This window comes from Aplidium turbinatum, chromosome 8 (assembly GCF_918807975.1).
Source record: "Aplidium turbinatum chromosome 8, kaAplTurb1.1, whole genome shotgun sequence".
NCBI lineage: Eukaryota > Metazoa > Chordata > Ascidiacea > Aplousobranchia > Polyclinidae > Aplidium > Aplidium turbinatum.
The window spans coordinates 18,015,415-18,087,503 of record NC_137479.1 but is presented as its reverse complement, the minus strand read 5'-3'; the positions used below and the strand labels follow the sequence as shown (position 1 = coordinate 18,087,503).

General features: G+C 37.3%; 1 protein-coding gene across 1 annotated transcript; it reads left to right on the top strand.

Annotated features, from left to right (window-relative positions):
- The first annotated feature begins 19,286 nt into the window (after positions 1-19,286).
- Positions 19,287-61,406, top strand: LOC145776111 (uncharacterized). Its single transcript, XM_082587515.1, has 53 exons — positions 19,287-19,417; positions 21,739-21,827; positions 24,494-24,583; positions 25,261-25,379; positions 25,995-26,108; positions 33,138-33,287; positions 33,771-33,854; positions 36,509-36,663; positions 36,784-36,910; positions 37,142-37,261; positions 37,540-37,647; positions 38,282-38,381; positions 38,648-38,799; positions 39,355-39,456; positions 39,801-39,926; positions 40,208-40,370; positions 40,758-40,951; positions 41,374-41,421; positions 41,913-42,060; positions 42,741-42,795; positions 42,996-43,154; positions 43,493-43,547; positions 44,076-44,192; positions 44,407-44,559; positions 45,098-45,251; positions 46,043-46,343; positions 46,552-46,616; positions 46,822-47,059; positions 47,184-47,364; positions 47,875-47,979; positions 48,144-48,315; positions 48,793-50,147; positions 51,274-51,405; positions 51,786-51,881; positions 52,066-52,182; positions 52,438-52,596; positions 52,971-53,105; positions 53,347-53,391; positions 53,508-53,618; positions 53,913-54,047; positions 54,241-54,285; positions 54,521-54,637; positions 54,797-54,931; positions 55,097-55,141; positions 55,838-55,948; positions 56,476-56,610; positions 57,351-57,395; positions 58,084-58,194; positions 58,283-58,371; positions 58,532-58,629; positions 58,896-59,070; positions 59,458-59,582; positions 59,827-61,406. The coding sequence occupies exons 1-53, from the start codon at positions 19,287-19,289 to the stop codon at positions 59,892-59,894; spliced, it is 7,659 nt and encodes a 2,552-aa protein (XP_082443641.1). The 3' UTR covers positions 59,895-61,406.
- The last annotated feature ends 10,683 nt before the right edge of the window (positions 61,407-72,089 follow it).

Sequence of the window (72,089 nt, the reverse complement as noted above, 5' to 3'; positions counted from 1 at the left end):
CCTACCGTGTGAATGTTTGGCACCTAGCAAACAAAATGAGTTTACGCTAGAGTATGCGCTGACGCTGATTTCGCCAACTTTTTTTACAACTTACGTTGACGCATACGGCGTATGGTTTTTCGAACATTTACGTTTACGCTGACGGCGTCAATAATTTTTGTATACGCGTACATCACTGAATGTAGGTTATCACAAGAAGATTTATTAAAATACTGTACTATCGGTGCCAATTATCATTTTACGGAAAATAGAGATTGTTTGCAATAAACAGAAGCTCTTCTACTGTCATACGTATTAAAAGCCTTCGTATCCCTTTCTTTAGATATCTCTGCTTCAACCGAACATGAACACTTATTTCAAATCAAATCCAGTTATTTTATCAATGTCTAATTCCCTTTTCAAAACAGTGAACTCTATCACACAACAACAAAAAAATCGCGGGAAATTTGTTGTCAATTCAATATCAAATTTTAAAATTTTAAGTTTCAACTGTAACTGAAACTGGTGTATTTCCTTATGGCAAATGAACAAGTGTATACTCAGAATAGATAATTTTTATTTGGTGATGCTACTTAAAGCTTGCTTTACATAAGGGAACGTTCAAATATTACGTAACGTTTTTTTTTCGAATTTTTGACCCCCCCTCCCCCATGTAACGCCAACGTAACGCTTTTTTCAATCCCCCCCTCCCCCATGTAACGCTTTTTCACTACGAATTCAGCACAAAAAACTACCATTCCGTGGTCGAAAACGTTACGTAACGTTTTGCTTGAACCCCCTCCCCCCGATGTGACGCTAACGTAACGTTTTGCATAAACCCCCCCCCTCGAAGGCGTTACGTAATATTTGAACGTTCCCTAACTTGGTTTTTATATCAGCAAAAGTGCCAATAAGTTTCGAATTCCTTTTGCAGTGTGGAAATATTGCAGTAAAACAGTTTGTGGGCTTGAATTACTGTATGTTGAAGGCTTTGAAGTTTGAAGTGCCATGGAAACGCTTGCCAGATGTTTCGTCCCTGAGATCTTTCGTCCCGACGTTTCGTCCCTACAAGACATCGGCTACTTTGGTGGAAAGTGCAAGATTGAGAGTGGCAAAACACCGCGACCGAAAACAAGTTTTATTCGAAGTCGGCAAGGACCGAAACATCTTGGGCAGAGACTCGTAATGGTTTTGTTTCTGGCTTCCTGTCAAGCTGTTGCGGGCAATTTCAAGTGTAATCTACCTTGGAATTAACTTTAATACGCGGGTGTGCCTGTTAACCGTGGGCTTGTGTAACGCCATAAAGCTGCTTTTCTTCTATGCAAGACGATCTTGCCCAGTGTCCGATAAGCTACAATTGTTGTATGAAAAACGATTGTGTTATTTTATTATTTCAAACCCATTCCAAGCCTGTATTGTAGGCATATATATAAGGCAATAGTTATTGATTTTCTTCATCGTGTGTCATACGGCCGTAGCCCAAAGGTTGTTAAATTGAAAACTTAAGAGATGTTTTGGCCTCTTGCCGACTTCGAATAAAACTTTTTTCTGTTGCGGTGTTTTGCCACTGTTAATCCCGCACTTTCCACCAAAGTAGCCGATGTCTTGTAGGGCCGAAACGTCGGGACGAAAGATCTCAGGGACGAAACATCTGGCACCCATGGAAACTACATGACGATTCAGAGCTACTCCTGCTTGGTGAATATGTTTAAATGGAATGATCAAAAGAGAGCCTTGTGATATCATGCTCATGTGGAGTCTGCAAGGTAGACATTCCCATTTCTGGTTTTCGTGGTGATTTGCTTAGAACAATGAGTAAAACAGGCATGGCCAAAGGTATCCTTAATAACTGCAATAATGTTTTGGAGCAGGTTAAGCCTTTCACTCAAGCCTTTCCAGCTCAACCACCTAGTTAGAGATTAAGCTACTGTACTGTAACAAAAGTAAGAGTACGTAGTATGTATAATATGTATTTTTTTATTTAATTGTATGATATCCTTGCTTTTAATTACTTTTTTCTAAATTTGTGCGGTCACATTGAGCCGGTTTCCTGTAATTTTTGAATTGCTGGTCTTTTATAACATCACATTTCATTTTTTTAAGGTGCTCTTGAAGACTCTCAAAGCAAACGTTCAGGAAACTTATTACCTTTGAATTTATTTTTTGTGTAGCTTAATTAAGTTTAAATCGCCCTTGCACTTAGTGTTAATTGTAATTGTAGGACTATTATCACAAAAAAACGTTTTATTTTTTCTATCTCTCTTATAGGATTGGTGGCTGTACAATTTTAAGACAGTGGTAGTTTAGCTAGTACGGTACTGTTTTATCGATGTATATTTTAAACTTTTGGGTTTTGCCATCTTTCCCTTAATTGTTGGTGTCAAATTTGTATGTTTACTTTGTCGTTTTGTACATATTTGCGCCAGCAGCAAAAAATAAGTTGAATTGAATTGAAAAAGAGACAACTGAAATCTTGCTTCTCATTTCAATCCACATCGCATTCTTGAATCCTAGGACAAGATTATATTCCATCGTAACAAGGATGAATTATAGTCATTAGTCAGTTACCTTGTGGTGACAAACATAACTTTGTAATTTTGTAATAATATAGAAAGCCTTTGTACTTTAATGGATGTTACTCATTAGGCTATAAACCAAATGAGTTGCTTTTATTCGTCAATAGCTTTGTTGCTTAAGTTTGTATGCTTAAGCAAAATAATTTTGGTGCGATTGGCTAGTTAACAGCCTTCTGCACTTAGTTAGTCTGATGGTTTTGAATTCGGGTGCAACCTAATTCGTACCATGCACAATTCGTACCGTCAGTTCGTACCTTGAAAAGATCGAGAGAAAAAATTAAAAAAAGCCGAAGTCACTGATCGAAGTTTCCGCAAGGTTAGGGTATCGGAGTATCGGTATCCGCAAACTCTAAACAAACTGAAAAGAACGAGAAAAAAAATAGAACATTGCTGATCGCAGTTTCCGTTGTTTTTCCGCAGTTTCCGTTTTTCCGCAGTTTTCGCAAACATTTTAAAATTTCTAATAACTAAGAGTTTGCCGAAGTCGCTGATCGCAGTTTCCCCAAACATTTTAAAAGGGTTAGGGTTGATCAGAGTTTCCGCAAATATTTTAAAAGGGTTAGGGTGTTTCCGCAAACAAACAAACTGAAAAGGTCGAAAGAAAAAATAGAACAAAGCCAAAGCCGCTGATCGCAGTTTCCGTTTTTCCGCAGTTTCCGCAAACATTTTAAAATTTCCGATAATGATCAAGAGTTTGCCGAAGTCGCTGATCGCAGTTTCCGCAAACATTTTAAAAGGGTTAGGGTTGATCGGAGTTTATGCAAACATTTTAAAATTTCTGGTAATGATCCTAAGAGTTTTTGTTTGTTTGCGGAAACTGCGATCAGCGACTTCGGCTTTTTTTAATTTTTTCTCTTGATCCTTTCAAGGTACGAACTGACGGTACGAATTGTTCATGGTACGAATTAGGTTGCATCCTTTGAATTCAACAAGCATGTAAGTTTGTGTTCTATCGATATAAGCTATTCTTATCTTGCATCTTCAGATTTATGGGTCTGCTACTATTCGGTGAGTCCGATTCGGTGAGTTCCTAACCTCTAACCCCTAACCCTAAAACGGCAATGATAATTTGGCTACGGTACCCAATAGTTAAAAAAAAATTGAAAAAATTACCAAATAGGGATCGGACTCACCGAATCGGGCCATTCCGCAGATTTATATACTGTACCGGTACTTCATATTGTAGGCTATTTTGAATGTTATATATATACAAGGCTAGTTAATGTTAAATACGGTAACTGTTTGTGTTTCTTTGGTTGTAATCAACATGATTGCTTTATGAAATAGCCTAGCTGCTTATTTAACTCAACAGTGTGCCTGGGATTATTTCCAGGTATACTATATATGTTCATGTAATTAACGACACAACATTAATAGCAGAAAAAATAGTTTTGCTATATATCAAAAATAGGGTTAATTAAATAAAACAAGTGTATTTTTGGAATCAAGGTCTTTAACTATAATATATATACTATAACAACTTTCACATGCTGTGCCTGTGAAACTTTTTTGTTGGCCAGTGTAATAGATCAGTCCAGTGCTTTTCAACCAGTGGGATGGTACGTATTTGTGTGAATGAAAAAAAATTGTAATGCGGATGACAAACATAGTGCCAATGGGATACAACCTATTTCGTTCCCTGAACACTTCATCCCCTGAAATCGGGAACCGAAGTGTTCAGGGGACGAAATAGGTTGCACATGTGCTAATGAGACGAATGAGAATAGCCCATAATTTTTCTTTTCTTTATGTACAATAACTCAAATAAACATACTGTAATTGGCAGTAGTCTTTAATTCCCTTAAATGCCAATTCAGTCTTTTCATGTGGTTGACTTCCTTACAATGTTGTCAGTTTTGTGTTTTTTTACGAAATTTAGCGAGTTTTGATTTGGAATCAAAGAGAAAATTTAGTAGCTGACGATTTTTTGGGCTAGTTTTCTTTGTGGATGCATTTTTATGGTTTATACTTTAGAAGCATGCTGCTTGTTTATGTTTACATTAGAAAAGTCATGTGGCTGTTTTGCAACACATTTCTGAGTTTAGTCAAAGTGATTAATGATGATTTTAATTGGGGAAAACACGCTAAAATTTTGAGTGAGAAATTATGGTAAATTTTAAAAAGACATGGCGATCAAAGCATTTAAAGTTCTTGTGTAAAATTTCACTACCTTGCTGTCTACTTAGCTGTAAAGGAGTTAAAGGCATATACAGTAAATGAAATTTTCAAACAGGAATTAAGCATTAAAATGCGTAAACTGAACATTCAAGAATACATTTCAAAAAAAATTGTTTTCAATGGCACTGGCAAGGCCCAAAGTTCAATGTTTCATTTATTTTTATTTTTTTTTCAAAATGACCAAAAAGTGCAAACACTGCTCGAGAATACGTCACTATCGACAGCAATAACAAAAGCCACGTTAACACTAACATCAGATCTGATATTTTGAGCAAACTGTCTGATGTTTTGATGTTGAAATCTGCTGTTTTGATGTACATACAAAATACATACATAGCCTACACTTAAATCGCCCGCAGTAACAACTATTGCGCGATCAACTGATTGCTCGCCTATAGTGACGTAGACTGTACAGTCGCACGCTTCGCTGCTCATGCCCATTCTAGTTTTGAAAGCTCTGACAAAAGCAGGCGCGGAATGCTGATCAGACCGCAATGGGGCAAAATTTTATTGAAAATTGTTTTATGGTAGCATGTTAAACACAAAGAACGTGGAAAATCGCCAAGTCAGGTTTTTCCTTTACTATCCCTTTAACTGCACTTGTTGATACTAAAACTAGAAAAAATGAATTGTTGTAGTTAAACACTTATTGACCTAATACGGGAGGCTTTTAAGCAAGAATTTGTGCCCAACCAGTCTGAAATTTTCAGAAGTATTCAACAGCAAATAAGCCATTCAAGTAGGCTACTTGAATGGTTAGGCTAAATAAAAAAAAGTATTGTAAATCCGTAATTCTCTTAATGTAAATGTTTAATAATTGTTGCTGATAATACTCCAAAATTTATTTCATAGTGTCTTAAAAGTGCCTGAGAGCAGTAGTGAGTAAAATAAATCAGACTTGAATTTAGATCAATTTATCGTAACAAGCTACTGATTTAAAAGTCGATTTATGAAAAAAATTATTAAATAAACCTTTCCATTGTGATTCCTGCAAACTAACTATTTTTGGTTTGTGCGGATGAAAAGTTTGCAAAATGAAATAGTGCGGATTATTGTTTTAAGGGTTGAAAAGCACTGGAGTGGATAAGTCTAATGATAAATGAGAATAATTTATTTATACATTTTCAATTTCAGTACATTTTTTTTCATTTAAAGTTGGAAGGTACTGGATTTAAATAAATTTTTCCCGTACCGCCTTTTATTTGAAAGCTTTATATTCCAATCATGGCGTCACAGTCTGGCGTTAAAGTTTGCATTCGTGCAAGACCATTAATACAAAGGTAAGAAAGGTTTTTGACAGCTAAGTCTTCACATTTGACATAAATAAATTATTATATATTATAATGTGTAAACTCTAAGCTTTCAACTACATACATGAACTTGATCAACATTGAAATAATGTACAGACGAAACTGGTTAATTGCATACTTAAATGTATTGATCGTTTTATTGCTTAAAGTAGGGGTGTTCAACCTTCTTGACCAAAGGTCCACATGTTGTTTTTGAATGATTGCTCAGGTCACTTGATTGTTTACTGCTAATTTGTAATCTTAGAAATGACCGTCTTATAACTTCTAATTAAAACCCTCACTCCAAAATTACAATTTTAGAAATGTGTATTATCCTCTTACTATTATAAGAATAATAGACATATCAAGATATAGTAAAGTCAACAAAGTTTTTATAACACATCGTATGTCGATACTGATCTCACAGGAGATTTGACATGGTTCAACCACAAAAAACTTGCTCACAGAAGCAAGTGCTACCAAATAATGAGGTCACGAAAACTGCCAAACTGTAAAACCTCTAATATTTTTCTTTAGAGGCAATTTTTTTGTAAAATTCTAGCTATAGAAAGTCTTTGCACTTTTCTCAAAACAAGAAATATTAATGATTAACTGACTCTTGAAGCAAGAGTATGATTATGTGGATGCGGAAAGGATGTAAAGGTTAATATTTGTCCGCCTCATTCATATTCAGCTTATTTGTCCGTCAGCCTTAAAGATTATTCGTCCGCCCCGAGCCCCCGATAGCTCGGTTGGTTAGCGTATGACTTCTGGAACGAAGAAGCTTCAAGATCAAGCGGCGCTGTTTCGAGTTTTGGGTGTGTCCTTGAGCAACGCATGTTAAGGATTGCTCTCCATTCAGCGGCATCTAATAATGGATGGAATAATTCCCTGGCAACAGGACTGCGAATTTTTCTTTCTTGTCGAACGACCAAAAATTCTGCGTTTGTTTGTCGAATAGTAATATAACGTCACAAGAGTCAGATAAAGCGTTTGCCGCGAATTACCGCACAAGTTGTGTGGATGCACGTCAGAGTCACTTACTTAACTTTTTAATCGCACACTGATTGAGTGATTACAAAGGAGTATCAAGCGCTAAGTTGTGTACCTACCGGACGTGTATATTGTTTGTTTTGCTCCGGGGTGAGCAGTCTATGATGGAAAAGACGTGGGCAAAAGTCATATTGTATGGAGGGTGGGGGACGGTGGAGGGTGGGGGACGTGGTAGTTTTAGCTTTTCTTTTCTAGTGTTTTGTTTTTCTTGTATCCTGTTTTTTTTTTCGAAAATTTCCGTGCCTTCCCTAGTTATTTTTCTCCAGAGTAATCTGTCACTAGCAAGTTGTTCCCATGAATCCAGATCAATGTTTGCATGGCTGAGGGAGACTTTCAGCTGATCTTTGTATCTCATTTTTGGTCTTCCATAGGGTCTTTTCCCTGTCTCTTGTTCACCATATATATATAAAGCATTATTCGTGGAAGCCTCGTTGGGTCCATTGGCATGACATGTACTGTCCAGCAAAGGCGGTGTTGCAATATGGTGGTTTCTGATTCCTGATGAGCTTGAACATCTAGTGAAGCCGTGCTATCGCCAGGGCCTGACCTTATATTTGCAGATGGAAGCTCACCGACCGAACTTGAACTGCTTGTTGGTTGTGCTTGGGCAAACTCAGAAACGTTATCACTGTCTTGTCGAGAAAAGAATGCATCGATGCGTTTTCATTTATGCACTTGAACGGCTTATCTATAAATTTTTATTGTTGAAAAGTGAAAACATAGTAGGCGCATTTTATTAAGCATGTTTTTGCTTACCACTATTAATTTAAACATGTTCAAAATTGAGAATGCTTTGCAGGCCTCGAAATTCACGGCGGACATGTCCGCCGTCACAGCATGTGATGTCCGCGGGAAGTATCATCTAGATCGGTCATATTTGTCCGCCGAGAAATAAAACAGGAACTAGCGATACAAATCGTCATTGCATAGCACAAACAATTGTTGCGAGAATATATTTTCCTGCGCATCTAGAAAATGTGAATACTGTATTCCTTGGCTTCAATTCAAGCAGGAAAACTTTCGATTTTTACATTGCTTCAACGATTGATTCAGCGTAACAGACTTGCTAAGAATCGATAGCTGTACGATACTTCTACAGTCACGCGCAACTTAGTTCAAGTTTTACGTCATAATGTCTGGCTTTGATCTCCCAGTAATATTGATAAGGCAAGGTTTGTTACAAAATTCGATAATACGAGTAGGCTATTACAGCAAGATGCAGCAAATTTTGTTAAGTTTTGGTATTACAGTAAGAAAGAAAAGGTCCAAGAAAATTCACTTTCACTCACATGACTTGCAAAAATTAACTTAAAGAAAAAGGCCTGTGACACTTTGCACAGCAGAAAATAGTAGCGTTAGTGTAGAAGTCATCCGACTCGTGCCCAGAGCATTGTGACACAATAAGCCACACGATCTCGTTCGGTGGAAGTTAATCAGTTATGTGACGTATTGACCAGCTACACGGCGCTTTGACTCTTTAAGCGCACGTCATTGGTCTGATGAAAGCCTTTCAGAGTGACTTCACTGATATTTTAAAAAGCCTTCTAAAATCGTAGCTATAGTTTTCAAATAGCGAAGAATTATCAAAATAAGTGATTAAGCATGACAATCCACGCTAAAACTGGTGTGTCCGCGTGAAACTTAATTTGTCCGCCGAGATAGCTGCTCAGACCGGACACGTTTGTCCGCCGTCAACAAAAACGAATTTCGAGGCCTGCTTTGCAACGTTAGGCTACTAAACGCTATTAGCCGGAAGTTTACCTGAATGATAAGTTCCAAAGTGACGTGGCAATGCTTCTCTCGATAGCTCCTTCGAACAGATCCCGCACTTCACTCGCTGTTTGCTGAACCTTAACCGCTTCTCGATAAGACCGACCGAAGCTTTTGCCATCCGTGTTGTCGGAGGATTCTTTCGTTTTTTAGTCAATATTGGATACTGACTAACTGAAGACTATCCTATCTGTAGTTGGGCAAAGCTATGCTGTTCTTACAACTTGCCTATTACCTTGCCTTGTCCACTTCCAGTGACTACCTACTATTCTTCTAGAAGCTAACTCTTATATATAGCGATCTTTCTTATCTGTGTTTCTGATTCTGAACATCTGGTCGGAAACTAGGCTATTTTCTTGATGTAAAAAACTTGCGTAATAAGTAGGCTTTATTGTGTTCTTTTATTGTGTGCTTCTGCGATTATTTTCTCCTGTATCAATCACCTGCTTTAAGTTATATAACGGAAAGGAAATCTTAAATTTGTTTTCGTCATCATGCACTGGCTACATAAATTCATCATTGTTAAATCTTTCAAAGGATGGCATCTCGCCTGGTGCGAGACAAATTTCCTGCAGATGTCCAGACTTCCCTGTCAGCAAACTTGTTTATACATGTCATGCATTGTGATTCAACGTCTGCAGACGTTCAATCAATGTAAAAACGACGGGTTTTGCTAGCTGGGTTGTGTGCTTTTGTGAATGTGCAAAATCGCCCATTACGTAATCACAGAAACTTTTTTAGTGAAGTCGAGTTGCAACCGAGTTTATCTGTTTACTATTTTTTATTCACATTGCAAAACATTTCTGCAATCTTGGAACAACCAGTGCATAAGTCAGACATAAATACAAACTTGCAAACACGTTGACAACCAAAAGTAGCCTACTTCGGTTATTTTATCTATAAAAGAAACCCGTTGTGTCGAATAGCACGAAACGTGTGTGGCAAAATGTTTGATGGCAGGTTTTAGAACTTCGATCAAAGCATTTCCTCGCAGTGTTCAAAATGTTCTGGAAGAGAACTCCTTTCCATAAAAATAGCGACTTTTTCATCTGTATTTCTGAACATCTGGTCGGAAACTAGGCTGTTTTCTACATGTGAAAAACTTTCATAGCAAGTATCCAACAGTCATTTTACCAGAGCAATATTGTTAATTGGCTTAAACGGCGAAATACAAACTGGCATAGACGTTGACAACTCAACATAGCCTAGGTTATTTCATCTATAAAAGAAACCCGTTGTGTCGAATAGCATGAAACGTGTGTTGCGAAATGTTTGATGCCAGGTGTTGAACTTCGATCAAAGCATTCTCCCGCAGTGTTCAAAATGGCGGCGCTGACGCCTTGGGAGTTTCTCGTGTGAAGCGTCGCTTTTAGACCTTACTTTGAAGTACCTTGCGCAAGAAAGTTTACGTAAGTCAGCACTCTTATGATTGCATCACGTGATGCCCCCCCCCCCCCCCTTAATTGTTCCTCGACCTGATGACGTTTAGTTCTCTCTCAGTTTTTTTTTCGTTTTACTTTTTTTTTTTCGTAAGGCACGGCATTTGTCGAATAGTGATGGCGCGTGTCGAGTGACCTCGTCACCAAAATAGGCAAAAATCGCAGCCCTGCCTGGCAATAAGACTTCAACAATCAGAAACTTCACTTTGTCAATCTCGGTGACCGGGCCTGCATCAGTGATTCAAAGCCTCTACAAGTATGCGAAACTGCCAGGATTAAGCTATCCAAGAAGCTTTCCCAGTCCGAGGATAAAGATTCAATCAATCATGTAGACATAACAATGTGGAAAATGTAATGCGTAAGAATGAGCATTGTGATGCTATAAAATTAACTTGAACAGTTGTGCAGAATGTGCACCCCTGCACTAGAGACTATAATAGAGCTTCGGTAGAGAGTTTGTATTGTTGAACCATAGGCATACGAAGCCGAGTAACGTGATCAGTTTAACATCTTCAAGTTTATTACATATAGAAACACAAAATAAAACATAGTAACTTTAGCGGGTTTAGCATACTTTATTTCACACAAAATATAACATAATTAAATAAAATAAACTCAAACGTTTTCGACACGTACGTGTGTCCTCATCAGGAATTAAATCTGCAATACATAAAATGAAAAATCGTAAGATAAATTTGACTATGCACTGTAACTATAACGATCAAGAAATTGAAAAAGAAATCAAGAAATTAAAAAACATGTTTTATTTAAATGGATATCCTTTTCACTTTTTCAATAAAGTCTTAAACACCTTCATGGCTGATGAACCAAAAGACACGCCTGAAGAAGTAGATTTTAGTTATTTCATTAATATACCCTACCTAGGAAAAGATTCAACAATTTTTGCGAAAAACCTAGCTAAACTTATAAAAAAGAAATTTTTATGTGACATTCATCCTGTGTATAAAACATTTAAAGTGCACCAATATTTTCAATTGAAGTCGCCTATCCCCTTTGCTCTTTCTTCAAATGTTGTGTATAAATTTAGTTGTTTGCGTGACGCAAACCAGACATACATTGGTATGTCAACCAGACATTTGTTGACAAGGGCCGGGGAGCACTTAAACCCAAACCTAACAACTAAAAGTGCAATTAAAGAGCACATCCCTCTTGTGAAACGTGCACTGACAATGTCTCGATCGACCAATTTAAAATCATCTCTTGAGGCAGATCTGATTTTCAGACTAAGATCATGGAAGCCTTAAGAATCAAACGTAACAATCCATCTCTCAACCGGCAGTTATTCGCCTGTGGCTCATCGTTCCTTTTGTGTGTGTTCTAATTGTTTTGTCCAATGCCTGTAGTCTACACCTCACGTGATCTGTTTCCCACCGCATAATTTACTCGCAATCATTCTCGTATCATTTGTTCAGTTTGTGCTTTCAGTCCAGAGTGTCGTTATAGTTACAGTGCATAGTCAAATTTATCTTACGATTTTTCATTTTATGTATTGCAGATTTAATTCCTGATGAGGACACACGTACGTGTCGAAAACGTTTGAGTTTATTTTATTTAATTATGTTATATTTTGTGTGAAATAAAGTATGCTAAACCCGCTAAAGTTACTATGTTTTATTTCTCTATGGTTCAACAAAGCAAACTCTCTACCAAAGCTTTATCAGAAACACAAAACTACGCAACAAATTAAGTAGGGTCAAGCGGGGTCAAATAAGACGCGGGGGCAAACGGGCCATTCTGTTACTCTGTTTACTTATCACATTTTTTTCCTACTTATTCTTTTCTAAAATCGGAAGTTAATAGCTCATTTTAAAGCTGCTTTCCCATAGATTTGCATCATGTAAAACAAACACAGATCTACATTAGGAAAATATACTTCAGATGATGCAGAAAGTGGCCAAAAAATGTGAAAATTTGAAAATTTACTAAAAAAACTTTGCTATACCACAAAAACTAATTAAGCTGGAATGAAAATTTACTGAACAGCATACACCCCAGAATGCTGAATTAGTATGTTGAAAATATTAATTGTCCCACTTTTTGACTTTTTGTAATTTTTCTGTTTAAATAAAATGGGGTCAAATGGGCCGCATTGGTTTTTTGTCAAGTTATAGCTCACTTGCATAACTTTTTTAATTCTATTTAATTTATATGGCATTTTTTAGGTAAACAGGCCTATTATATTATTAGACATACATAGCTGTTGGTTGCTTGATTAGCTCTAGACATGCCTTTTCTCTTTGAGCAAAAAGAAAATAGAAAGCACAAAGCTAAAAGTGGTAAAGGCTTTGACAAGTCCAAGATTTGAGAACCCTTCTAAACGTGCCATTGTGGACTTGATGACTGTCAATAGGAAAGAACTGCAGGACTTCATCACAGCAAACAACACACGATTTAAAAAATTACTGAACTGCATTTTGACTTTTTGAGTCAAGACCCACCTCTTTAGGAACCCAATGACACCTACATTGCTACAAAATCGACTCTACTTGGCATGAGAGTTGTGAATGACATAACTGAATGTGGTGTGAAGAATACAAATTTGAGCGTAATGAGCGAATACAATTTTCTGCACACCAATTACAAAGAGCAAAAGCAGTTCCTCCTCATGACAGTTTAAAACTTCAGACAGCTGTATCCAGATAGGAATAAGTCTACACTGATGCAATAACTATAACTAATATGGTAACATTCTGGACATCTGTTAACACTGAACTAATTAATTTTGAGTAATTTTGTCATTACATTCCTATCATGTAATCCCGTGTTGCTATTAGTGTATTCCGGGAAGCTTTCAAAGTAGGTAGCAACCTTAAAAATGTTTTCAGTTGCCCCAAAAATTTGACAGGATTATTTTTTCAGGTATTGACACAATGCGAGAGGGTGCCCGATTTGAATTTCAAACTTTTAACTTTTTCCCACTTTATGAATCACCATATTGTATACCGTAGTACCCTATTTCAATTGTCAACTATAGACCCTGTTGTTTGACTTGGCCCCTTCTACTCTGTTTATGACTGCCGGTTTAAAATTGAACATTTGTAAAATGTTTCCTTATTCATATCATTCAATTTTAGTTGCGAAAAAGAGCAGTGCAAATTATGTGTTTTACCTTTATCTGAAAAGGACGTAGAAGGCCTTTATTGCTAAAATTGTTGAGCATCACTTGAACAAAATACATGCCACCCAACAGGTCTGTGATAAAATAGCAAAAATAAAGTTCTTTCCTTACCATTTAGACGTATAGAAGTTGTGGCCCATTTGACCCCACAACTGATGGGGCCAAATGGGCCACACCTACCCCAGCTTAGCACATTTTTTGTGTTTTTGCAAGTTTTTAATTTTTCTGAAAAATGTCTTATTTCATTGCTGAAAGGTGTAATGCTCTGTGGTAAATGTTTTTTTTTTTAATTTCATCATAGGTTTTATGTGACATTCAAAAAACTGAAAAAGTGTCCCGTTTGACCCCGCATGACCCTATCGAACGTTTTCGACATCACAAGATGTCCTCTTCAGGAATAATATACATACAACTTAACTACATCTGAATAAAATACAATGGTTAACTAAATCTATGAACAGGAAAAGACAAAAACTGCACAGTACTTCTGACTAGCACAAACTCAACGATATGCTTGTGGCTCGTCTTCCTTGCTCTCTGTATTTTAAAACTAGTTTTTTCGCACCTTGCCTTTCTACCATATCATGTGATCTGTTTAACACCTTTTGATGCAGTTGCCTTTGATTCTCGTGGAGCCTATCGTTGAGTTTGAGCTAGTCAGAAGTACTGTGCAGTTTTTGTTTTCCTGTTTATAGATTTAGTTAACCAGGCCTCGAAATGTCATGAAATGTCACAGCATGTCATGTCCGCGGGAAGTACCATCTAGATCGGTCATATTTGTCCACCGAGAAATAAAACAGGAACTAGCGATACAAATCGTCAATTGCATAGCACAAATAATTGTTGCGAGAATATAATTTCTCGTGCATTCTAGAAAATGTGAATACTGTATCCCTTAGCTTCCATTCAACCAGGAAAAGGTTCGATTTTTACATTGCTTCAACGATTGATGACATTGAATCAGCGTAACAAAGGTGAATTCTTTGCTAAGAATCGATGGGAGTACAGGTACTGTACTTCTACACAAATTAGCGCAACATAGTTCAAGCCACGTCACAATGTCTGGCTTTGATCTCGAGTAATATTGACAAGGCAAGGTTTGGTTACAACAAAATTAGATTATACGAGTTCAGTAGGCCATTACAGCAAAATGCAGCAAGATTTGTTAAGTTAAATGGGATTACAGTAAGAAAGAAAAGGCCCAGGAAAATTCACTTTCACTCACATGACACGCAAAAACAAAGTTAAAGAAAAAAGCCTTTGGGCAGTTCCATCGTGACGGACGTAACATTCAGAGAGTTATAGCAGTCCGTAATTGTTGATGAAATAGAAATCTTGGCAATTTTACTACATAGCATGAAAGGCATAGGCGCCTAACTATTTTTTTGGCCGTGGGGGCGAAAGCATGTTTCATCAGCAGCAACGTAACTTCAGCGAAATGTCACGCAGATGGATGACGTAATTACAGTATGCCGTCTCACTAGGATTGCTTTTATTGCCACACTCGGAGTTATCACTACGTTCGACCTACCGTTAATTATTATAAACAAAACTCGACCAAACCACATGCTATGCGTCTGCGTTGGCTAGCGGTTGATGGACTGCGACTCTTTAAGCTAAGCACAACATAAAGTTTAGCAACGAACTAGATTTATAAGCATGAAACAAGAGACAAAAAGGTTTACTAAAAGGTACACTGTAAATGGAATGAAAATACTAACTTGATCATATGCTTGAAAATATATCTGTTGAAAGCAAAATCATTCATGTTTACATCAATTCAACAGCACGTTACCTTGAATATTTAAAAGTTGCTGACATCCGTAAACAGCGCTTGAAAAATAGTTACGGAGAGACGTTTGATTAAGTTTTCGACTTGACATTGCTCCCTTTTCACTACAATATCGCAACTTATCGCTGACCAGCTGACCTGCTTTCAAGTTTCAATTCGCTGTAATACGCCCGTTTTCGTGTTGAAGATGAAACAAAAGATGCGCTTATTCCCCCGCCTTTGATCGGGTTTCTATGGCAATGGTCGTGTATGCGCCGTGCAGTTTGTGCGAGTCCGTTGTTGTGTTGATTATGCCGCGTGTGCGCAATGCAGTTTGTACCAGCCCTTGTTACGTTGGTTAGTGGTTACCTCGTGCCGAGACTTCAAGTTCATTTTCACAGCAAGCGATTCACTGCCGCGACAATTCTCTGCAGAGGTTTCTACTTTCGAAAGCGACACCGAGTCTGTTTGCAAACGCATTAAGCTAAACGCACGCTGCGTCAACGTAGCAAATTATGTTGTTTTTGGGTGCATTTAACATCTGATGACATTGAATCGACGCAAAATGGTAGATTTTTGCTGTGTCTCAGGCAGCAAAATCAGTCATTTTTACATTGATTCAACGTCTGCAGACGTTAAATCAATGTAAAAATGACAGATTTTTTTGTCTGGGGTGGGATTGTAGCATCGCTACTCATTCTAGTGATTATTTATCGCGAAGCCGTTGCGGTTTGCATTTAAAAATGTTTTCCTGCTGCCGATCGCTAGTTCATCTGTTGTTTTATGTATCAATGCAGCATAAAAAGTTGCCCCCACGCAGAAATATGTGTGGGGGCCTGGCCCCCACGGCTTAGGCGCCTATGATGAAAGGGTACCCTACCACTATAAAGTAAAATACGAAACGCTCTGATTTGTACATAGGTAACTGCAATTTTTTGACTTGATCAGTTTAATGAATGAATAAACTAACTCACAAAAGTTGTTGCACAAATTTATTGTGTGAATCGAATACACTGTGCCCCAGAATATAACGTGACGAACGAGGGACATACAAAACTTTCGTGACGGACGTACGGCTTTGAATTTAAGCAGGAATGGTGCAAGAAATCTACTATAAAAGAAGTGAAAAATCGCATACATAATACAAAACTTAATGTATTATATGGGTTAAAATTTCCAATATATATGCTTTAATTGAGACCAGCCTAATAATTACAATTACGGTATAGTTGAAAAGTGAACTCTTTCGTCCAATATTAAAATGAACTAATTTAATATAAAAGTTTATTGTTCATTACCAGTAGAATCACTTGTGTAGTTGCTTTAGTGCCGTACACACATAGTTATAAGTCATGTATCTTATATGTATACTAGTTATAAGTCATGTACACACATAGTTATAAGCCATCGCCACACACTGCCACTTTTGTGCATCACTGAAATTTCGTAGTTTGTGCTCGCTACTTGGTGAACTTCACCAGGGTAAAATTCACTATCATATTCAACAAGTACCCAATCACTTTTTTGATAGCAAGCACTTTCTTCTACTTCAGACGTTCATGTCTTCATTAGATTCTCCATATTTAAAAGATATAATAACAACAGTGCTGGGTTTTTTTTTTTGCTGAGACTTTTCGGTCATTTGTCCGAAATGACTTCAAAAAATTTGGTCATTTTTTATTTATTTCGGTCATTTTTAGTCATTTTTGGTCATATATAGTCAATTGACTATATATTTTTTCGGACATTTTGACTGAATTGACTATATTTTTTTCGGACATTTTGCTAAAAAATTGGTCAATGACCGATAAATGACCGAAAAAAAAACCAGCAACAGTGTGCTGCTTATCATCGGATGTGTAAGCCACAGCGATGATGTTGCTGTCTATGACTGAAACGTTATGTGGCATATTATCAAAAGTTTTGATGTCTTGAGGTCGCAGCTGGCAAAACTTGGATAAACCAACTTTCTCAAGATGCATTTCATTTTTTGTCAAAAACAATTGATATGCTTCCTTCAGAGACATGGTCATTGGTCATATACCGTATTTGTTGTGTTTGCTTTTCCATCGTATTTCCATCATCTCCTTTCTTTTTAATAATGATCCTATCTTTTCTTCCAGGAGCTTGCCATGATCTATCATTTTTGTCATAAAACTCCTGAACTTTCATGATGGTGTCCAGCGACAAGCCTTTGCGTTTTTTCCTAGTGTCGACAGGAAGATTTAATCCTTCTGCTTAAGCAGCTTTTAAAATTAAGAATCTTTTGTTTCCTTGGTGAATGTGGCAAACACCTGGACATTTTGCGCCAAGCCTTTCCTGTGGCTTGATTTGAACCATACGGAGACAGAATTCGCGATGTACTAGGTTCAGCAGAAGCAGCTTTGTTTTTTTTTTCTTTTCGATATTTTCAGATGCGATTTCTTTCCTTAATTCTGTGTTCTTCAACTTCTTGCTGTGTCATTCGTTCTTTCATGGTTTTTCTTTCTTTCTCTTTTCTGAGACGATCCTTGTTTAATTGGTTCAAGTATAGCTGTGGATTTTCCTTCAATTTCTTATTTCTCTTTTCTTGCCGCTACTTAACCTATCAGTTTTAGCCATTGCTAATCACCAAAGATGAAGAAGTATCAATTCAGCTACTGTAGTGAACACAAATTCCTGTGACTTACTGGCATCAAGTGCTGGAAAGAGTACAAAACCAGTAACATAATTTATAATTATGTTCTACACTGAAAGTTAAAAGCCATGTTTCTATCTAACTTACAAAGGTATCATTTGCTTAAAACTTTAATTTTTTGCTATCACATCCTTCAACTCCTATCATACTATGTACAAATTCACTTCTCTTCTTCCTCAAAGATAATCCTACCCTTGTGCTTCTGTTCTCCTATTGTTGTGCTCATCCTATCCTTTTTCTTCTGAAGACTTCACGGCCCTCTTGTGGACCATTGTTGTAACAAGAGTTCAGTAATCAGTAGGTTACACTTATGAGCTCATAAGATGTAGAAAGTGTAATTGAAAACTAGAGATGTACCGATACCAATATTTTGGCCGATACCGATATCACTTTTTTAGGCCGATACTGATACCGATATTTTGGCCGATACTTTGGTGTTACAAAAAAAAGCAATTTTGGTATTTGCAAGGAATTATATCAAATGCTAAGTTTTACCTTATTTGCATAAAACTATTAAAAAAAGATTTCAATTGGCATAATTTATTAAAGATTCAAGAATCCAATTAGTAAGTTTGAGAAATGAAAGTCCACCGTAATTGAGGACTGGGGTATAAGGGAAGAAACATTACATCAGAATTGGGGTTTATGAAAAAATAATAAAGTGTTTGCGCAAACTCTCCAAATAGGCTATCATAATTGATAATAAGATGTAAAGTGTAAACCAAGTGATTTGTGTAGTCGTACAAAAACTATTCGACAAGTAATCTGCAACCTAAGGGTGCTTGTTGTTTGGTTGAAAAGCTTTTGCCAGGCCAAGACCACCCAGACAGCAAAAATGTACAACTCTGCATCTCCCGACGTTGCCAAACGTTCAAAAAACCCATGCAACCCGGCTGCAAGTAAGCCGTGTTGCCAGTAAGGTAAGCCGGCTTCACTAGTCCGCGATCCAACTTCCACCCCTTGCCGCTACAAACCCACCAAGCCCAAACAATGTTATGGCAGAATAAGCAGGCTCAAAATGAAAGCAATGGGACCACGAATCCCCACCAAACCAATCAAAATGGTCTCGCTGCGCCCAAGACGACAACCCCACCGCGAAGAAAGGAGCGCTCCCCCCAGCCACCAGCACAAGGCCGAGCACTCACCAGCACAGCGAACAGCCGCGACTCGCCAACCACAACGATGCAGCTTCCACACCAGCCACTTCAATTCTTGTCGATGTCAATTCTTGCTACAAAACGGCTGCTGAGAAACGTATAGTTGATTGGATGGTCTAAATGGCTACGTGGAAGCCACACCGTTATGGCCAGCGAACCGCAACAGCTCGCTGCACTAGTGAGTGCTCATCCCCGTGCCGACAGCCGGGAAGAACGCCCACCCCCACAATGAGGCAATGAAGCCGCCATCCCCCCACAATGAGGCTGCCATCCCAGGCGCAACAAGACCATTTATTGATCAGCCCAGCGAGGACCCGCAGTCCCACCGCCCCAAGCCCACCCACTCGCCATGACATTGCCCAAGCCCGGCAAGTCCACCACAACGAAAGGTGGAAACCAAATCACAAACCGACAGAACCAGCCCACCAAAAACAACCAAGCCACATGGGTCCCTCAAACGCCCAGCAACGCAAAAAACGATGCAAAATTATACATTTCTGCTACCTGGGTAGTCTTGGCCTGGTTTTATCCTCTGCTTAGAATAAAAAAGAAACACAAATGATAAATATTGGAGAAATTGAGTCTCCTTCACAACTTAAGAATCGAACTACGCAAAGCTTCTGAAACAAAATGTTTTGTTTGAGTGAAAGAATCACTGTAAGCAAACAATGCCAAAAGGTGCGCACATGAAGTCATGGGAGTGTGACGTATCAAAAATTTAAACAGGTTGTTATTTTTCTATATCAATGTGACGTTAGTTACTACTTTAAAAAATCTATATCTTTGCTTCTGCAGAAAATTCGCAGCAAACGCCTTTTTTTACATATTTAGTATCGGCCACAGGATTGGTCAAATTTTGCCGATACCGATACTCAAAAACTGGCCGATATCACCGATGCCGATACCGATATATCGGTACATCTCTATTGAAAACTATGGGGTTATAATAACTAAGATTTATGGTATCTGGGATAATAACTTTTTAAATCAGTGACAATATAAACAATTAAACATGAGCATGATCTCTGCATTAATAAGCACAAAATGACTAAGTTAAAGTTATGAAGGTTGATAATGACATTGCCGAGCATGGAGTGGCGTTGATCACGGAATACAACACATTACACACATGTGACGAAAAACAAAAACAGTACCGGTATCTTTTGCGTGTCGTCGCTGATCACCGTCAGCGATATCCAGACTGTAGTAGAAAGACCCTCGCGCAATAATTCCTGTATGTATGTACTATGTATGATATATTAGTTTACATCATGTACATTTGTACATGTAGTTTATTTGTTGTATTATAAAGTTGTTAATGAATGTCCAATTTAGTCTCTGAATTTCAAACACAAGTATACAAAGTCGCAGCGGTGACGCGCTCACTTTCCAATTATGCAATCCTGGTTTGACTCCCGGCTTATACTGGTTGTTGACAAACACCGCCTATGCCCACCTCTACCAAGGGTGTAATATATTGGGTGGGCGTTGTTGCTGAAGTAAAGGCGGCCGAGAGAAAGGAACTGGCCACCCTACTCTCGTTAGTGCCGAAGGCTTAGTATAATGAGAACCTCATCCCTCGATGCTTGTATTCAAGTATGGGACTCACCTTTACCTTATACAAAGTCGCACATTTCGTACATGTACACCAGTTAGTATAATTCGTAATACAGACACATGAGTTTATAAACAGACTATAGAGTAATTATTAAACTGTATTTTTCTTGCAATATACCATGGCACAGTACCGTATCATATCATATCCTCGCGAAACATTAAAATGGGGGCAAACGACAAAACTTTGAACCCCGGTAGCAACCTCTAAATATCAACCAATCTTTATAAAAATTCACATTATTTCTCATTTTCTCATCAATGGTAACAATATTTTAGGGTGAGACATTAACATTTACAAAAAAAGTTTTTTTTAGACCACCCTATTAACCATTGTATTTTATTCAGATGTAGTTAAGTTGTGTGTATAATATTCCTGAAGAGGACATCTTGTGATGTCGAAAACGTTCGATACTTAATTTGTTGCGTAGTTTTGTGTTTCTATATGTAATAAACTTGAAGATATAATAGAGTAATAGCCAAAAAAGCAAACAATAAATGCCAATTTCTCAGAATGTAAGTTCGACATAAATGACATAGGCGACTGAGTTGATTATATATTTTAGGGGTGTTCGAATAATTTCTGCCGTGATCCAATCCAAAAATACTGTCTGGGCCACTCAGAACTTTTTTGTTCACATGTGGGCCATGGGTTAGACAGTTAGACACCCCTGGATTAAAGTTTGAAATCTTAAATAAAATCTTATCTAATGTTAACTAAAACCACCAATTTCACTTGCATAGTCTACTTAATTTGAGGAATCATCTGTTTTTGTCCAGATGTTTGAAAGCAAAGGAAATGAGTTCCGACTATGGCAAACATTTACTGCAACAATAACATTTATTGATACCAAAATGATCTCTTTTTTTCATGATCATTTGCAATGTTCAAAAGCAAAGTGCTGGAAATAAGGTTGTCTCATGAGACAGACAAGTGCTGTGGTCAAAGGATGTTATGTAATACAGACAAAATTACAGTACTTAGACATTACAATCGGCCTGCTATGGGAACTATTGGTATATTTTTGGAGGTTTATGTATTATGAGTAGAACTATGATTGATGCGCAATTACACACTCTGTTCCACTATTTACAGAGAATCTGGTTCGGAAACTTTTTGGGATGTGGATACACATCAAGTGAGATACAAAAATAGCAAAGACAAAGTAAAATCTTATACATTTGGTAAGTGAGGTTACAAAACGTAAACTGGAAATCCTTGTTGTGCACTGTGCAGTAGTCCACTTATTACAGTAGAACTCGGTTAATCCGGATTCGATTTGACCGGCAATTCCATTCGGATTAGGCGAAGATCCGGATTAACCGATGTGGGTTCTATCAAGACTTGTTCATTAATTCGTCTCTAATAAGCTGAACTATCGTAACTCCAAAAATGCAGTTTTGAGAAAATTGAATTTTAAAGTTCAAGCTGTGTTTGCTGTACATTCATTTACGATAGTTCATCGTTCTGTGTCATCAAAACTAAAGTAGATAGAGTTACGATGCTTTAACAAAATAAACTGTAGTCTATAAAGATACCAAATCAATCAAAAACGCAATTTTGAAAAATTTGGACTTAACGATAGTTCAGCTTATTAGAGACCATTTGTACTTCTAGTTTTATCCGGATTAGGCGAAGATCCGGATTAACCGAGTTCTACTGTAGATCAGAGTTTTCCAACATTTCTCTGGTGTTTACATTATAGCACAAAGCTACAAAGTGTTAAATTTTCTTAGAAAGAGCATTTGATTTCTTGTTGCAGCAGACCGACAATTAATTGCATAAATCGTTTGATCATAAGAACATTCTCATCAGATGTCCAACCTCAAATTCAAAGATTAAACGATAAATAACTATTCGTTTGGTTGTAGTTGTAATATTGGTGTCACGATGTGTTCTAGAGTTTTCTCAGTGCTCTTAAGGGGACAAACATGGAAACATCCTTATTGATTAGCAAATAAAAGAAGCAGGTTTGGCAACTAAACAAATTTTATTTATAAAGCTTTTGCCACTGTAAAGGTGGTTTCATCAGTACTCTTATTCAAATAGAATGTTTTTATTTTCATGAGAGTGCCACATTGATGAAACCGTTTTTACGGCGGCAAACATTGTACCAACAAGTTTCATTTCATTGCCAAATCTGCTTGTTTTATTTACCAATTTTATTCGTATGGTTGCATCCTTATTTTTTATCCTTATACATGGATTTTAACAAAATTTAAATCCGGAATGAGACTGTTCACCAGGCACAGCCCCCTTGATAAAGTCAGTCATAATGAAACGTCAGAAATACAAAGCTAGTTATCATTTCAACATCTTGTGATAGTCTAGTGCAGGGGTCACCAAACTCTCTGAGGGCCGGATTGCTGCAAGATTAACAGCTGCGGGCCGGATGCAAATTGCGAAAAGATATACAACTATTTAGAATCTCCATTGACTTGAATTGAGCACAATAAATAACAAAGTCAGCGGTGAGATAGCAAAGTTGTGATGGAAATTGAAAGGTTGCTGGAAAAGTTACCCCCGGCTGTGATACACTACAGGGCATCGTGCTCTTGAAAAAACATTACATCTTTCCAAATTTGGCTTAGGCTGTCCCCATTTGTGGTGGCCTAATGATAAAAACAAAACACCAACATGCAGGCTGCCTGGTGGAAAAGTGTACAAATTCAACATACAACAATAAACTAGAAGAACGAACAATTTTAACAAAAAAACTTTTTCACTTTTTTTCTTAACACTTGTAGTGCAGCTGTTATTTCCGCAGCATGTGGCTGGCTGAATCAAAATTAGTTCGCGGGCCGGTTTTGGCTCGCGGGCTGTAGTTTGGTGACCTCTGGTCTAGTGTATAGCTGGGTTTTTTTTTCGGTCATTTATCGGTCATTGACTGATTTTTTAGCAAAATGTCTGAAAAGAATATTGTCAATTCGGTCAAAATGTCCAAAAAATATATATAGTCAATTCTCTTTTCAGATAAAACACGACAACGTTTCTCAGCGAAACTTAATGTTATAGCTGTCAGGAAGTGCAAATTTTGGTTTGTATCAGCTACTTCAGGGGTCACCAAACTACGGGCCGGAACTGGCTCGCGAACTGATTTCATCCGGTCCGCCACGTGCTGCGGAATTAACAGCTGGACTACAACTGTTAAAGAAAAAAGTTACCACACTTTTTGTAAAGGACTGACGTTGCTGTTGAGCTACAGTCAACCTGCTAATGATTTTCCATATCGTTTCTTATTACATTAAAAACTTTGTTGTTCAAAACACCAATGTTTCATTAGTGCGATATCTCTGTTTAGGGCTTAGGCAAATCATACCAGCCAGACTAGACATCATAAGCAGAAGGATTTGGACAGTACGTGCTAAATAATTAACTTTTAGGTTGTGTTGTATACTTTACTCTTTAAAATTACTACTAAAAAAAAGGTAGATTCTGAGCGTCGGGTGTTTGAAGAAAAATGGGAAGAACAGTATTTTTTGCAATTTGCATCCGGCTCGCAGCTGTTAATCTCGCAGCAATCCGGCCCTCAGAGAAAAAATTTTGGTGACCCCTGAGCTACTTAAAAGGAAATATTTTCATCAGAAAAAATGACCAAATTTTTCAAGTCATTTCGGACAAATGACCGAAAAGTCTCAGCAAAAAAAAAAAAAAACCAGGTGTAGCTTATAGTCACTGGAAGAACGCAAGAAATTAATTTAAAACTTAAATCTGCAATTTTCCTAACACCGAGAAGCCAGAACAGAGGTTTAAGAGACATCAGAAGCACTTTTATTTTTCATGCCTATTGATGTTGGTATAGTGCTATCTTAATGTCTGCATTAAAATTTTTATCTTTTTACTCTTTCAGATAGAGTCTTTAGTGACGATGAAGTTACAAGTGATGTTTATGAGGAAATAGTTGAGCCCATTGTTCAATCAGCAATGCAAGGATTTAATGGTGCGTTTATTTGCACTGCACAAATGATATTGATATTAAGTTGCATGCACAAATGATATTGAAAAGCTTTCAGTCCAACAGAAGTTGTCAACTACTGATCAAAAAACAAAACCATATTTGTTGTGTGCTTATTCATCACTTCTTTCAAGCTGTAAAAGGTTACTGACAGACTTTCAAACAAAGTGTCATTGTAACCAAATGTTAATTTTGGGAAGCCAAATTAGTAATTTTGACTTTCGAGTGATCAAATCTGTAAAAACCATCACTAGAAATTTCTTAAATGTTAATAAATATATACATTTCTCGAAGCAAATTGTCATACAATGAATCATATGAATGTGTTGTTAATTTTGTTATGCTATAGGCCTCTAGTTGAGCTGAGCCTGTAAGTGCTCTTCCATAGTGGTGCTGGCAGATAATGATACAAGTTAACTTAAAAAGATGTTTTGTTTATTTCAAACTGCAAATTTACAAAATTCTATGTTAGTGTTTTACTTTGAATTTTTAAAGATTATTTATATACAAAAAATGTATTTTTTTTCTAATAAAAAGCATGTTTATGTCAAAAGTCTTGTTTAAAAAGAAATGACTCACATTACTGGATCACTAGGGTAGCATAACCTACCTTGTGATAACTGTCACATTATCTGCAAACTATAATATTTTTTCTGTTCCAGGGACCATATTTGCATATGGCCAAACCGCTTCAGGTAAAACATACACTATGCTTGGTTCTCCTGAGTCACGTGGCGTCATTCCGCTAGCCATTGATGAAATTTTTTCAATCATTGAAAGGGTTAGTTGTTGAGTAGGCTAGCCAGTATGTTCTTTGTTTTGCTTCTTCCCTTAAACCTTCTTTAACAAGCCTGCGGCTGACATCCACTGCCGTTAAGTCATCGTTTGGCCTGCAACCGATCCTAAGTCGAGTATCAGAGAGTCAAAGATCACAAAACGTGTTATCTTCTTACATTTGTGCTTGAATCAAATAATCATTTCAGTGAGATTGAGGATGACTTATTGCACGTTTTTGACCTTCGCTTTCAATGTAGCCTGACAACGGCGACTTTTGATTCATGCAAAACAAGGCTGAGATAACAAAGCTTTATTTTGTATTTTCTACTTGTTATTTTAACTTGCCTAGTATGACATGACTATTGACTAGGTAAGTGAATAGTTGCTTGAAATGACAGTTCATATCATGTAGCATATTTCTTTTTGTGTTTACTTTATATAGTGTGAAAGATCTAATTGGCAATTAGACACCATTGTATTTGAGACATAATGCTGCAGTTGTACAAAGCCTTGTCAGTTTTTGACAATGCACCTACAGATGCATCATATTATGTTTTTACTTATTAAAACGTACAAGTATTAATGCAAAAGGTTTAATTGCCCATTCTACATTTTTCAGACGCCAGAAAGAGAATTTCTTTTAAGAATGTCCTATTTGGAAATTTACAATGAAAACCTAAAAGATTTGCTTGCAGAGGAAAATGCAGCATTGACCATTCGAGAAGATGAATTTGTAAGTTTATTGTGGTTTATGGCGACCCATATACAGTATACACAGTTACACACACCATAGCGATGTATATTAGGGTGGGCTGAAAAAAAATTTTTTTTGAAATTGAAAAAGTGGCCCCTCCAAAAAGTTGGCAAATTGTCCAAAACCATCTGTTTCACTAAAAAATTTCAGTTGCTCCCTCTAGTGGTCGAGCAACATCGCACTAAAGGTCGTGAAAAGGTCAACTTTTTGGAAAGTGCTCTAACTTTGTAGCCGATGGTCATGGAGAACTAAAACTAGTATCATATCAAAAGAAGCAGAAGAAGCATGTTTCCATTTGTCTTGAGAGAACATTTTGCCATAAAATGTCTAAAAATGAAGTTATTTTCAAAAAACTCTATTTTGAGGCATTATCACAGTCCTACAGGTTGTCAAAATGGGCAAGGGTTCCATAAGCATGCAAAAGTGAAAAGGATGATAAGATCTTGACCAGCCATAGTAATCAGGTAACCACCATCAAATTTGACAATTTTTTAGGTTGCATTAAGATTTTTCAATAGCTCCCTCTAGTGTTGAAGTAACAAAACATTGAAAATTATAGAAGTGAAAAAAACTGGAAATGTGAAGTTTTATGAAATTCTACTAACTTTTTACAAGTTGTCATAGAGAGTTAAATATAATTATGTAATTTTAACGACCTGTTTGAGCCTAATGCTGCGAGTTCGCTGTGGTAATAATGGATTGCACTAGCTTTCAGGACGCAGTTCCCCAGTCATGTGTTATGACAAATCGTGTTAAAGTCAGTGATTCGTTCATTTATGCTGCTCTTTTGTTTGGCTATAGTTAAACACAGCACTAAAAGCAGTAGCCTAGTTGGTCAAATTAAAACAACTAAAAAAACTGCAAACTTAATAATCACTAATATCATAATGAGATCACCACTCAAACAGAAGACATAATGTCGTAAACAATGGCAAAAAGACATCAAATCAATCAAACCGCAAACTAATGTTTTGAGTCAAAGGATTTCATCAATTTTCTGGATTGAATTCTTTGCCTAATCATTCCATCTCGTCTCTCAAAACTTGTAGTGGAGGCAGATGCTTCAGATACCAGCTTGACATGCCGTTCAACAACTTGATTGTGGCAAGGATGATGAAGATTGAAGACTTAATGGTTGAAAGCGTAACTCATTGATGGCTTTGTAACTAAGCTTTTGTGTTGCTGGAGGTTCATAAACATCAGGAAGATTCAAATTCAACATTTTATGAAATCCTTTTGATTTAAAATTGATCTTGGGTATAAAAAATTTACGAATCATTGGAAATTCTGCTGAATTAGATGCTGCTTCCATAAATCCCCCTGAAAAATTGTCATTTTCAATGTGATACATTGTGCCTTTTGTTCGAAGTGCACATAGCTTATTAACAGCCATTCTGCGAAGATCCTCATCATTGTCACCAAACATGCCAAGCAAAACATTTTCTGGGTGTGCAAAGAATCCATTTCTTTAAACAACTTTAAGACAGATATCTACCAGTGTTTGATTTGGAATACTGATGATCCTTTGCATGAGATTGTAGAAATTTTTTGACCCATCTTGCAATTTATGCTTCTGTCTTATTTCAAACCAAGTTGGAAAATATATGTATATTTAAACAATAGTGAGCCAGCATAACTATGTTGAGTGATGGATTTTCAGTTGCTGTGTAAAAGTGGAGAATTCTGCAAGCCAGAGTCAGCCACCTGGAATGAACTAGCGGTCCAACTTCAAAAAGTCTTAAATCGTCACAAAATCACCGCACTTTACAGCCCAACAAATTTTGTAACCATAGTATTGGTCTGTACTGACTACTGAGTACTTCAAGAATGTTGTTAGGTAAAATTGGAAAGTGTGAGTTGGGAATAGATTCTTGAACAGGTCGTTAAAATTACATAATTATATTTAACTCTCTATGACAACTTGTAAAAGTTAGTAGAATTTCATAAAACTTCACATTTCCAGTTTTTTTCACTTCTATAATTTTCAATGTTTTGTTACTTCAACACTAGAGGGAGCTATTGAAAAATCTTAATGCAACCTAAAAAATTGTCAAATTTGATGGTGGTTACCTGATTACTATGGCTGGTCAAGATCTTATCATCCTTTTCACTTTTGCATGCTTATGGAACCCTTGCCCATTTTAACAATCTGTAGGACTGTGATAATGCCTCGAAATAGAGTTTTTTGAAAATAACTTCATTTTTAGACATTTTATGGCAAAATGTTCTCGAAGACCAATAGAAACGTATGCTTCTTCTGCTTCTTTTGATATGATACTAGTTTTAGTTCTCTATGACCATCGGCTACAAAGTTAGAGCACTTTCTAAAAGTTTGACCTTTTTGCGACCTTTAGTGCGATGTTGCTCGACCACTAGAGGGAGCAACTGAAAATTTTTAGTAAAACAGATGGTTTTGGACAATTTGCCAACTTTTTGGAGGGGCCACTTTTTCAATTTCAAAAAAAAGTTTTTTTCAGCCTGTCACAATCAATGTGCAGGCCTCGCGTCGGGCTGCTTTGCGTCTTGACAGAATGTGCTGTTTTCATTGTGGAATTTTGAGCGATGTGTTATTATCGGGTATTGACCTGAAGTAACCTTTGAATGAGAAATCTGTATTATGTAACGCATTTCCAGAATCGTCTGTAAGCATGCAAAGCTGGAATATTCTGTTGTTTTTCATAATTTCTGAGCGTCGTTTGTCATGACGTCATAAGGATGTTTACTAGTAGATGTCCGATTGCGAAATATGTATTATGTAAGAATCTTCCACCCTACGTGACATTCTTTAAACTCCTTTGAGCTTCTGCTTGTTTACATTAATGCAACTTGACAGAACAATGTGACATTACGTAACCTTCTCGAAGTTACCAGACCGAACAAACCTTTTATAAATAGTGGTGTAATTTGCATTATGATGATTATTATGTGAGTTGATTATGATGAGTTGATTATTATGATGAGTTGGTCATGAGAGATCATTGCTGTAATTGTAGCAGTTGGTAATAGAAGCAAAGATTATTGTTAATCAAGAGTTGAAGTATTGAATACGAGTAAAGCAAAATTGAAGCTAATATAATTTCTGATTGAAATTAGAATCGTATGAGAAGCTGTGAGTGGATTACGTTAAACTTGATCAATAGTCGCAAGCATTGGAATCTATTGCTGTTTACTGTTACTTTGATTAATTGTTGGAAGTGGTGAACCATTCGTTGGAGTCCTTCAAGCGTTTTTATATATCATTTCACCAGTAGAACTATCCGTGAATTTAATTGACTGCTTTTCGGTTATAACCCATTAAATTACGTCATTGAACCTTTCCAAGTCTTTTTCCTGGTAAGAGATAGAAAGAAATCGTGACACAGCCCACCCTAAATTGTATATACGGTTATACACAGGCCTTGACAGCATGCAAATTGAAGGCCTGACTGAAGGCCGATGTAATTTTAATTTTGAAATCTAAACTAAATTTACTTTAATATCTCTTTGAAATGACAGTTTTGAGAATTTAAATTGCCAAAGTGTGATAACTACAATTTTTTCCATTTACCCGTGTTACCAGACGTTTTTTTAATTTCCAGCACAAGTGCCAAAATCTACTCCGTTATTGAAATGGTAATAATAGCACAGAAGTAACTCAAAAATATATATGTAGACACAACGACTGGATTTATTAATTAATACTCAAATTAGGGTCCACGTCTTTTAGGCGCAGACAGTTAGGCGCTGGTCAAATAGGCGCGCACACTGTGGCGTCTGGATGTTTAGGTGCGGAGCACTGTGGCTCCCGTTCATTTAGGTGCTATTTCCAGTAAAGTCTGCAGATTGTGTCAGTTCAGCTTTGGCAAAACCTAGTCAGGGTTTTGACGGAAGACTAAGTTACTCTTCGCTCAAGCCTACCACCCGCTTGAAGATAGGCTACGGTATATTTTTTACTGATGTTTACTGTTTAGTGGTAGTTATTATTTGACTTCACTCACTGAACCCATGACAAACAACAAATAAATGCACGCGCATTAACAAAACAACATAGTTTTTTGTTCAATATAACATTTTGTGTGAAAAGCATTGCCCTACTTGCCAAGCTGATGCAATCTGCATACTTTACTGGGAATAGCACCTAAATGAACGGGCGCCACAGTGCTCCGCACCTAAATATCCAGACGCCACAGTGTGCGCGCCTATTTGACCAGCGCCTAACTGTCTGTGCCTAAAAGACTTGCTTCCTCAAATTATGTACTTATACCAGCAATTTTGGCATATGTGGCATTGTGGCTATTAACAGACCGGCCTTCAGTCAAATATTAAGCTGCACGTTGTCATGGCCTGTGTAATTGTGTACCGTTATATATAAGGGTCGCCATGACGCAAACCTTGCCAACAAGCTAGCTTAAGGTTGTAGGATGATTTGTTACTCTTGAAAGCAATCAGAATCGCTAACGTATATATAAGTTGCTGGTCTGAGCAGTAGTTTTTTGTTTTGTTTGTTTGTCGTATCCAGGCTTACACCCGGTGGTTGAAGATTTAGATTAAGTGGACGGGAAGGCAAGGAAGCCAATCTTCGTGTCCACCTTCAGGCTTGCCTTTAAGTGTCCTGCCACAGACAAAGCGCATGCTGTTGTGCGGTGTCGAACCGGCGCCCTTTGGTTGCCATTCCAGTGTTCTCACCACTCGGCTATGCAGCCGACCGGAATGCAGGCCTCGAAATTCGTTTTTGTTGACGGCGGACAAACGTGTCCGGTCTGAGCAGCTATCTCGGCGGACAAATTAAGTCTTACGGCGGACACACCAGTTTTAACGTCGATCGTCATACTTAATCTCTTTATCTTGATAAGTCTTCGCCATTTGAGAACCATAGCTACGGTTTAGGCTTTTTAAAATTTCAGCAAAGTCACTCTGAAAGACTTTTATCAGACCAACGACGTGCGCTTGACGCCGTGTAGCTACTAAATATGATGATGATGATAATATGATGATTGTTAAAAACTTAAATTCTATGGACTTTTTGTGTCTGATGCAAATAAATAATAAAAAAATAATCCGCCGCATAACTGATTAACTTCCACCGAACGAGGTCGTGTGGCTTCTTGCGTCACAATGCTCTGGGCACGAGTCGGAAAACTTCTACACTAACGCGTAACGCTACTATTTTCTAATGTGCAAAGTTTCACTAGGCTTTTTTCTTTAGGTTTATTTTTGCGTGACATGTGAGCGAAAGTGACGAAAAGAATAAACAAAACATTAGAAAAAGCACAATTATTTTCCCCTCTCCGTGATGCGGTCGCCGCTCCAAAATAGTATCAGTATTCCACGAGACCACGGCAGGCTCGGAGTTATAATCAGCGCAGTCAAGGCCATTCAAACATATGCGCATGATGAGAGCTTCAATAACATCGATCTTCAAAGACGTGCGCCAATCTCCACGAGATCACTGCTTGTCGTTAAGATACGTGATACCGAGATCTATTCCGTGTCTTTTCTCCAGACCGGCTAGTTGAGGGAAAAGCGTAAATGCGAGCTCTTCTTTAGCGATAAAATATGCGATTTCAAACAACCTCTTAATTTTGATGTTTTTTTTGTCACTCATATTGTCGATGGCCTTGATGACCGGAAATTGATGGCTTGGGGTAAACGATGTGTTGTGATCTTTGACAGAGCTAATCCTTAGATTCGTTGTTCCTTTAATATATGCGTCTATCACCACTAAAATTCCTAGTAGTAGGTTCATCGCCCTCATTCTCACTTTCAGAAATTTCCCTGGGCCTCTTCATTCTTACTGTAATACCAAAACTTAAGTTTTGCGGCATCTTGCTGTAGTAGCCTATACTCTTATAATCTAACTTTGTAACCAACCTTGCCTTATCAATATTACTCGGAGATCAAAGCCAGACATTGTGACATAAGACTTGAACTAAGTTGCGCGTGATTAGTGTAGAAGTACCGGTACTCCCATCAATTCTTAGCTAAAAATTCACCTCTGTTACGCTGATTCAATGTCATCAATCGTTGAAGCAACGTAAAATTCGAAAGTTTTTCTGCTTGAATGGAAGCTAAGAGATACAGTATTAACTTTTTCTAGATGCGCGCTTGGAATGCGATAATTTCGCATTCCGAGCGCAAATTATATTCTTGCAACAGTTGTTCGTGCTATGCAATGACGATTTGTATCGCCAGTTTCTGCGATATTTCTCGGCGGACAAATATGACCGATCTAGAGGGTACTTCCCGCGGACATCACATGCTGTGACGGCGGACATGACCGCCGTGTCCGCCGTGAATTTCGAGGCCTGGGAATGGCCCGTTTCGGTGAGTCCGATTCGGTTAGTCCGATTCGGTGAGTCCGATCCCTTAACGGGGGATTTTTTCAATTTTTTTTTTAAATTATTGGGTACCATAGCCTAATTATCATTGCCGTTTTAGGGTTAGGGGTTAGGAGTTAAGGTTAGGGGTTAGAAGTTAGGAACTCACCGAATCAGACTCACCGAATAGTAGCAGACCCGCAGCCGACATAGCCGAGTGGTGTAGTAGTTAATAATAGTCTTTATGTATATTTTTTGTCTACTTTTGTGCTACTGTTACCATGCAAATATTCAATTAGGGTAGCATTTGTTCAGGCAATGTTCAAGAGCATCTGGCAACACTAGTAGTACAGATTTGTCATTTTTAAAAGTCAAATCAGGAAATTTGCAGTGATTGATTTGAGATTCTGTGACTGCAGACGCAGCTTGGCGATGCGGATGCGTTTTTTCGTAACTAAAGTTTTAACTAAACTTTTTACGCCTCATTAGGCACGTAACTTTCTTTACCACTTTTCTCAGACCATGACTCCATGAACCGATTTTTAAAACCAATGGTCAGCAGTGATACACAACAAACAATCAAACATCGTTGCCATATTGCTACTTTTTACTTTCACAATCAAGTTCAATTGGTTTTCAAAGTAATTTTGTATATTTTGTAGTGGTGACACGATCTCATAATTTCATCAATTGGTGTTGCTTCTTCATACAGAAAAATGTCAAAGTATCTGGTCTGGTTGAAAAGTTGGTAACTTCTCCGAACGACGTGCAACACTATATGGCTAAGGGAGAAAAGATACGACACATGGGATCGACTAACATGAACGATCGGAGTAGTCGATCTCACACGATATGCAAAGTGGTAAGACTGCATTATTCTGTTGTGATTGGGATCTTTAGACACTGTGATACTCTTCGTCTGACGCTCTTCAAGAGCCTTTCGTAAAAATACAGATAGGTTGACTTTAGTCTGACGGCAAGCTCCTGAAGTGAGGCAAACGAAAAGTACTGGCCTACTGGTGCTTCAAACAACGAAAAAAAAATCGTTAAATTAAAGAATTCTTTATCTTTAAGAAGTATATACTATTTCAAATCCTAGACGTTGTTTGTGAACGAAAAATCTTCATATATACATTACATGTGCTTAAACTTTTATTACTATTATTATATTAAAAATACAATTTCTCTTTTGCATTTTCACTTAAAAAATCTTTTGTTGTGAGTTTTATCGAAGCAGCGTTTGTTTTACTACGTCTGTTCCCTTTCCATTCCCCGGAAAGAGGCATTGTTGTTGTTTGTGAAGTGACTAAAGTATTACAGTTGGGATTGTAAATTATTATTTCAGGTTATTGAAAGCCGTGAAAGGATTGACTCCAATCGTTCCACTAGCCGCGACGCGCTGGAGTCGGCCGTGAAAGTTGCACAGCTGGTACACTTTTTAGAAACTTTTATTGTGGTTGTTTGAAGCAGCTCCATGCAAGTAAACAGGTTTACAACTGAACATCATGCAAATAAACAAAATGTATGTCCATAGGCGTCGAAATAGAGTGGGCCGGGTGGGCGGCGCCCACCCTGTCGTGAAACGAGGGTGGGCAAAATATGTTTTGCCCACCCTGTTTTCATAACACTTATAAAGTGTTTGTTACAATTATTTCCGTTTTTGTTAAACGCTGAATTATCCAACCAACTACTACATCGCAACTTCATGTTTTACGCTATGTCTCTCGCTAGGTATCCGACAGAACAAAGCAATTCCGCAACAACGCTGCGTTGAAAAAAAGCGTTTGGGTACAATTTGATCTTTTTTCCGAATGGTCTCACTTTCGTTACGTCACAATCAAACTTCAGTTCCGGGTCAGCGTAAGGGAATATAAAAAAGTTGGTCGAATAAACCTTTTTCTGTTCAGGACTACTTTACAACTGAACTTGTGCTGCGTGATTGAATGACCACATTGTACCAGGCCTCGAAATTCGTTTTTGTTGACGGCGGACAAACGTGTCCGGTCTGAGCAGCTATCTCGGCGGACAAATTAAGTCTTACGGCGGATACACCAGTTTTAGCATCGATCGTCATACTTAATCACTTGATAATTCTTCGCCATTAGAGAACTATAGCCTAACTACAGTTTAGAAGGTTTTTTAGAATTTCAAGAGTCAAAGCCCCGTGTAGCTGTACTGTATAATGCGCCGCATAACTGATTAATAAAGCTTTGGTAGAGAGTTTGCTTTGTTGAACCATAAAGAAATAAAACATAGTAACTTTAGCGGGTTTAGCATACTTTGTTTCACACAAAATATGACATATATAATTAAAATAAAATAAACTCAAACGTTTTCGACACGTACGTGTGTCCTCATCAGAAATTAAATCTGCAATACATAAAATGAAAAATTGTAAGATAAATTTGACTATGCACAGTTACAGTGCATTTTGACTATGCACAGTTACAGTGCATGCAGTGCACAGTTACAAATCTGCAATACATAAAATGAAAAATCGTAAGATAAATTTGACTATGCACAGTTACAGAGTATAGTCAAATTTATCTTACAATTTTTCATTCTATGTATTGCAAATTTAATTTCTGATGAAGACACACGTACGTGTCGAAGACGTTTGAGTTTATTTTATTTTAATTATGTTATATTTTGTGTGAAATAAAGTATGCTAAACCCGCTAAAGTTACTATGTTTTATTTCTTTATAACTGATTAACTTCCACCGAACGAGTTCGTTTGGCTTCTTGCGTCACAATGCTCTGGACACGACTCAGAAAACTTCTACACTAATGTTACTATTTTCTGCTGTGCAAAGTTTCACTAGGCTTTTTTCTTTGGGTTTATTTTTGTGTGTCATGTGAGCGAAAGTGAATTTTCTCTGGGCCTTTTCTTCGTTACTGTAATAACTTATCAAAACTTAACAAATTTTGCTGCATCTTGCTGTAGTAGCCTACTCGTATAATCTAATTTTATAACCAACCCTGTCATCAATATTACTCGGAGATCAAAGCCAGACATTGTGACGAAAGACTTGAACTTAGTTGCGCGTGATCAGTGTCGAAGTACCCGTACCCCCATCGCTTTTTAACGAAGAAGTCGCCTTTGTTACGCTGATTCAATGTCACCAATCGTTGAAGCAACGTAAAAATCGAAAGTTTTTGTGCATCAACGGAAGCTAAGAGATACAGTATTTATATTTTCTAGATGCGTGCTACAATGCGAGGGAAATTATATTTTTGCAACAAATGTTCGTGCTATGCAATGACCATTTATATCGCCATTTCTCGGCGGACCAATATGACCGATCACCGATCTAGATGGTACTTCCGGCAGACATCACATGCTGTGACGGCGGACATGTCCGGTTGTCCGCCATGAATTTCGAGGCCTGTTGTACGTAAGCTTGGCGCAATACAAAACCGCAATATCCGCACAGTCAGCAGTCACCTGTTCGAACATTTTGCAACAAATCCGAAGGCGCCACTTTAAAGATAACAGGTCACGAGTCACGCGCTTTTTAGGTCGCAAAGGAAAACATAAAAGAAGTTTGTTTAGTTTAGCTGCGCTCATAAGATCGCAAGGCGCAATAAATCAAACATCAAACCTATTAAAGCTTAATTGCTGCAGCGACGCTAAATGCAGTCTTTGTTAGAAAGACTAACCATTGCGAATTTGCGAACACACACATTCAATGAAATCTGTTTGAAAACTCTCGCCCACCCAGTATTCCTCTCTTCTAAGAAAAAATCGACGCCTAATGTCACTACTTAGCGAACGCCCTACGTCTTTTCAAAGGTGTATTTTTATTGAAAGTAACATGAATTCGACAATCTTGCTCTTTCATGCCAATCCACACCCAGTAGGTCAATATGGCAACCTGCTGTAACTTTTGTCGTGACCGGGTGGTTAAGTTTGTAGTACATTCCTTGCGTATGTACTAGGTATGGGTTTGATCGAGGACTCTCTTTTGTTGGATTATATCTTTCCTAAATCTTATTGTATGTATTGTACATCCAGGTTCTTAACAGGTCACGGCTAAAGGGTATTAGCTCAACAGTCGACAGCATTTTTTTTATTTTTATAGAACTTGGTGGATTTGGCCGGGTCGGAAAGAGCGAGTCAAACTGGGGCTGAAGGACAAAGGTTCAAAGAAGGTTGTTACATCAACAAAAGTTTAATGGTTCTCGGTCAAGTGATAAATCAAATATGCAAAGACAACGAAGTCGGCGGTGGTTCCGTGTAAGTGGATGCTCATTGCTCAATGAAGTGTGTGAAAAAAAAACTTTACCTTTTAATAAATATGTTTATGATTTCTCGCAAGCATTGTTAGGTCTATGAAGTTTTTGTTTGTTTTTTCAGCTTTATAAGCTTCAGAGACTCGAAGTTGACCCGCATATTGCAACCCTCTCTTGGTGGAAACTCCCTCACTGCCATCATTTGCACAGTCACCCTTGCCGTAGTGGATGAGACGGAGAGTACCCTTCGGGTAGGAAAGTTTGCATTCGTTTTTTTTTTTTTACAAAATTTACGCACTTGAGATAGTACTACATGAAATTAAAAGCTACAAATAAATGACAAATGAAAATTGGCTGTGAGCACAAGTTAAAGCACTCGGTGCTACAGTGGTCCCATCAAAGCGTTTTTCTTTAAAGAATCGAACCACATTGATGAATGTTCGTCTCGTGGACTAGTATTCGAATGCAGTGTTGTTGTTTAGTTTGCAAGCAGTGCAAAGAAGGTACAAAATAAACCAATCATCAATGAAGTTTTATCGGACGAAGCTCTTCTCTTCAAGCAGAAACGAGAAATAAACAAACTGCGAAAGCAAATCGAAGAGGTTTGTGCAAACTCAGCTTTTGTAATCACATTCACTCTATGCTTCTGTAGCTTATTGCATAATGAAAAACGCCATCTTTCAACAATGTTAATATTCAGGCAAGATATAACTTTAGGTTAAGTGTTTTGTGTTCACTAGCGAGTATGTTCAGAATTTTTTTTTGTGATAAAAGCCATGAAATGATGCATCTGATGAATGTTACGTAATGTTCTCTGTGGTCTAAACAAAGTTTGCAACAAAATCACAAAGCTGAATTTTGCGCTGTTCGTATGTAACAGATGGAGAAACGACAGGAGAAAAATGACATCAAGGTTGAATATGAAGAAAAAATCCAAGCATTAACCAGGATGTTGCTGGTATCCAGCCATCCGGTTGATTACGTGAAGGTGCGTTTTCGTGAAATTCTACCGTTTGATTTGAAGTAAAGAGAGTGTTTGTGTCTGATCATAGACTCAATTAGGCATGAAGCTTGCGTATCAAGATAATAGTGCATTTCCCAGTTCGAAATGTACTGTAATTCTGATTCAATTTCGTCTTAAATATTTTGTTTATCTTAACTTCTTCGACTTTATGTTTAATGTTGTAAGTTTTACGTTATCTAAGGTGGAAAGTAACCGCTCACACATCTTTTGGTCTACCTTTTTTTTTAAATAATGTGTGTTTCACGTTTTTTCTTGCCTGCTACCGCACTGCAGTATATACCTTCGTAAAATTTATTTTGTATGTTATTTGATCTGAAAATGCCCATTGTGGTGGTGCGTGAAGCGTTAGTGAAGCAATAAATAAACTTGTTTGTTTTTGCTTTCATCTTCATCAGATGGACGTTGCAACTATTGCTAGAAACGATAAGTAGCTCATCACGTTTAGGTTGACTTCATTCTGACGACAAGCTCTTGAAGAGAGTCCGGACGGAAAGCACTGCAGCAATAAAAAAAATCCTTTCGCCTTAGCCTAGATTGTGCTTTCGTTTAAAAGAATTCATCAGACTTTCTGTAATGCATACTTGAATATTATTTCCAGAAACAACAAAAAATGCGACGAGAAACTTGGTGTCCTGGTGCGGTGTCGGCCAAACTTCGTAAAACGCCGATAAAAGAAACGGGATCCGAGTCAACTGAACGTGAGTGAACACTTTTTTCTATTGCTGCTCGAATGCATGGAAGGATGTGGCATTTACCTATCTTTGTTTATAGCTATGCAAATCGCTAGATTGTGTGACAGGTTTGGTTGTTTTTTTATACCTTGAAAAAGCTATTGCGGACGAACATGGAAGTGATGAAGACTTCATTTTATCAAACATATAATCAAAAGTTATACTAGAAATTTATATTTGGATGTGAAACTAACGCTGCTGTACGGCTAACAATCTAAGCATCTATTTTTCAGCTGAATTTTCATCAATTGATCGTTCGGTCTTCTTTCACGATTTGTTCACAGAGGAGAGATCTCGCTTAGAGGGCGACACGCCCATATCTCATGCTCCGAAACATCGCTTACAAGATGCCGGAATGACTTCAGTTCGGAAACGACCACGATTTGTACGCGATTTTAAGCTGATTTAATTCACTTATCTCTTTACTTCAATGATTTATTTTCGGTTTTTAAAGCAAGTTGTAACGCCGATGTGATGTATGAGCGGCACTTGTTACTAGGTTTAATACCGAAGTTGGCTTTAAACTAACTTACGGAGTATACTATAGAGTCTAAATCAGTTTTAGTAATGAGACGTATTTTTCTCATAACTTTAGGGCTCAAGGATGGCAAACACCACATTGACATTGTTTATTGAAGAAAATCAATGGCATTTAATTCATTTGCATAGTGTTTTATGTTTTTTTTTAGAAACTAACTTTCTTAAACGTGCAATAGTTGCGTTTTTTTTTTAAATACAAACATAAATTGTGACCCAGGACGCATTTGGTTGGACATAGCTGGGCTAAAGGAACCTTGCTACTTGTAAAATTTCCAGGATTGTTACAAGGCAGAATTGAGTGCATAACCTTGTGCAAAGTACCATTGTGTTTGCTGATGTTGTCAACGTAGGAATCAGTGAAGTTTTAACAGGGTTCGCTTCAACTGACCGTTTTTTTTAGGATGAAGCTACTCCCTCTTCTTCCAAAGATCTATTACCCGATCAGCTAACTTCTGTTCAAGAGCAATTGAAAATGAAAGAAGATTTATTAACAGAACAACAGGTAGGTAGTTAACGTGTTGTTGGAAGACGGAAGTTGTTGTTGTTGTTGTTGTTGTTGGAAGACGGGCTTGGCTTGGAAGACGGTGTTGTTGGAAGACGGGCTTAACTTTCCGCAATGCATAAATATATTGCGGTCCTCGGTTTCATTCACAAGTATTCACTTCGCCTCAGAGCTTGGGTTTGAGAACCTTGCTCTAGGTCTAGGCAAAGGCTAATTGGGCATCTTATAACTGGGGTTGGCGTCCACAAGGGCGTGCAACTATAAAATCTTTGCCAAACACTACATTATAATGATGATGATGAATGAATCTATTAAACGTATAGTGTACATTATAATCTATGCAGGTTCTGGCTTCCGAGTATAAAGCAAAAGTGGATACTCTCGAAACGGAACTGGACGCTGCTAAGGAAGAACTGAAGACAAATCAACCGGAACAATTGCAGGCGCAAATTCGAAAACTATCAGGAGAGGTATCGTGAATGAATTTATTTCGCAAACTCTGCAAAATTTTCATTGTTGTGATCATAAAGCGGAAGAAATCTGAAAAGAGGAAATTCTTTAACCATTGACAAAACAGCGAAATTTGATCTCACCTCACTACGAAGAAGCATCACTTGTGCACTTGCTCGTTTTGCTGTTCGAACAATGCGTTGAATGCTTTAGAGTTAGACGACACACACTCTGTCTCATTTTTAACTTTTAATTATACCAAAGCTAGTAAAGATTACGGTATATATTTTTTTTAATTTAGATAAAAATGCAAGATAGTTTGATCGAGCAATTCATCTCGGAACAAAACAATGAAGTATCGGAAAAAGAAGCTTTGTCGGCAAAAGTCGATGAATTATCGAAGAAGATCGTGGAACTGGAAAGAAGGGAACTATCGAGAATCGAAGGAGATTCTGTTTCTTCTGGTATTTTGAAATACTTTGAAAGTTTCGAAATGTTTGTATGTTAAGCATTGTCATCAAATCTGTCGAAATCGGGACGAGTCTCAAGACTGTGCAGACCCCAACCTGCTCATAGTAATCCAATAAAACCTTTCTGGTCCGGAGAACCTAATCCAAGCAAGCTGTCTGCTTGAAGCTGACTGGTTCATGTCGGTGTAGATACATTGCTATTAAAATACATCAGTTTAGCAACCTCAGTTGGATAAAAAATGCATTTTGCTCTCAATAATTTTTAATGTCAAATGTAAAAGAATAAAAATCTTTCACACTTTGTTAGTTTTATATCAGCAGGTAGTGATTTTTGCTTCTGGTTGTGCAGTCTATTATTCGGAATAATAATAATTTTTACAGCGTTGCAAGGGCGCGTGAATGATTTGTCCGAGCAGTTACGTGAAACTTGCCGGGAGAAACGTCTTCTGCAAGAACAGTTTGACATCGAAACTGACAGATCGACTGAGCTCAGTTCCACTGTGAAGAAACTCACCAGTGATATGAGTGACATCAAGGAAAAGTCTGCCCACGAGTTGGAAGAATACAAACACAAGGTATCGATGACCGATTATACAGCTACTTTAAAACAAACTGATTCATTATATACCATCAATTTATCGTTGCTCATAATGATATGTTACTTCAAGTTCATACTTTTGTATTTTGTCACATTCATAGTATAAACTGTCATCTTGCAGACCTGCACGTGGCAATAACAAAACCTTAGGAAAATGGAAAGCTTCAGCCGAGTTGTAAATTCATTTCAAGTTAATGGCTTCTTTTAAACTAATAAGCAAATAATTCCCGCAGAAACATCTGGAGTGACCATATTATGATTTGTATATGAAGCCGCACAACGTCTATTAACGTTGATGGCAAATTTTGGTTCATCTCTTATTATTAAAATATAAGTAACATGAAAAACTGAAAGTTAGTATTGTTGCATTTTCTTGATCGTTATTAAATCTTTTCACAGATGTTGTCTCTCCAATCACAACTAGAAGCTTCCCTCCCTTCAACTGAGGTTTGAAATCTCATTTTCGATAACGTGAAGAGTAACTTGTTCATTAAGATCATGTATTGACAAAGTAAATCTGCCACATCAGACCGGTTCAACATAAGATTTTATAACAGACGGGTAACACCCAGTCTCTGATGTGATGTACGTGACGTCACAGTTGATTACGTAATGGAATACTCTCGTAATGTTGGATTTCTTTGCTTCATCCGATTGCAAATTTTCCAGCTTGTAATATTTTTTCTATTTATTTATCTTAACCTGCTTCATTTATTATTGGTTCAATATAAATTAACTATTTATAATATTCTTTAGTTGTACTTTTGTATGTTTTAAAGCTTTTCCATACAACAAATCAGTTGTTTTTTACAGTGATTCAATAGACGTTGAAGACGTTGAATCAATGTAAAAAAACGACTGATTTGCTGTTTGGATTTGGCAACATCCTTATGATGTTGAATGGTTTTGTTTATTCTATCTAACCGATTCAATTTCAGTCTTCCATCTCTTTGGAAAAATATGATAGTGAAATTGCGTCATTGAAAGAACAATTAGCGGAAAAAAATGTCATGATTTCTGAACTGCACCGGTCAATAAGTTCCCTTGAAACGAAAGTATTTGATCTGGAACGTGAGGGTGCTGAGAGTGAGTTCAAAAAGATATGATTTTTTTATTTGTTTGCAACACTGCTAAAGTGTCTTTGAACTAAACCTAGAAGTACGAAACTTTTTGCCCTAAGCAGTATAACAAGGTTTAATACTGATTGGTGTGACGTCATTTTACGTCATCCTGTTCGATAATTTCATAGCATTTTGTGCTAAAACCTGGTTGAACTGTTTGGCGTTCACCAAGTGGTTCTAAGTTATGCTCATTGTTATAGGTAATCAACTTAATCATATGTGAGTATTTAGTAGTGGTAAATCGTATATTTAAATTGTGTTTTGTTAAAGCAGTTTTAATATATTTCTCTGCGCTACCTTTTTTGATTAGGATACTCGACAATGTTTATGCGGCCAATCTGGGTCGAGACATTTGACCGACCTGTCGCAGGAACATCTCTCCGCTAGACTCTATGGCGCGAATTCTATATCGTCCATTGAGCATATTTTGAGTTTTTGCAGATGTTTTTGTGTATCAGTGTTAAATTTCCATCACAATTCTTTTTTACCATACACTTGTGACGCAAAAGTTATCCAATACATATTTGACAATGTATGTTTTTGTTTTTTTAAGTACGTTTTGTTTTTGCATTCGAACAAAAATGACTGACTGAAGAAAATACAAAAATGTACGAAAATACCTGAAAAATCAAAATTGTTTTGCAGATGTACATCCTAACCATGATAATACGTTGAAAGACGACCAACCAGCCAGCAGTGTGTGAGTTATGTTATGAAAAACTACTGCTCGTATGGATTTTGAAGTTTGTGTTTTTTTTAGTTAAAACAGGCAAATGGAGAGGGAGCAGCTTTGTGTCGTTAACTATAGTGCATGGTCTTTGAAACGTTTATCAAGGTGTTTACCAGAGACCAAGAAGGATGAAATTGACTTAAAATAAAACTATTAATAAAATTGATCAGGCCAACGGAAACCTCATTGAAAGATATTGACGGAACACAATGCTTAGAAGAAGCGTTGAAACACTGTGAACTACTAATGGCTGAAAAAGAAAGTATTAAAAAAGAAATGGACGAGATGGTATTCAAACTGTTGGAAAAAGATGGAGAAATAAAGAAAATGTAAGCTCTGGTAACATTTAGTCCACATGATGCTAGTTGTTAATGAAATTATGAATCATGAACGTAATGTTTTTTTTTTACTAATTACTTGCTGAATGGGTTGCACCTGTAGGTCGATTTAGCAAGGTTATCTGGTTGTCAGGATGTATAGGAAAGGTACAAAACACCCAAAGAAATTTGTTTCAATCGATTCATGTCAGTTAGCGAGTAATTCCTATATTAAAGTTCCAATTGACGTTGTTATGAACTTATGGAAAACCAATCTGATCATTTTATCGTATAATTTTTTCAATTGAACTTGAACTTGAACTTTTGCGATTGAACATCACATTTCGTAGGATGGAACAAGCCAAGTTCGACCATGACGAAAAGGAGATTTTATTTGAAGAAGAGGTACAGTAGCTTACTGTAGTTACCTACTAAAAATTATCTCAGTCCGCGGTGACCAAACCCTATCATCATAAATTGTTTTCAAGAGAACTTTAAATTGCTGATGATCAGAGCTGTAAAGTCGACAAAAAATATACGACTCTGACTCTTTGGTTTATACCTGGCCGACTCGACACGCGGAAATCCCTCACAGCTCTCTGCTGATGATGATAATAATTGAGATTTGAAATTTTTGTTATTTACTGAGGTGGTATGGTTATGCCTAATACACGCTTTAATATTTTTAAATGTGCTTAGAAATCTACAGTATAATTGAAAATATGTCTTTGTAAACGATTCAATATGGTGTTATTATGGCACGCATCAGTTACCCAACAGAAAAAAAATGTTTGATTTATCCTTGCACATGCACCAAGCATGTCTGTTCATGATGTATTAACAACAGTCCCACTGCGTTTTTTATTATTGTGATGTAACTTTTCATAAATTTTATTTGACTTTGAAGCAGCAAATGTATCTTGCTATGTTCAGAAAGGACTGGTTGCTGAAATAGAAAAGCTGAAAGAAGTGATCGAGAAGAAACAAAGCGAATGTCTTGAAGTCCAGCAAAGATACGATGACGAAGTAAGACAATTCAAAGATCAGTCGGTGAGATATTATCATTGAAACAGTCTGCAAATAAAGTTTTACATGTTTCGACATTACTAACATTAATTTGATAACTCTATGTCTATAGTCTATATGGGTAACGGAGGAACTTTTCTCGCATCAGGAGATCACTCAGAAATTAAAAAGAGGGAAAAATCAGTCTAAGGTACATGTATCAATTCGTGTAAAAATAAGTGATTAAAAATGTACCCAGGTTCCTCTTGATCAAAAAAAGGCAATAGAAACCCTGCAAGAAGATGTAGCAATATTTCAGAAGACTGCCAAGGACGCTGAAGTTCTTCTCCATGATTCGAATCGAGACCTCTCTCAAGCTCAAAGCGAAGTGGACGAACTTAAGAAAACTGTGGTTGGTTGAGATGACCTTTGCACGTATTGTATAATTTTCTTGCACCTGTTTTTTCATTTCATACTCATACAATTTTATTGATTATAACCTACACTTTTGTGGGTGATTGCTTTCAAATCGACGGTTAAATGGCCGAGTAGACGCGACACTTGGCTTCTAACCAATCAATCCTGGTTTAACACCCGGCCAAGCTGGATGTTGAAATCCACTCACCTTCGCTTGGGTGTCATTAATTTTGTTGCTGAAGAAAGACATTCAGGAAAAATCCAGCTCATCACTGCTATGAGCTGATTAATACCACGAGAACCTACAGTATGTCATTGACGTACGATAAATCAGTAAGGAACCCCCTTTACTTTCAAATCGAAAAATATTTAAAGTGTATTGTGTTAGTGGATCAGTTTGGTACCATTCTTAAAAATGGTTTGATTTTTTTACCAATTTTATTTTCTGTCAATCTCTGGACTGCCGTGTTGAAGAACAATATGACCAAATACAACCAACGACTCACGCTGTGCGAACATTACATTATCAACAGGAGAAACAAAAGTCTGCAATATCCAAGCTTGAAGCTGACGTTGAAAGTTACGCATGGCTGAATGAAGCATCTGCTGGGAAGTCAAGCATTCATCACTTAGAACGATCCATAGATCACGCGGTTGATTCTCCACAGCTTGAAGGTGAAGCTCGCGGTAAGTTCTAATAAATGGCATTCTTTTTCTTCTTCAAGCTTGTACTATTTTCTGATAGGTTGGGGTTGAATATAGATAGGAAATTAAGGGTTGAATTCTGTGGTTTTCTTTTAGTTTTATGCACCTTTTAAGACCTGTTCTGAACAGCTTTGCTCATATACCATTAGGCGCATATGTCAAACAAGAAAGAACAATATCACAGCAAGTAGAAAACTATTCACGGAATAAATAATAATTGAAAGAAACGGTTAAATATTGTTGTTTGATGCATTCGTTTGGTGGTAGCTGTTTCATCATCATCTAAATTCGGTTTTGTCTCCAGTAGTGGGAGTGGCCGATTCTTTCCTTGCAGCGATTGCCTTCATTTCTATTTTCAATTGCATCTTCTTTCAGTTCGACTGTCTACCTCATTTTTCACCTGTTCTTTCCATGTTCTTGTTGGACGTCCCCGTTTCCTCTTCCCACCTACCTTCAAAATCAAGGCCTTTCAAGAAAACTTCCTTCCTTCCTCCTTAGTACATGTCCAATGTCCATACCATCTTCCTCCGCTTGCCTAGGAAGTTTTTCAATAGTCTCCCTCATCTCTAGCATATCCATCAGTTTTTTAGTTATTTTCTCCGACCTCGTTTATACCCCACACATTGCTCTCACTACTGCCCTTTCTGCTTTCTCAGAATTGCAAGTTCACTCTTTTTAGCACCCATGTCTCCCTACCGTACAATTTGATTTTGTCAAAATTGGCAGTATAAAAGCATAAATTTTTATGCTGTATTTGTTTTGCTTTTCGACAGATGATGACTTTAGCGGAAAAATAAAGGAACTAGAAGACTTGCTGGCCAACTCTCAACAAAAATTGGTCGAAAAAGAGAACTTGTTGAGGTCCTTGGAAGAACACAAGAAAGTTCTCACTGAAGACATGACTTGCTGTCGTTTGGAGAATGAGACTTTGACTTGCGACTTGGACAAATGCAAAGCGGACAACCAAGTCTTGACATCACGCGTTGCCAAATTGGAAGCTGATTATGAGTCCACGACCGAACTTTTGAAAAAGAATCTACAGTCTGCTAACGAGATAGTGGAAGATTTGCAACAGTAAGATGATGAATCGTTTATTGGTAATTTTGTAATTTCAAGTTTACAATATTGTATGGAGCATCTAATTAAGTGAATGAATTCAGATATAAAAATCACTAAAATAATGCTGGCATCAGTGCAATCATAACACGTGCCAAGTCAAAGTTCCCTTCTTTTTTCTTATAAAACTTGTACAGCTTCAATGACATGTTTTACATTTTTGTAGGAAAATCAACGTTCAATGCGAAAAGCTCGACATTTCGTGTCAGGCTACAGAGGAAAGCGCAAAAGGTAAAATGCGAATTATTGATGTCAATACCATGATGATGTGCAATGTGCAGCTATCCCATCGCTGTGCTTCACTTCCCAGACAGCAAAATCCTTCAATTTTGCATTGCAGCATTGTCCGTCTATTTTGCAACCTTGATTCAACGTCCGGGATCAATATAAAAATGACGGATTTTGCTGTCTGGGTTGTTAATAGTTGTTGTTGCAGGCGAAAATGCCGATAAGGATCTCCTAATCACCCAATATGAAAAAGAAGTGGAGGTTTTGAATGAGAGATTGACAAAAGAACAAGCTTCCTCCCAGGAACTTCAAGCTTCCCTGGATTGTGCAATGAATGAAAAGATGGCAAGTGCGCATCAAGCAAGCGACACTGAGCATCTGCCAAGTGAACAACTTTTGGAAAACCTTGCTGCTGCTCGAAAGGAAATCGCTGGATTGCAGGCCGAGTGAGTTAATTGTTATGTATTTAACTATTTATGTTAACAGAAAGCCAAAGCAAATGGTTTGCCATTTTTTCGAGCTAATTTTATCAGCAAGGCCGATTTCTAGACATTCATTACGTTTCAACAGAAACGAGCGTCTCAAAGAAGAGATGCTGCTCATTCAAGGCGCGTTGTTGGCTGAAAACAACAAGGATCTTGACCAACAACGGCTGCTAGAGAAAGCAGATCAAGACAAAAAGGATTCCATTGAAGTATTTGCGCAAGAAAGAGAGCTCGCTAATATTGAAATCAAGAAACTTAATCGCACGGTAAGATAATAATAGTTTTTGGCGAGTCTCGGTATTTTTTGCTGCACAGCTGATGGAAAAACTAAACTAATTGCTGAAAATGTTCTTCACATTTCAATATTTGTAGCTTCGGGAGGGCAGATGAGTAATTTTACAATACCATAAACAGATGACCGTCAATAACCTGATAGGAACGAATAGCATTATTCAAAACTAACACAATACACTAACAGACTAACAACACAAAACGTTTGAATTTATTGTGTTGTTAGTCTGTTAGTGTATTTTATTTGTTTTGAAAAATGCAATTCGATCCTATAAGATTATGGTCAGTCATCTGTTGGTAGAATAAGAATAAACAGAGAAGAAGAATGTTTGTATTGTCTTTCTTAAGCTCGTTGCTCAATTGTGCTGTAAATTTAAAGATCTCCGCTAGGGAAATATTGCTGCGGTAGTTAATAATAAACGTCAGAATCAATAATGTGCTTTGTGAAGTCTTCTGTTGCACTACGGTAACTCTTTTCATTTCAGCTTGAAGAGAAGCAAACTGCCCTGGCGAAGTCGCTCTCGGAAAAAGACATTGCCCTACACCAGGCTAACAAACTTCAACAGCAATACGATGAGGCTCTCAGTCAGGTTAAATATTTGTTCTAATCTAAAATTTAATGCTTTTTGAATAATTTTTTCGTCAGCGTTATTTATTGTGGTTTGGATGAAATGTGTGATAAATTGTTGGTGCAGTGCAACAATCTTTCATCTAGTAAATAATTTTTCATGTTTTTTTTCTGTAAATTTGACAGGTAAATGACCTTCAAAGCTCATTAAATGGCAAGAATCAATCGTCGATGCTATCTATGCAAACCCACTCTGACAGTCAAAAACTGGAGAAAAAGATAAAACAATTGTCTTTGAACTTAGATTTAACGCAGCAGAAGCTTACTAAGTCGGAAGGAACCAATAAACAGCTACAAGGTAGGGACACCTAAAAGTTCTGCCTGATCATTTCAAAACGGTCAATCATGATCACAATAACTTCAATCATGTTATCTGCACGATTCTCGGCTGTAAATTTGTAAAATTATGTGAGTATTTTGATGATCAGAAGCTGCCACTAATAATTGTGCGATACTAAACTTGGGTGACAAATCAACAAAACAAATGTGCATTAGAAGCGTTGCTAAGAACTTCATGTGAACCCTTCTGCTTTAGGGTAGGGCGAATTTTGAAGTCAACCTTCTCCAGTGCACGCCAAGAACTAGCATGAAACAAATAGGGCTCCATTTCAGACTTTCACAGTATTTTGATTTTTTTTCGCCAATTTCAATGCTTTCTGTTTAAATCATAGGAATTATTGTATTGCAGATTCCGAAACGCAAATATTTGGGAAAAATTATTCATTAAAATGATTCTACAAGACAATTTTTTTTTATAACGGATCTTTTTCTGCAGGTGAAATCAAGGAGTTGGAGTCTGAGCGCATGAATAGTCTCAATTTGTTTTCATCTTCACAAAGTTTGCAGGCTGACTTAAAGGTCAAGCAAGTTGAGGTGGAGGAGTTGAAAATTAAGTTGAAAAAGCAGGAGGTCTGGATTCAAGAACAGACTGAAGATTTCGAAAAGAAAAGGCGATCTCTGGAGGAGAAAATTCCGAAAGTCGATTTGAAGGAACAACTCGATGAATTACAAGAAGAAGTTGATGTGTTACAATTGGAAAAAAGACGAAAAATAAAAGAACTTTCTAAATTGCAAGAATCCTTGGCAAAGCACGAAGAAGATTTCCAGGTACTTACCCGCCAGTCAGTGGAGATGCAAATGCAGTTGGAAAGCTTAACCAATGAAGCGGCAACATTGACTTCAACCATCAATGAACAGAAGTTGGAGATTGCTGACAAGCAGAAGGACATTGAAAAGTTGTTAGATGAAAATTCGTCCCTTGAACAACGGTTAAAATTGCAAAGTGAACAGTTAGACGAGGCACAAGTGGAAGTTCAGGACAGCAAAGTTGTGGTTGACACTCTGAGAGCGAAAATTTCTGATTTTGAGACAGTTTTAACTGATGACAAAGCTGAGCAAGTGAAGTTACTTGAAAACCAGCAACATCTTTCAGACGTGGAGAAAAATTTCGTACTTCTCTATCACAACTTTTCCCAATTAACAGAAAAATATGAACGTCTTCAAGAAAGTACCACTGCTCTTTCAATGCCACGTCATGAAGAAGATGCTGAGGAGACATGTAAAGATAACAAGGAACAAGAAGAACCACCAGAACTTGCACACCCGATTGAGACATCAGAACGAGGTCTTGAAGAAAGTGAAGACATGTTGTCTGAATGCGATAACAATGTGAACACAACTGATGTACAAAACACAAGTTCCAAAACAGCAGTTGATGAGCGCATTGAAAATATTCAAAGTCAACTTGAAAAGGCTCAAGTCGCTTTTGCTGAGGTTGCTGCTGAAAAAGAAAGTTTGCTTGCTGAAAACGATAAGCTCAACATCGAATTAGAAAGCCAAATGAAAAGTTTAGAAGAATCGTCAAGCAGTGGTGAGAGGTCCTGTGAAGTTTGTGAATGCATGGATGCGAAATTCAAACAAGCTGTAGAGAAACAGAGAATCTTGAAAGAAGAGCTAGCACTAGTAATCTCCCAGTTAGATGAAAAAACGAAAGCTATTCAAATACTTGAAGAAAATTGCTCCAAACTCGAGATTGAGATATCAAAACTTCAAAATACCAAAACTGAAGCAAACTCCAGTCTCGACTTGGAAGAAATGGCACAAATTTCCGTTCAATTGGCCGAATTGAAAGTAAGGTTTTGTTTTATTTATAACAAAAGTTTGCATCACATTTTATTCCATAAAATTATGTTGAAATATTCTATAGAACCGTTAGGTGCACATAAAGAACTTCAAATGCTCAAGTTAACATTTTTTTGTCAAGCGCACTTAACGTACTTCACTTTTTTAGTGCAGCCGCTTTCTGAATTGTGTTGTATTTATGCTACATCAACCTTGTTTATGATAATCTGCCCCAATAGGAGCCTTTTACAATCATAGCTGCAGCCTAGCCTATCTATTCAATGTAGGCTACTGTCACAATCAAGGTGCAATGCCTTGCGATGGCTTGCTTTGTATCTTCAACGAATGTGCTATTTTCATTATGGAATTCTGGTGCGTTGTGTTATTATCGGTTATGACCTGAAGTAACCTCTGATTGAGAAATTTGTATTATGTAACGTATTTCTAGAATCATCTGTAAGCATGCAAATCTAGAAGGTTCTGTTGTTTTTCATGATTTCTGAGCGTCGTTTGTCATGACGTCATAAGGTTGTTTATCAGTAAATGTCCGATTGCGAAATCGTTATTATGTAAGAATCTTCTTGCGAACGTGACCTTCTAGAGACTTCTGTTGTTTACCTTTTAAATGCTACGTGACCGAGCGATGGTTCTTTATGATGTAACCTTCTCGAAGTTACTGGACTGAACAGCCAACTATAAATAGTGGTGTAGTTTGTGTAATGTTAATTCTGAGATTCTGAGATTATTATTATGGTGATTGTTACGAGTTGATTATGAGAGTTGTGCTATGAGTTGTGAATGGGTAGTTGATGCAGAAATTAGAGTTATTTGAGAAGCCGTTCGTTAAAGTTCTTCAAGAAGTCAGATTATCATTTCACTAGTAGAATTATTCGACATTTAATTGACTTCTTTTCGGTTGACCCATTAAACTACGTCATTGAATCTTTCCAAGTCTTTTTCCTGGTAAGAGATAGAAAGAAATCGTGACAGCTACATAGAATACGTATTACGTAACCTCATACTTCTTCTAATATCTAACTTTACCGAATAACATAAAGCCATATACTGCTAGTTATATCTGGGTACAGGTATTTTGATGATTTAAGGCAAAGACCTTTTAGCGTATTATTTTTAGGCCAACCATTCAAGACAACAAGAAGAAAATGAAGAGTTAGGCAAAAAATTGAAAGCGAAATGTGATAAAATATTAATGCTCGAAGCTGAATGTCAGCAAACTAACGAGGAAAAGTCTGACTGCAAACATGAGGTGGGTTCAATCCTAGTAAAATACTTTTTTGTATACTTTCAAGTTTTCCGAAAAGTTATTAATTGGCGTAATAATTTAAAAGTTTGCATTAGTTATTATGGTCATATTTTCAGCTATTAAGTGCTAAATTTGCATTAAAATATTTTTAGTTGCACAATTTCCTTTCATTCTTTACCATAACCTTGCATTAAACCTTTAAAAAATAATTTATTACATGGTTAGTTTGATTAGAAACAAAAGCAGGTTTACCCACAATTTTGGATAGTTTTGCTCACCAGAAGAACGGTCATGCATTAGAATGAATGCCTGGTAAAGAGTGTTAATTTTTAAATATGTAAATATCGTTGGGAATATCACGGCCACTCAGTTCCCTTTCATAGATATCACGACTGCGCCAAGAGTTTGCTGACGATGGAATGACAAAAGAAAGAGAACTTGAAAAACAGTGCAAGCTATTGGCTGAAAAAGAGGAAAAGGTTTACTTGTTTTGTTTTTTCTTTAGGACTGTTTGAAGTTTCATCCATGAGTTACAGTGCATCACATCTGTATAATTACTTTTTGCTGGATAAAATATTGATCGTTCAATTGCGTTTGTGTCTGCTATGAACTGTAAGCTGTACAAGACAGTGTACATACTCAGTAACTTAGGATACACCGCAGATTCAGACCCTTGAAGAGTTGGTTAGTGATGGGAAGAGCCGAATAGAGGAATTTGACGCCGATCTAGCAAAAGCGATTGAAGATTCAAAGGCCGAAATTGCTCATCAAACTCAGCAGGTTTTTACCAACATTTTTGATTAAATCGATTTAACGCAAATCTCATCACAACGATTTGTAAACCCTGCCCCTCATACATGTTACACAATTACTTTTTTTAACTGACTACAAATCGCAAGGTTGATCTTCAAACTCTCCTGTATTCTAATGTTTAATAAGATCAATTTTAGTTTACTTGCTTGAATTACCTAGTTGAGTTAATTTTGTATTTGCCTTAGATTTTTCTGTGTGACTCGCAACACACTTAAATTGCAGAATACAAAGATGTACCAAGAAGCGCTGCAAGAAGCAACCTATTCGGCGTCATGTCTACAAAAGCGCATTGATGAGGCTGAAAGCTCGTTGGCTTCTTACCAGGACAAAATAAAACATGGCGAAGAAAAAATTAAGCTTTTGGAGAAATCCGCAGAAAGAGTGAGTTCTTTTAGAATTTTCAAGACTGAAATAGGACTGTTCTTTATGTTTATAGTTTCTCATTGCCTTGACGCTGTGACTTTGTTGCCAATTGAATCTCGTGCTGTGTAAGGTTGAATGGCGTGTGTGTTGGATGGCTGCGTAACCTGTCTCCTGCCAAACAATGCTTTGTCAGTTATTTGCTCTATGTCGTTCTTTTACTTTGCTCAAACTTCTTCTCGTTTAACTTCATCAAATATCGTAATCTCTCCCTTTCGGTGCTTTCCTCTCAATATCACATCGCAGAAATTCTCTTAATGGTGTTGCACTTAGCCAAATGAAACCCTTGAATTATAAGGTGATAGTCTGCGACTTGTAACCACTTTTTATTTTAGTCGCAAGACATTCGTCTTGTTGAAACATGCAATCAATTAAAAGAGGAATTACAAGCCGCTTTGAGCAAAGTTCAGTCTCTCGACATTGAACTAGAAAAACTCAAGAAAGAAAATAGAGAATATGTTACAACACAGGCAAGTAGTCCATTTGTAAAACATACAAACGCTGATCCTTATTACGTCACTAACTTATTTACTAGATAAATGATTGTAAAGGAAGATTTTTGATCATTTTTATACTGCACAAATCATTTGCAAAAATACATGTTGCCGCACACTTCTGACCAGCATCTACTTTTGTTTCTTTATGCATGTTGTTATTAACAAACACTTCATAGCGATAGCGGTGTAACTAGATTGCCAAATATATTTTCAGGAATCCAAACATGAGGAGCTGAGTTTGTGGAGGGATCGAGCAGAGGTAAGGCAGTCAAGTGGCTTGTATGTGTCATAACGATACAGCGTTACAATGAACGACGCAATGAACTGTGTTGTAATGACAACTACATTTTCACCTCATTTTGTTCATTTTTATAGAATAGACAAGAACGCATTCTTGAACTAGAAGACTTGGTCAGGGAAGATGAAGAAGAAAGTAAAGTGTTGAATGAAAAAATCAGCAAGTTGGAAAAAGATCTCGAAACAAAGGTTCGTGCATTTTGTCTGGTACTCTTCTCTTTGAACATATTTATTTTTGCAAACCCTGTGTGATAACAATGTAAGATCTAAATTTGTGGTTGTATGTATTTTACATGAACTATATGTACTGTATGTATGTGGAGTTCAGTTCAGCTGGCCTTAACCCTAAGAAGGTCCGTAGGCATTTCTCTAAATTCCGTCATTTTTTAGTCTGCAGACGTAGAATCAATATAAATAAATAACGGATTTTGCTGTTTGACAAGTCACTATATATTGGGAATCTATAATTAATTTCTTTTCTAGCCTCATGATTCTCAGTCGAATGAATCCAATGAAAAGTTGAAAGAGAAGCTGAAGGTTTATTCTCAGCACATCAGGTCGTTCCAGGCGGCGATTAAGAAACTCCAGCAAGAAAATCGTGACTTTTCATCTTCAATGGCAAGCTTGGTTTTTTATTGTATTCAAATGTTTGTATTTTGTGTTTTCATTGCAACCTCGACTTTATATCATACCAAATCGCGTTCTGTTGGTTTAAAGGTTTTATTTGTCGTGACATTCGAAGGTTGGACGCTCTGAATTCACTTCTATTAAAGGTAGCAAAAGTTATTATACGTCATCAATCTATTTTTAGGAATCAAAGCAGAAAGAATTAGATCTTTGGATGGAGCGTTCAAAGGTTAGTTGTTTGTGGAACTTAATTTTATGAAACTGGAACTTTGACTGTTGTTGTTTTTTATAATATTGAAGTTTTCTACCGAGGAAATCCAAGTAATTGCAGTTTTTTTTATTCTCGTGTAGGCGATATGAACCTGAAATTTTGGTTCATACATTTATAACAAACCAGCGTCTTACCCAGTGATCAGCTGTGTTGCAACGACTACAATATATTATCTCTTTTTTCTATTATAAAGAATAGACAAGAACGCATCCTTGAACTGGAAGAATTGGTCAGGGAAGATGAAGAAGAAAGTAAAGTGTTGAACGAAAAAATCAACAAATTAGAAAACGCTGCTCAAGAAAAGGTGATCGTGAGTGCATTGATCGCTAAGTTTTCACGATTTTGAAGGTTGAACAATTTCCTCAGTATACTTGGAAAGCTTTGAATTCCGTTAGATTTTTTTGTGTATTTAAATTTGATACACTCACTTACAACTAGAAAATCCACATTTGTAATTTTGTGTTTTCAGTCTGAAAATGATCTTCTCGGCGGAACTTACGATTCATCAAAAGATACTTTTCCAGTCGGCCAGAACAAGCTCCAGTGTCTAGAAGCTGACTTAGAAAGGATGAGACAAGAAAATAAACAACTTCTGGCAGCAGAGGTAAGCGTTTGGAAAATGCGTTGCTTTGCTTCATAAATGAAAGGTGCTTGAAAGTCGTCTTTCAAAAGTTGTGGCAGTAACTCATCCGTAACATTTGTTGCAAGTGCTGAAACCGCAGTTTATAATTAACTGCTGTTAAGAATTATTCTTACCAAATATTTTCAGCAATCCAAAAAAGAAGAGTTGACTTTGTGGATGGAACGAGCAGAGGTAAGGTAGTTGAAATTGTTTTCGTCCCGGATTGATTTATCGTGATTGCCTTTATGTTGGTTGCATTGTGGCGAGGTGTTTGAAGAGCTAGAACAAAGCAGTTCTGTTCTTTCAAGTGTTTCTGCTCTTCTCTTCTCAGTTCTGTTCTTTCAAGTTATTTGTGTAATACAGGAGCCCTAAAACTACGGCTGGCGGGCCAGATCCGGCTAGAAAAGGTTCGTCCGCTCGGCCCGTTGAGCTGTATCAAGAATGTGATTATCATATATACTTTTATATAGCCAACACTGAATAACAGTGCTATCAAAAGTTAACGCCATGTGAAGTGTTACTATTTAATTTACCGTTTCCTGTCCTTATTTTCTGTTAAAGGTTTGAAAATAACTATTTCTGCAAAGATTAAGTGTGTGGGGAGAGAAGTTTGTGATAAAATAAGGAGTGTATTATCACAACCCCTTCATTTGCAACGACCGAACGTGTCAAAGTGTTGCATACAGCTGAATAAACCACACTCACTCTGTTGAATTACCATGACAGGCCGCAGACTCTTGAACTAAGCTGTTATCCTGTTTGAGAGCATTGTTTCTCACAGTCACCTGACCCGTCCTCAAAAGCGTTTGGTTGCCTTTGGCATAACTAAACGACTTGCAAGTACTGTCACTAATTACATTTTTACCTTTTCTTTGTTCTGTTTTATAGAATAGACAAGAACGCATCCTGGAATTGGAAAACTTGGTCAGGGAAGATGAAGAAGAAAGTAAAGTGTTGAATGAAAAAATCAGCAAGTTAGAAAAGGATCTCGAGAAAAAGGTTTTCATACTTTTGCGTTTGCAAAAACTGTCAGCAACAAATACATGACATAAAAATGACGAAACACAGCGTAATACGTTCTTTTCTAGTTAAACTGTGCGAACCTCTTTGGGTTTGTATACCTATTCTTGGGACATTTTCGAATGCGTAAAGTAGTATAGTTATAACGAAAATATGCGACTTGTATTCGTTAGCATGGCGCAGTATAGAAGCCATTTTTTCAATGCTGAGGTTTGACAAGGCTGCATTAATGGTGGTGGGAATGCACAATTGCACACGTTTTGAATACTTCAGTTTGATCTTATTATGCAGATATCTTTTCTTGAAGCTGCAATGTGTATGAGCGTTTCAAAAACAACTTTGGGCCCAATTGTCGAGCTGGGGATTTATGAAAGTCTAAAATCTACAAGGATTTGTGGAAAAAGTTGAAGAGTTTCTGCTGTATAAGGACTGACTTTTTAACACATTGTACGTGGTATACAAACACTCATCATATGCTAGGAATCTAACTTTAATTTCTTTTCTAGCCTCATGATTCTCAGTCGAATGAATCCAATGAAAAGTTGAAGGAGAAGCTGAAGGTTTATTGCCAGCACATCAGGTCGTTCCAGGCGGCGATTAAGAAACTCCAGCAAGAAAATCGTGACCTGTCATCTTCAATGGCAAGCTTTCTATTTTATTGTATTCAAATGTTTGCGGTCATCGTGCTGTTGTCCCTGTTCTTGCATACTGTATTGCCATGACTTTAATCTTCGCCTAGTACTGAGCAACTTGTTACTGTGGCGGCATGTTGCAGGTCAGGACTGGTAACCTAGTTCCGAATGTTGAAGGTTTGTTCAAGTTTTTCGTTGCTCAAACCATTTGTACATGTCCTCGCTAAACTTCGTTATCGTTTCGCCAAATTATTCACTTTTAAATTTTGAATGGAAAATGGTGTGAAACATTTTGCGCAAGACAATTTTTGAAATTAACTGATTCCGCGGAGTGGATTGAATCCTTATGGCAGCAGAAAGCATATCGCGGGCCTGCTTTTTTGCTATCACGGTGGAATAAACTGCATTATTATCTCTATAAAAAAAAACTGTTGCAAAAATGAAGATTTTATACTGAATGCTGTAGTATTATGTATTTAATGTCTTAATGCTGTGACGCATTCAATGTCTTAATGCTGTTTTCCAAAAATTATAGTCAGCTAGCATTAAACGTTTGTTAAATAGACAAAACACAAAACTATGTTATTGACAAACCTGATCACAATGATGACGTTTTTCGTCTCACGCGCATCCGTCCAATGTTGTTGTTTAACACCTTACACAAAATTTGCTACCCAGGCATTTGTCTGTTGTGGCAATTTCTTAAAATGTCACCACGTTTGTGCTTAACCTGTCTTTTATTTTTTTAGGAATCAAAGCAAAATGAGTTAGACCTTTGGATGGAGCGTTCGAAGGTTGGCTGTTTGTTCATCTCCGTTTCTAATGCTTGACATTCGAATACCTCTGTTAGTTTATTTTGCATTTAGAGCAGGGGTTCTTAACCTGGGGTTCGCAACCCCCAGGGGTTCACAAGGAAATTTGTGGGGATACTTGGATGGCAGTTAAGTTTTCATGTGTTGCTATTGTTTAATATCCTATACTAGAAAAAAAAATGTCTGTTGATTGAAAATATTACGTACGTTTTGCCTAAATTTTGTTGCGACGATACAGTGTGTAACGATTTGCCCACTGATTTCTCGTCGTGGTGCAATCCTTGTGGTGTTGTTCTGTTACTGTTGCAATACCATTAAATTTTGTTAGTTATTAACTGTTAGTCAATATTCTTACTACCGTACTTAATAATGAAGTCTTAATTCAAACAAGGGACCATTAATTTGGTGTCAGCTTGTTGGGGGTGCGGATTGATTGTTTTACGACTCAGGGGGTACTTAACGGAAAAAAGGTTAAGAACCCCTGAGTTAGAGCAATATACGGTACATTGATCTTAACAGCCCTTCACAATGTTCTTGTGTAAACGATATGAAAGTAAATCAAAGTTTAGTTTCAAACACTTTGCCAAGTTCCAGAAGCTTCAGCTCCTACGCAGTGGATTACTTTTTGTAATGCCTGCAACTTTGCTAACATATCTTTACCATTTTATAGAATAGACAAGAACGCATTCTTGAACTCGAAGATTTGGTCAGGGAAGATGAAGAAGAAAGCAAAATATTGAACGAAAAAATCAACAAATTAGAAAAAGACCATAAACAGAAGGTTTGTTACTCATCCAAAGAAGTAAGCTAAGGTGTTTCTTTACTAAACAACTAGTATTGTTTTTTTATGACACCTTATTGAAATACAGGGTAAAGCTATGGGAGAAGACGAAAGCAAAGAAAAAGTGGCAGAACTGGAAGAGTCTTTAAATTCTACTCGTCAAGATTATGAGAAAAAGTGCGTTAAGTAACGTTGACCAACGTTTGGGTTTGATTTTTAATCAAAGCGGCTGTTGTGGTTGGTTTTCATTTTACAAGTTTTTGAAGCTGATCAGTGCAGTTTGACGTTAGGTTCAAGCTAAGTTCAGTAAAAAAGATGTTTGTTATTTTCATGTTAGAATTTCTTCGCTCCAAGAACAACTGAAGGCAAACGAAGGACGAATGTACAGGTTGAAGGAACAGCTGAGAATACAAGTTGCTCAACACAATGACAGCAGTAAGTGTGCAACTAACGTGCATCATGCGTAGACAATAGACAATCTAATGTACACAGACGTAAACTGCTGGTTTTGGTATTGCGCTCGGAAACCTACCCTGGAAGTGTAATAGGTTTTCACACCGGGCCTGGACAAAATTATCAAATTGTTTCATGTTCTTTCAACTGTTAGAAAATTTCTTTTCAAAAATCGTGCTTCGTCATGGTGTGCTTGCTTGTTCTGCTGCGTTATAAGTGACATTGCTAAATGGCCATTTTTTTTTCAGTTTCCCAATTCTCCACGGATGCCGCACCTCGCTCAAGCTCTACAGGACGATATGGAGGTTTCGTTGAAAAGACAAAATTTGAACTCCAAGAGTTAGAAATGATTAAAATTCAACAAAAAAACAAATATTTGGAAAAGGAATTGGCCAAGTACATGGACATCGAAGATAAAAGAAAGTGAGAGCATGTTTAAACGTTATTTGAACTTGATTCACTAGTCATTGAATTCCAAAAAGAACATGTTTTCTGTAGCGCACTTATCCTAGTGCCAAGTTTAGCTGTGGTGGTTTTTTGTCGTATCCAGGCATACGCACGGTGGTTGAAGATTAGAATTAATTGAACAGAAGGCAAGGAAGCCAATCTTTGTGTCCACCTTCAGAAATGTCTTTAAGTGTCCTGCCAAAGACACAGCCGCATGCTCGTGTGGTGTCGAACCGGCGCCCTTTCGAGTACGGTACCAGGGCCTGAAAACGTCAAAAAAGTGTGATGATGGTGATAAAAAAGAATTGACTCATGATTTATTCTATTTAGCTTTTTGTTTATCACAGTTGTCACGTTTTTCAGGACTGAAAACCAGATGCTGTTAGATAAATACAACAAGTTGAAGCATTATCTACAGGGCTCGAGAGACAAAAGTAGCCGGGCCGCCCTGATGGAAAAATCTCAAAATGTGCAACCTCCGACTGCAGGTGAGGTTTTTGCTTTTGAATTTGAAGTACAAATTGTGTCTGTTAAAAGAAGACTTCCACTTGAACCGTTAAATTTCAAGATGTTTATGAATTGCGTTTGTCGTGCTAGTAAGAATGATTTAAAAAGAGTTTTAGACAAACAAGAAACCTTAAACTTTCCATACACCACATCTGTTTTCTTCCGTTCTGTTATGGCCAATGTTCTTGTAACCACTGTGATAACCTTTAACATTTAACCTTTCAGATAAAGTGCAGCAGCAAGAGACCAGCAATGAAGAACCTGATGCTATTGACACTTGTAAAACGCAATAACCAGGCGCTTTTCGATCTTGATAGATCCAGCCATACGTTGTTTCAGCGTCGTAGTTAATGATCTAGCTGTGTGTTGGCCAGTTGATGTTCAATCAACAGCGTCGCCTGTCAAGTAGCCATTGAATTATCTTCTTTACACCGTATTGTATTTTTGTTATATTTTTCGTCATTGTTGTGTTTGGGATACACTGCCGATATGCGATGCACAAGCACGCCATTGAAGATAGAGGTAGGGGTGCGCAAACATTTTATAAACTTTAAAACGTGCATGTTTCAACAGTTGTTTAATCTATGGAAATTGACCTGCTGATGGCACTGCCACTATTGTATTTTTTACTTCAGCTTTTATAAAAATAATATGCTTCTCTCGATCATCGCTTGTTTCTACACAACAACATCTGGTGGTTATTGGCTTGTCTGCCTTGATTTGGCAATGTAAACAACTTTCGTGTTAATTGTTTTGTATTTTACTATCTCACAATTTTTTTTGTCTAAACATTAGCTTTTGAAGTTCTTTGCCACAAAAGAACGAAAAAATGTTGATTGGGGGATATCTTTCGATTTTGTTTACAGAATACGTCTTCGGTAATTACAATTGCTCACTATTCTTTTCCCCGCTATTATCATTTGGTGGCGCAATATCACGACCGCATACCAACAAATTTCAGGACTTAACTGTTTTGAAATGAATTTCTCACTTTCCCAATTGTTTTAAACAATTTTTTTAGAGAAAATTGTAATGTTGATTTCTTTGGGAGTAAAACATCCTTCCGTATGGTAACAGATGCGTATTCAGAGCTTTGCGTATTCAGAGCGATGCGTTACCAAAGCTTTGCCAACTTTGTTTTCATTAGCGCTAGCCTTTAGAGAAAACTTGTGCCTTTTACAGCAAATTGAAAAAGATCTTTGGTGACAGTGACTCAGCTCAATATTTGTAATTAACATTTGCTATCTCCAGGTAGTCATAACTTGTAGCAGTTGAAAAAGCTCTACTTAGCATTTTATAACAATTTTTTCTACACATTGCGTTAATCGCATGTTGACAACCACTAAGCTTTAAAATCGTCTTTTTGTGATTTCGTTTTTATGTATTAAATGGTTACTTGTCGGTCAAGCCTTTTCAGTGCATGTCTATTTCCTTCTTCTAGAGTTTGACTTATCGAACCATGAAGTCCTTCTATTAACATTAATTCTATAATATGTAGGCTGCTTCCAGCACACATGTAGTAATAGACCTGCCCTAAACAATTCTTGTAGTACAATACCTACTTATTATTAATTGTTTTGAAGGTCTTGTCTGCAAGGAAATCCTTCATTTGTTGACGTAGTTAAAATATAGAAATTGCAGCATTGAGACATTCTCGGTCCTTTTTATACTTCACTTACATTCTTTCTTTTCTGCTTATTTGCATTATTACTTTTCTTGTTTTTTGATTCATGTGTGTAGTGCAAACGTTTTTTGTTATGGAAATGGTGAAATATAATGCCATCTTCTGGCAAATGTCGTTTTGAGAAAGCAAAACTGGAGTCAATTTATCGGTTGATCTACATCGATTGTTTTCATTTGGTTTTGAATGTAGTAGCTATTTGAAAGTGAAGCATGCGTTTCACAGCCACAGCTAATCAAGCTGCGATAGTCAGAAAGTATATTTTGATCCGCAAAAAACAGAAATGGAGACAAATGTGGTAGTAGTAGTAGTAGTCCAGTTCTAATCCGGTGATGTTACAGAGGGAGGCCGTATCCATCTCGTGCCGCAATCGCCTTCACACCCTGCCTCCACATCAACCTGTCCAATGCATCCTCTCTTGCCAAGCCGACCTTGCTGCTTGCCTTTTTAACGTTTTTTTTTTGGAGTTTCCCACGACCATCCACTCGCAACTTCGGTGCTCTTCTTAAAACATGCCCATACCACCTCACTCCATTCGCCTTCGCCAACATTCAACTCAAGAAAGATCATAAGTTCTTCACATCACACTTTGCCCTCACCATCGCTCTGTTCTTATAATCGCCAACTCGTTTTCCCGTAGGCCTAACCACCATGTCTCATTTCCTTGCAGCATTGCAGATGTCACGCTTCTAGCATATTAATATTCATCAGTGACGATCGGTGAGGGAAAGCAGTGCTTACCTTAGCAAAAACTATGCAAAATATAATGACTGAATTCTAGGTTTAACTTATTATTTTTATCACGTCTATTTTAACTTGAAAATTACTGTATTCGTGACTAGAATTACTCGTAACGCTTGAGTTGTCTAAGTCTTCACCAAACCGCATGTCTTGCCTATAAATGCCAATTGACTCAAACGCTTCTGTCAGAAACAATCACTGAGGCTCTAGGTAAGCAACTATCAAACTTGCTTTCCCAGATTCAAAAATGTCAAAAAACGCCTTCGTTTTAACCAATCCTCACCCGTTTTGCAAAACGTCACCAGCTGCTTAGCCAATCAGATGTGTTATGGTTATGGTAGGTTAGTTGTGCTTTCCCAGTGACGTCAATGCTTACATTCGCTAGAGCGACTAGACTAACTCGTCAAAATGGTATCTCGTCACGGTACACGCACAGCATCATAATGCCAAGCTTGTTGCTGTTTTTTGATGTCTCCTCGCCATGTACTTCAGCCTACTGTACTAGCTTTCATAGTCATGCCTTTGCCCTTTTTACAGCGTTGATATAACGTTACTTCGCCAATGAACGTTCAGGTGCGGATGCAATATTTAGTTTGTTAAGCTTCTATACGCAGGAGGCAAACTTATCCAGCTTTTTGTACAAATTGCTTGCGGTTGTAATGTTTACGCCTAAGTGTTAGTTTTTGTAGTGTAGGCTTAACTGAATATCTGAGAATGAACATTCATGACGAATTAAACATTTAGACAACTATTATTCCATGTCTAACACAGGATTTTGGTCCTGCAACGTTAAAATTAAGATTGTTCATGACTTCTAAACATTAAATGGATGTATGATCACGACATAGGCGAAGCACAATTTGACAGATTTTTGATTTGTTTTGGAAATGCTCTCAGAGCGCACCAAATTGGAAGTGTTTTTCAAAAATTTCTGGGGGAGACCCCCCGCTGGAAGTGTTGCCTTCGGCAACACGCCTTCGGGCTTCGCCCGACGGTTACGCCCTTCGTGCCTACTACCTTGCTGCAGCATATTTCCAAGTTGCTTTCCCAACGGTTTAAGCCACCGAACGTCACTGATATTCATTAAATATTATTCTTCTTTTCTACGACAATTTACCGCATAACAACTGTCAACACTCCCTGAATTTCACCCAACCAAACCTTACTCTTGCATTCACTGCCGCCACTGGTATTCAACCTATCTCATAGTCCTAGATGGCAAAAGGCATTCACCTATTTCATTATTCAGCTTTTCAACATTATCAACCATTCCTCAATCTTCTTGCATCTTTCACAACGAAAACAATCTCCGGGTCTGTGTCACCCTTTTCAAGTCTTCATCTTTGCGCATATTTTACGCAAGGATATAGAATAGCCTATAGGCTACAGAGTAGAATACGTACCGGTAGTTTATGCTTTGAACGCAATTGCCGTTTGTAGACTGCACCTAGCCTGACTGACTGAGTCTATTTCATTCAAATTCCTTTCATAAGTGGTGACCCAAGTTGGCTCAAGAAACTTGCCATACAGTAACCTCTATCCCGTTTTAGCCGGGATACGGTTAAGCATGCTGTGATTGGTCTGTTTACCTGAAAAGGGTGATCTTGTTTCTTAGTGTTAGAGATAAAGCTTGATGTGACGTGACAACACTATAGTTGGCAATTTCATGGTCAAAACGATCCTTGTTTTGTTGTTGAAGATTTGTGCGGTTAGGTTTTCGAGGTGAGGAAACGTAGCCTAAAGCTTACGGTGTTAGATTTTTTGAGCAAAGAGCAAATTTTTTAGGCTAGAAACAAAAATAGCCTACTTTTGAAACTCTGTAGGTATAACTAATCATTCCACACAAAAATTGGACGTATGACTGCCGCCGTTGGCAGTATAGGTTAGACTGACCTATTAAGATAACAAAAGTCCGTTCCGAAAGCTCAGTTGGTTAGCGCGTAACTTCGTGAACTAAGAAGCTTCAAGATCAAGTGGCGCTGGTTCGACTCTCGGGGTGTGTGCTTCAGCAACGCATTTTAAGGACTGCTCTCCATTCAGCGGCACTTTATGGATGGAATAATTCCCTGGCAACAACAATCGGAAACTTCGCTGTTTGGTTGGTTTTGAATTTTTATCCTCGGACTGACAAAGTAAAGCCTTGATTGATTATTCCTGGTAATTTCGCATATGGTAGCCTACTTGTAGAAGCTCTCGACACAGGGCCGGTTACCGAGATTGGCAGAGTGGAGTTTTCCGATTGTTGAAGTGTAATTGCCAGAAAATTATTCCATTCACTAGGTGCCGCTGAATGGAGAGTAGTCCTGAAATGCGTTGCTAAAGCGCACACCCCGAGAGTCGTGCTTGCGCTGCGTGATCTTGTAACGGGGCGGATCTATGCCAATATCGGTAATGGACCCTGTTAAAAACCTCTACAAATATGCGAAACTACCAGGAATAATCTATCAAGGCTTTGTCAGTCCGAGGATAAGCATTCCAAATCATTTTCTTGGCACTTTGCCGTGAAAACGAGACCACTCGAACGAATATGATGATATTTAAGCCTAGCCTATGTGTTTTTTCGACAATGCAAGTACGGTAATTGTTTTGACTTTAAAAACTTTTTGACAATATGTCGCGTCTTGCAAAGCTATGGCTTTTTCAAATAATTGTTTATGCTTATTGCGGGTTTTCTTTGGTACTGGACCGGCTCTGGTACCGGTAGCCTACGTAACTTGCGTGGAGCAAAACCGACTCGCATATTTTAAACTATTTTTGTCGAATTTAATACTCTGAGCTTGTTGGTTTTGAAATAGGTTGAGAAAGAGTGCGTAAAAATTTTAGAAAATTATTTTTACGTCCAACCCTGGCAATACGGGAAACAAAGTACGTAAAACCGTGCACTAACGGCCTGACCTTCTAGTGGAAGCTTCCGCTGGTTTTAAAATTATTTTACAGATTAGAAACTCTGTTTCATTATTCATAAGGCCTGTTTTGTCATAATTAATTTCTGTGAGTTAGTTCGCTGTTCTGTCGTTTGACAACGTTGGATGTGTGGATATTCCTGCAGAACTTTGACATTTTTTCTATATCAATGTTTTTACACTGTGGAATTCCCAGGAAGCCAATATAAAATACACATTCAGTTGCAGTTTCACCCAGTTTTGAAGCATAAACCAGAAAAAAATTGTGTGTGTTGTTGTTTGTAGCCTATTTGCTTAATTTTATTTTTGAAAATTGAATGAGGCTGTTGACCAGGCATTTAGTTGAATAACAGGATGCGTTCTACTGGTAAAAATTCATCCGATCAATTTCCTAGATAAATTTTTTTTGTCAAAAGGAGATGTGGAAGTGGTTTTGTTACAAAAATGCATTTGGCCTTCACTGCACAACCGTTAGCTCTAGTAGGCGTAGCCTACTCTCACTCAATTCTTTTTCAGTGTTGGTATTTATTAGCCTAGGTTTGAAAAAATGACTAATCTTACGCAAGAAGCTCTACATTTTGCTGTTAGGAGTTTAGTGGCTAGGCCTATACAAACTACCAGTAACAAATAACTATACTTCTAAAAACAGAATTTTATCAATGGATAGTTTTTCCATTGTTTTTATTGGAGCCAAATTGATGTGTTTTCTTGGGCATCCATTTTATTTTGTAAAAAGATCTTGAGCGCATGACCTCATGTTCAAGTGACATCGAAGCAATTGGAAGCAGCAAAACCACAATTAGGTATATACCAAATAAGCCACATTGAATTTGAATCAAGTTTGCAAAAAAGTATTTCTGAGCTGTATCGAACTACAGTTCCAAAAATAAATCTTCTGGAAAATTCTTTTGGCTAACATGTGGGCTGCATCAATATGGTTATCAAAACACAATGTGCCTGGCCTCAACATAAACAAGGCGGATGCAACCTATTTCGCACCCCCTTTTCGTACTCTGAAAAGATCAAGAGAAAAAAACAGAACAAAGCCGAAGTCGGACTTCGGAGTTGCCGCAAACATTTCACAGGTCTCGAAATTCGTTTTTTTTTTAAGGCGGACAAACGTGTCTGGTCTGAGCAGCTATCTCAAGGGATAAATTAAGTCTCACGGCGGACACACCAGTTTTAGCATCGATCATCATACTTAAGCACTTTGTAGATACATTTTTAACCCTCAACATTTAGGATGTAACCTATTTCGTCCCCTGAAAAGATCGAGAAAATTTTGAAATGTTTGTGGCAACTCCGATTAGCGACTTTAGCTCTGTTGTATTTTTTTTATTGATCACTTCAGGGGAGAAAATAGGTTGCACCCAAATTTTACAGGAGGGGTAATTGCCCCCCTTGGTTACGCCACTGATTTATACGTATACACAGAGGTGGGCAGTAGCGCGCTACTTTTGTAGCGGCGCTACTTTTTTGGTAAAAGTAGCGGTAGCGGCGCTACTTTTTAGTTGGAGTAGCGGCGCTATTTTTTCCAAAGTAGCGGTAGCGGGAGAGGCGCTACTTTTGTTCAGTCGCACTCCCGCTACCCGCTACTTTTTAAATTAAATTGAAAAAAATGCTTGTTTTTTTTGCAATACTGGCGTGGTCAAGCAGCTATATAATCGGCTTGGTTGCAAAGTTTCGGTCTTTTCTAGCTGACGTCAACTTCTTCGGCGAATATCTCCGTGTGATGAAGCCTATCTGTCAGGCTTTAGACATTTTCCAGGGCGAGTCCAAGGCATATTACGGAGTCTTGCTTCCAACAATCACAATTTGCGGGAAGAAGTTGACCGAGATCAGTGATCTTGTGACCTGTGAGGAGTTGAAAGTGAAAGTCCTTGAAGGGGTGAAGAAACGATTCAACAATTGCTTCAACAACATGAAATGCGTTATGGCATCATGTCTTCATCCCTCCTTCAAGACGTCGTGGCTACAATTTCTGCACTACGTTTCCACGGATGATGCTGACGCACTGCGAGAAAAAGTCAAGACAGATGTAATTCGACTGTTGCGGGAGACATCAAGCCAGGTTGATACCGAGAAGAGTGACACCAACATCAGTCATGACTCCGATGATGTATTTTTTGGAGTGTTTGCGCCATCCCGTGAAACGTCGGTGCAGAAGGAAGCAACAATTGTGGACTCCTTTCTTTCGGACATGAGCAAGTCTTTGAGCTTTTCGAATACCGAGTTAAAACATCTGTTCATTAAATACAACACCCACACTGCTTCCAGTGCTGCGGTGGAGAGACTTTTCTCTGTTGGAAAAGATGTGTTGGACTTAGTGATGTGCTGGACTTAGGGTCCAGAAAAGCGGGCAGGACTTGGTGACTCTCATTTTGAAATGCTCGTGTTTTTGAAAGTTGCGTAGCCTAACAATAAATTTTCCTTAGAATGTGTTTTCTATAACGACGTTAAAATGACAGCGTAAACGAATGATAACATTCGTTTTCAAGGTTATTTTTTTGTCACTAGGGACTTGAGTGTTTCCTAGTGTCATTTTAGACAAAAGTAGCGGAAGAAGTAGCGGTAGCGCGCGCTACTTTGGCCCGAGTATCGGTAGCGGGTAGCGCGTTACTTTTGTAAATTGGTAGCGGTAGCGCGCGCTACTTTAAAAGTAGCGGGTGCCCACCTCTGCGTATACATAGTAATTGAATCTTTTTGTTGTGTCTTAGAAGGATAAGCTAAATATTACTAGAAGTCACAATTTTGTGCAGCCTGTAGTCTGAATCATGACTGAAATTGAAAACCTTGGAAAGTTAATTCTGGAAGAACTCAAGTTAATAAGAAAAGATATGGTCGTGGAAGTAAGGAAGCTGAGGGAAGAACTCAAAAGTGCTTATTCCTTGGATAAAAATGTTTTGCATCAGCCACAAGATAATTTATTGCAAAATGAAGACAGCTTACAGAGTAAACCAATGTCTTCAAACAGAAGTGGGAATTCTATATCTATGATTTGCGAAAATCTTTCAAAAACAAATTATGGTATAACAGAACGACTTGCAGTTTCAAAAAAAAAACAAGGCTACTCGAATAAGGACAGAGAAGTAGATTCAACTGCTGCAAAAAAACTTAGAACATCCAATTGCAAAGTTAAAATGGAGAATCCAACAAATTTGATGTCGCTTGAAGTTGGAATAGATATGTCAGAATGCTTTAGTGGACTTGAAAAGCCTGATGACAATGTTTCAGGTTCTAACTTAAGTTTTTTCAACACTAGTAATGAGTTGGAAAATGACAATATTGGACAGTCACATAATGTTTCTGGTCTTGTGCCTAACCATATGGAAATCAGTGACATTTGCTCTATAGTGCCTGAGTATAGCACAAATAATTGCAACACTTTTGATATTCAAAACAGTGCTTGTGAGGATACTGGTGCTTCTCCAGAGATGATTTCTTGTCGAAGGCAAAGTATGCCTGTTTTACCAGTTGCTACTAATCATCAACCTCATGGTCTTTCTTTTGAAGAAAATTTTAAATGTCAGTATTGTAGAAAACCATTTCGCCATTTTTCAAGTTATGAATCTCACCTCAGGACTCACACCGGTGAGAAACCTTTTTCTTGTCCTATTTGTCACAAGCCATTTGCTCAGAAAGGTAATCTGAAGACACATCTGCTCATTCATGCTACTGAACGACCTCACGTTTGCAATATCTGCAATAGAAGCTTTGCTCAGAAAGGCAACCTCAAATCGCACTTGTTGCTTCATGAAAGAGAACCATTATTTCAATGTGAAACGTGCAAAAAGAGTTTCAAATCATCTATGCTATTATCTGCACATGCATCTGTTCACACGTGAATTATTGCTATCGCAAATGCCACTTTACTATAAGACATATATTATATGGTATACTGTAGATTTATATACTTTATTCATGCAGTTATAGACGCTCTTGGTTTACGTTGATTGAGCACTTTACTGGAGACGCCTTGCTGTTGCATTGCACTGCTTGCAGATTGAGCACTTTGGCAAGGTTGGCAAAAGTACCAATTTTGCGGCCTCTTTAGGGACCACAAATTGGAAAATCACGACATGGGGTTTATCGCTCCATGGTCAAACATAGACTACCTACTGCACTGATGAGGTTGTAAGGCCGAAACGGTTATGCTAACTGTCTGCAGTTATGGTGTATTATACTGACATGGAAAAGTTCTCCACTACCTAAAGCTTCATGTTCCAGTACATATATAACAATCATAAGGCACATACCAAAAAAATGAACAAGAATAGGTAGAGTTGTCAAATAGTCAATAAATAGGAAAATTTTGATCAAATACACTTGTTAAGTAAACTGTATGAGTTAATGTACAAGCCATAGGCTACTGTGCGTATTTCAGAGATAAAATCCACCAGTTGCAAATAAAGTGCTCAATGTAGCAAGCAGAGCCAAAAACATTTACAGCAAACACTGACAAAGAAAAGCTGTGCTCTACCGTACCCAAGGTTTTATGTTTGATAACAATCATTCATCAGAATTGCTACCAACTGATCGCTTTTAATCAGTTGGTAGCAATTCTATTTTTTTCTGCTTATTTTTGTTTTCTAGTTTTGTGCCTGCTGAATGATGACTGTTAGTGTTACCCTACATAAAATCTTAGACAGTGCAGTTGTTATGTGCTGTAAGTAATACAAATATTAAAATATTAGTATTATAATTGGGTATTTCTGGTTGAATTATAGATTCAATCAAATGTTAAAGTGTTCTGTTTCTGCATGTGTTAAAGACTGTCAAGGGGTTAGAAGTAGTTTGAAGCATCAGTGGCGTTCAATCAGTTTTAACTAGCTTGCTCAACAATGTTTTAACAGTTTCAAACATTACACCTCTTGAAACAAAATAAGATTACTGTATATGAGAAGAAAAAGTTCCTTTAGATATTTTAGGTTTTCACTCTTTTAGTAAAATAACAATAAAAATTCTTTTTCTTCTAAAATTAATTTACAGGTATTACTTATAGATAAAACTAATATACACAAGCCTAAAAACATTAGAATAATTTAACTCCTTCATGCATTTATTGATGTGCGACTGATAGCAACGGTTAACTCTTCTAATCCCTCGGAAAAACTCCACATGTGTTTAGCTTATATCAATATCCATTTTCAAACCTATTTTGCTGTCCGTAATATTTTGTACTATTCTTGCTGACATATTTTTCTAAGCATTACACTATAGTTATTATCATACTAAAAAAGCGTTTTATGAAATACTGATTGTGTTAGATGCAGCACATGCAATACTGTATTCAGTTGTGGTGTCAGTTTTTGTAACTATTTATGTTAAATAGAATCAATGATGATCAAGTGAGCTTCTTAGATGTCTGTTTATTGATTTTGCAATCATTTCCTCAAAATAAAATTTACTTGTTATCATGGTTCATCAAAACTTAATATTACATGGTGCGATTTGCTTGCTTCTTTTACTCCGAAAAACAAATGTGTTGCTAGTCATTTAATTCAAAAAATGATATATGGTTCTTTTAAAGCCATTGCTCAAGAGTCGTCGGCCGTTGGGCTTTGTTTGGTCTAGGTTCATTATACAACATTTTCAGAGCATTTTATTCCTTTTTTAAAGCAAAATCTTTTCCAAGACCATCTCTACTTAAATTGATCTTTAACTGATGCATGTTTGCTTGCCTCTTGTTTCTTCTGTCCATGGTTGGTTCACTTTTCCTATAACTCATCTGTTCGTTTAGTAAAATTTTTAAAGTTGATCCACCACTTTTTGACTCAGTTTGTATAATATAGAATAACATTTTGTGAAATCAAGAGTACACAAAATTATTGAACTGCTATTCAAAAAAGAATGTATCTTGTGATCCCTTAAATAATTACATGTGCATACCCTTCTCTTTAAACCACTGCTTTAAGGTATGCTCAGTTGCTCACCGAAAAACAATTGGTGTTTTTATGATCGCTTAATGAACAGTTTTGCTCAAACTTTTGAAAGTTTTGTATACCATACTGCTAACGTTATTTTTATATCTTTCTAGGTTAGGTGAATGATTTGTTTTCTGTTTTAGCAAACCTGTTTCAAAAAGTGCATTGCTTTAGTGTGTACATCATAGTTGGATTATGGATATGTTTCTGAGCTGTAACTGTAAAGGTAATACAGGCAACACTTCAATTGGGCAGTTGATTTTGGAAGAGATAAAGCATATTAAACAAGAAGTGAAAGAAGAAATTCGAAGATTAAGTGACAAATTTCAAGATTTTATAGATGCAAAAAAACTTTTGGAATCTCATGTACATAATTTGATGAACCAGCAAGCTGAACTCAAATCTCTTGAGACTAAACTTGAAATTAATCATAATGGACAGACATTTTCCAATTCTGTTTACAAGCTGATTCAGAGTGAGTATGCACAAAATAATAGAATTGAAGAAAATGGTCTTTCTGAAAACCTAGAAGATTTATCTGAATGTTTTGAAGATATTGAAGTTCCTAAATTATCAGTTTTACAGAAAACGTCATTTTCTGATTCTTCGGACGAGTCAGATAATGAGAGTGGCAGGTCTGAAGACCTCACAATGACTGGATCATCCAAGTCAGTTGATGCAAGTGATATGGAAATAAATCAATCTAAATCTTGTAACATTGAAGAGGAAAAACCATTCGGTCCAAGGACTAGAAAGTACCCAAGGAAGTATGAGAGTGCTCTTTCACCTGTCATTATGAATGACACGAAGGACAGCGATGTTGAAGTAGACAAAGAGTTTACACAAACTTTCGAAATCAACGGTGCTGAAACATCAGTTTTCAATAATGACTCCAAAGGTTGGTGTGAAGGTAGGGCATTACCCCAAAGTCATTATCAATGCAAGGTTTGTGGAAATCGTTTCAAAGAACACAATAATTGGAAAAAACATCTTTTATGTCACACCAAAGAAAAGCCTTTCAAGTGTCAATTGTGCCCGAAAAGCTATTCTCGAAATTATAATTTAACACTTCATACCGAAACTGTTCACAGCAGTCTTCCTGAAAATGTAGAGATTAAGTCAAACCGTCGACGAAGAAGGTCAGCGTTTGTTGTAAATATGTGTCCAGATAAGGTATTCAAAAGTGAAACTCCACCATCACCTTCATCACCAACATCTTGCTTACTGTCTGAAAAAGTA

Coding starts and splice junctions, on each gene's coding strand:
- LOC145776111 (XM_082587515.1), top strand. CDS start 19,287: ATGAGGCTGCCATCCCAGGCGCAACAAGACCATTTATTGATCAGCCCA. Junction 51,882..52,065: donor TGGCTGAAAAAGAGGAAAAG/GTTTACTTGTTT, acceptor GATACACCGCAG/ATTCAGACCCTTGAAGAGTT. Junction 55,142..55,837: donor TGTGGATGGAACGAGCAGAG/GTAAGGTAGTTG, acceptor TCTGTTTTATAG/AATAGACAAGAACGCATCCT.